The following is a 71,587-nucleotide window of genomic DNA, read 5'->3' as shown; positions in this document are numbered from 1 at the left end:
AATCATGCTCGGTAGGCAGGCCAACCTTGAAGGTCCTAATGGCCACATTGTCAAAATCCTCATCGATCTCATTAAACATCTCTCAATATTTGTCCGAGTACGTTTTCAAGGTCTCACTTTCTCGCATGGACATAGGTAACGGGGAATCTAAGGACCGAGAAACCCTACTGCACGTAATAAAACAAGACCCAAATGCTCGGGTGAGCTCCTTGAAGGAATCAATAGAACCTGCACCCAGACCATCAAACCACCTTATCACCATAGGCCCCAATCTGGATGGGAATACCTTGCACATCAAGGCCTTATTCTTGGTGAGTACAACCATTCTCTGGTTGAAGTGACTTACATGCTCCACAGGGTCTGTACAACCATTATACATGGTAAACGTTAGCTGAGTGAAATGTCGAGGAAGTTTTCCTACTTCAATTCTGCGTGTGAAAGGTGATCTGAAAATTTGGTTCAACGCCTTACTCATAACGTCACTTCCCAAACCTTTATGGGATGGGATTTTACCCCTATGCCTATGGTGGTGATCCTAATCGTACGAGAAAGACTTACTAGGGGGAGTCCATGATCTGGGCCTATAGTTGCCATCTTCTTCTCCACCAGAAGAAGAAACGGAACTTGAAGGAGTTTTCCTCCGTCGTTCACAACGCAACTTCCTCCACAAGTGATCAATCTCCTGTTGCATGTTTCTAGCATTTTCTTCATGAGAGACATGGCTCCCACCTCAAGACTGGCTCCTACTAGTATGGGTAGTATGCATACTCCCCTCCCAGTCCCTTCTTTGTTCAAGATCACGAAAGTGATCTTGACGCTGAGACCCCATAGATTTTGCCTGGTTCAGACCTGAACCTACCATAGTTGAATGTTAGAATCACTATCACACTAGAAATTCTCACAGATGGCGCCAATTGTAAGGACCAGATTTGAGTCCCTAGCGCAAAGGATGGATGAACTTAGGCCCAAAAAGCCCAATACAATGAATTTGTAGAGAGTGGGTTAGAAAATTGAGCTTTAATGAGTTTGACAACAAGTAAAGTAAATTTAGATGACAAAAAAATGAAGGTAGAATGGTTTAATCTAAAGAAAATTGTCATCGACACAATTCGAGGAGATCAGTTCTTATATATTTCTCTCAAGTTTAATTATAAATTCAGTTCTTGATTACTACAGTGTTTTTCTCTTAATTTCTCTATCACTCTCTTCAGGATCCTCTTTCTATTTTATACTATCCCCCCTCTTCATCCCTACCCCCCACGTGTAGACTAAATTGCTAGTGTTGATCCTTGTCCAATCAACACCTTCTTGAAGTCTTTGGGGAGTAGATGTAAGCTAAAAGATACCGTTCATGTATCACTTCTTCATTAATGTGGCCAAAAAGTTAGCAGCAGAGCATTTATTGCGATGGTAGCGGCTTTCTCTTGAGGTATTTCATCACCTCCTTTTGTCTAGTTCCTTCTAACCTCAGCTTTGCTCAACCGAGGAAGTATTTCTCCTCGGACTGCCTTCTTAGTTGATTGTGATTAGACTTCAACTCTTTACTTACCAACACAGATTCTTAGGAAGGTGTTTACTTGTCCTCAGACTATTTAATGTCCTCGAATTGGGCCCTCGGCCCAATATATTCATAGATATGTACTCTTGGGTCTATCACGCCTACAATATATATATATATATATTCTCTTTTTATCTCTTTTAAAACCAACAAGCTTAGTATTTGTGATGGAAAATTTTCAATTATCAATACATGTTTGTTTTTTATATCTACTACATATCAAAGGTACCTCTCTCTCTCTCTCTCTCTCTCTCTCTCTCTCTCTCTCTCTCTCTCTCTCTCTCTCTCTCTCTCTCTCTCTTTAGATTTCTCTATAATGTTGACATTCTATTTGTTTTAATGCTTTATGATAGGCATTTTACAAGTTCTAGAAGTTCTTGGATTAATTAGAATGGAGAAATTTAATATATGAAGATTGATAAGTATTGTCAAGATAATAACATAGTTTTTTATGTCAATATAGCAATTTGAATAACATCACTTAAATGATAAATGGTTGTTAGGTTGTCTATATGCTAGTATTACTAATCAAATTCTTTTACATTATTTCACTTTTTGTATTACTAATTTTTTTTTTTTTTTTACTTTCACGTAGGTCACACTTTTTAGCAAGTTTTCCTGACCATATATATATATATATATATATAGTCATCTACTTGGATGATTTCCTTAGCAATTCTACAATCATCAATGCATTACTCTTGCAGTATAATTATAGATTATTGCATTGTTTGTTGACACATGATAATTTATAATTCAAGATCTTTTCCTACTATTTTCTTGGCTAATTTGTTAAATTTTAGAAATTGTGTTTGGCTTCATCTTGCTAGGTTCTTTTCTCATGATCATTGGTTTATATGCTGTGAGTTGGGCTAAAGTTAAAGACCTAGGAGAAATCAAACAAGATACAGTTGTACAACTACTACATGAATCTTTTAAAGAACATGAGTATTAAATGTATAAAGTTCTTAGTAGCTTAACATAATGAGGTGATTCCATGGTATAAAAAAACAAATATGGACATGTATAAACAATTATATCATGAATACATTTGCTTTTATCTACCCCTTTGTGTTTTTTATTGATTGACTAAAATCAGCTACACATTTAGCTTCTTCTCAAAAGAAAAAAAAAAAAAAAAATACTACACATTTAGCTTCCTTAGTTTTTCAAAATTTTAAACTGTGTGTAAAGGAAAAATATAAATCAATATATGTTTTGGGGAAAATTTTTTTTGTAATAGTTGATTCTCATATATGAGTTTAGTGATTATCGAAATATAAATTGTTATAACTTTGTTTAATAGTTCTTATGCGAAAAAATGAAAACAAAGTTTGGATAAATTGCTTATTAACATCTCCAAAAATGCAAATAATGTTAGCTTTCATATGAAATCATCAAGATTCATTTTCATATTCTAATAAAAATTATACATTCTCTTTTTTTCTTTTTTTTCTCTTTTTATTGTGTTGCATTTTGGTGCATATCTCACTATATTATAATGTAGTACAAAATATTTTGTCATATATAATAATTAAAATAAAATGCAACATGTTTCCTTGGCAAAAAAAAAATATATATATATATATACAAAAAATCAAGATATAGACTTCTTTAGTGACATAATATATATTATAGTGTAATCATATTATTGTGAGATGGGTCTGGGACTATTGTTTATTAGTCTTAACCACTATTTTCATTTTTTACTTAACATAAAAGAATATGATGTCAAATATTTTCACGTATTTCGCGGTCTAGGACTAGTATAGATATAATGCTCAAACACATTGTATCACTATCTATTATATAGTACAGCAAATTATTGATGCATCTATGCAAGCTGATTTACTTATTTGTCCTCCCCCAACCACCCCCCCCCCCCTCTTCCCCTCCCCTCTTATAACCTTTGTGGTGCTATGTGCAGTGGATTATAATGTTTGCAGTAAGTTCATCATTTTGTATCTTTAGAACTGTTCATCCTTGGTTTTGTTGCTTAGATGTTAGGTGAATGGTGTTATAGGACGGACCTGTGGACTCGAAGCTCTTGTTATTGATGTGTTGAGTGAGTATTTTGAATCAGTGATCAGCCTATACAATTTTCTTATTTGTTTATTTGATTGCTTGATTTATTTTTTATTTTATTTTTTTATGAACCAAAAAATGGGTAGGGGCAACCTCATTTTTATTTGTTTCATTAGACTTTCTTTTAGAGAGAAAAGGAAAATAAATCTTTGTTTGGCATTAGGTAATGGATCGACTTCATTTGGTCCATCAAATTAAATCTTTGTTTGGCATTAGAAATTTCTGTGGGAGTACAAAATATTTATCAGATGTTGTAGCTCTAATATTGGCAAGGGATAGAGACAAGTCTAGTGGTATTTATTTTTGTGCTTATTTATGTGGTACCCTTTGTTTCCTTGTGTGTCCTACATGAATGAATTAATAACATTTGCTAATATGCACGCCTTTGCTTTTAGGTCTCTATTGCTCTTATTATAGTGTTTGATTTAATATTATGGACTTATAATATTTTACAAACAAAGTTGTCCCTTTTTAGATGTGTATCGCCTACAAATTTGTTCTTCACCTAATGCTATAGAGATTGGAGACAGTATGTCATTTAGTAATTCAATTTCAACGTTTATGCAAGCTCAAACCTCTGTCATTAAGTTTATCAACCTCATGCTCCAGAAGCATTTGATTTCCCTCGCTTGCCTCATAAATTTAAGTTTGGTCTTCAGCTGTTAAGTTGGCAACATTTCTTTATTTATTTTTATTTTTTTAAATGCTGGGGACATATGATTAATTTAGTCTTAAACATGGTTGTAAACAAGCTGAACCAATATTCAAACTTCAAGTTCGTTCATTTAATTTTATTTCGAAAACTAGCTGAACTCGAACTTATTACCAAACAATATTATATGTTCAAGCTTAGTTTATTTTCTTCTAAAGCAACTCGAGCTCGTTCACAAGCTACTTAATTCACTTATTCTCTTCTTATGTATAACAAAACCATGACTAAAATATTTATCCCTTCATAATTCTATATTTTTTTTTATTACAAATAAGCTACTTATATTATCAGTAAACTCCAAATAATAATTTGATATCATATGTTTCTATTTACAAATTTTTACGATCACATTTCAAGTCTATATAAAAAAAATATTTTTAGACAAATATGCACAATATTACCTAAGCATTTCGTTTGTCAGTTAAGATCAAAATCAATGAAAATGAAAATGAAAAAAAAAATTATAACGTTTTATAAGTAGAAAACATTCTCATTAAAAAAATATATATATATATATATATTGTGGGGATAAAAGCCCAAAATTACATATTGGGCCTAAGACCCTATTTGAAAACTAAAAGTTTGTCCGAAGAGAAATAGACGATTGAGAAAGACCCCAAGTGGGGGAGATATACCTGGAAATGATCGAGGAACATAGTCTGAAGAGAGCATCAGTTGTCTGAGGAGTGTGTTGTCCTCGGATATAAAGAATTTCAGTTAAGCAAATACATGGGAGATTCGAGTGACCTTCCTAACGGTTCTAATGATAAGGATAAACCTCAAGCATGCATAGAGATGATAAGAACGGATAAATATTTAGAGGAAAAGACCCTTGAATAGTGCATTCTCAACTACCATCACTCACAGAGAACCATAGAAGATGCTAGATAGGATATATACTCAAGTGAAGGCTCAGATTACTAACAAGTGTATGATCAAGATGATCTAAAAAGAGATATATATAATGTAAGAGGTCTCCCAGAGGAGGGGGAGGTCTGTGATATTTCTAAGAATGATACATGCACGAGTTTGTCTCTTCAGACTGAATATATTCAATTTTCAAGTTTGTTCTTACATTGATTCATCAGTAAAACCATTATTGAAATTTGTTTAATTCACAACCAACCTAACTCTTTCACCCACTTTCTACAAATTCATTGTCTTGAGTTCCTTGGGCTCATACTCCAAATCTTTTGGGCTTGGGCTACAAATTTTGACCCTACATATATATATATATTGAAAACATTATACGATTTTTTTAAAATTTTTTGTTTAATTTTGAGAATGTTTTCAAATGTTTTAATATGATGTATAACACCATATCATTTTATTTTATTTTTTACAAGGACTATATCTTATGGTTTTACCTAAAAAATAAGGGTCAAGCTAACAAGTACCCTTAGGACACTCATTAATAATCCATTTAAAAAAGTTTTGATACCACTTTTATGGGAAATGAAAAAAACTGTCAAAATATTAATTACTTTTTTTTTTCATTTCTCATAAAAACTTTCTTTAAATGAATTATTAATGAATGTCTTAGAGGCACTCGTTAGCATTTCTCAAAAAATAAAATTGAAGTCACGGTTGCCTTAATTACAAGTTTGCCACAGCTTGAATTACACAATACTTTATAGTATTATGAAAGCTAGACATCGTGTAAATTTTTTTGAAAGCTTTAATTACAAGTTTGCCACCTCTTTAATCACCGTGTAAACAGTCTTTTTCCTCTCTCAGTCTCTCAGCCTTTGCTCTCTGTCTCTAAGCATCAGAATAGTTGTTACTTGAAATCTGTGAGGGATCACTACAAATCTCGAAGCTAAAGCAATCTTGATCAAGAGCCCTGTTTAATTTTTACTATGTTTTGGGCATCTAGTTTCATGAACTACATGAATGGTTTTGTTTGTTTGCTATCAATGTCTTTGAATTGAAGAAGCATTTTGTATGAAACAGAAATTTAATTACTAGTCGTCCAGTCTTGCTTTTGGTTCATTTAGACAATACCCTGAAGCCCAACTTGGAGTTGTTTTAGTCATTGAGGTTTTCCAGTACTAGCCTTGGTAAAATGCCTAACAAAGACCCACGTTTGCTTGAAAGTGATGCGTACAATGTGGTTGACATGGTTTCAGAGAACAGCAAGTATCAGATTTGACCATGAAGCGTCCGACATTGTATTTATTCAATGCACATAAGGATTTTAAGCCAAAGTTTGAGTTTTGCAAATCTTTGGGCTTGTCAGAACTTGAAATTGCAAAGATTTTATCGATCGAGCCATATATTCTCTAGAAAGGAGTCTCGAAAACCAAATCGTTCCCTGTGTTCATGAACTTGGGCAGATTATTGGCAATGATGAGAATGTCTTAAAGGCTATAAAGGCATAATACTGAGTGCATGAATGTAATGTGGAAATAGTGCTACAGCCCAATATATCAGTGTTGGCATGCCATGGTGAATCCATCCTTAATTTTGAAAATGTTCTTGGTCCAACCAAAATCGATGCTTAAGAAAAATTATCGGTTTAAGAGAGATTGTTGATGAAGTTATGAAATTGGGTTTTGATCCCAATAATCTACTTTTTGTTCTAGCCAAAAATTCTATGGCGGTTATGAGTAAATCTTTGTGGGAGCAAAAAGTGGAGGCTTTTAGAAGTTTTGGATTGTCAAAGGATGAGATTTATTCTCTTTTTTTTTTTTTTTTGTCAAAGGATGAGATTTATTCATCATTCAAAAAACAACCCATGTGTATGATTGCTTCAGAGAATAAAATCAGGAAATTGATGAGTTTCTTTGTGAAGAAACTGAATGTGACACTGTAGGGTTATAAATTATCCATATTGGGCCGTTTGTCCAGAGGCCCAATGGGTAATAGAGAACAACCAATAGAGGAAAAAGGCCTACTTGAGCCCAAGTTGTCAAACCACGAGTTATATTAGAGAACTTCATTCGGCCCAATTGCACTCACGTAGGAGAATCACGCCTAAATCGGCTTGTCGAGGTATACGGCCAAGGAATTGCAACATACCTAGAAATGTGCCCCCAACCAAGCACATTCCTTAAGGTATGATACTAATCAGGAGGAGTAAAAACAGTGGCGACATTAAAAGGGGACTACAAGAGCTCACACATTGATTACTGAAATGAGTAGGTATGAACAATGAACCACATACTATTTCTACTATGATACTAAAAAGACGGGAGGATACCTAACAGAGCAGAGTCTCCATCATTACTAGCCCACTATTTACACTAATATAAATAGAGGAAGACCCCATGGTGATGGAGGTTTAGAAAAATCAAAGAGGGAGAGAGAAACTTTGTTCTAGAAAGAATGCTAGAATGAACTTTAATTTCCTCATTATTCCTACTTTACAATCTCGTTTCGAGGTCACATTTCTTTGGATCTCTCATTATGAGTTATCTTTTCCATTCTCACGTATACAAATAAATTGTGACTTGCTCTAAGCCCTTTTCCCATTTGGCCTGACCCCACAGACACCTTCAATGATCTCCAAGAAACCCAAGTCTTCTACGGCTTAGCTTGATGAAAAGGATTATTCCAACATGATCAGTTCAGCATCTTTTGATATCAAGGGGGTTTATTCCAAAGTGGTCAGTTCTGCATCTTTTGATTCCAAAGGGGTTGATTAAGGAAGATAGTACTACTAGTGGCATTGTTCACCTGTTTAGAATGACTGAGAAGTCCAAAGAGGTTTGTGAACAAGTGAGTAAGTAAAGAGTAATGTTAGGACTTCAACTTTTGTTATAACTTTTGTTATAATTTGCTCACATGGTAAATTGTAATTGGTAGAGTTATGGACCCACTACTTTATTACATCATCCCCAACTTGTCAAGTAAGTAAGTTATGACAAAAATTGTTAATCCACTTTAAAGGTCTATTTAGGAACAATTTATCTAGTTTTTTTTTTTGTTGAAAGTGTACTAAAATATACCTTTAGCTTGAATTTTTTTTGAAAAAAATTATAAAAGAAAAAAAAAAGAAAAAGAAAAATTGAGGTTTTAAGTAACTTTACATAAAAGCTAAAGTTGTAAGCTAATGACAAACTCACCCCCAAAAGTTGAAAGTGAGCGTGTTAATGACATAAGCCATGACATCTATTTTTATCGGACAGAACTGTTAAGCGTGGACTCCTGGGAGGCTTCGATCTTATTTGGAAGCTTGAGGGTTGCATTGTCCTTTTTAGATGAAAAGTAAATAGTTGTTCTTGTTCCTTTGTGACATTTCCGTAATTATCTAACGCTAACTTTTTAATTTTTTTACTCTCAAATTATTTGAGTCGTAATTTAATAAGGATAAGTGTAATGCTCATACTTTACAACATTCAATAAAAGACTACTGAATTAGCTTTTTATTTAAAACTTAATCCATCTATTACATCTCAATTAATTCTCAATTGGATTGGATTTTCAAATAAGTAGTAGAATTGATTAGTTTATAGTTGCGCTCATTCTTTAATATGTTATATGATGATGTAGTATGTTGGAATTGGAGAGACTAAGAGCCTGTTTGATACATGTGTTTAAAAACTAAAAGTTGTTTAAAAACATTTGTGGAAATACGTGTGGGTGAAAAAATGTGTAAAAATACGTAAAATGTTTAAAAATTGAAAATGGTTGTTTGAAAACACAAAGCAAACACCCACTAAAACTTGGGTTTTATATCACTTCCTTATAAATTTAAGGCGAAATCACCATTTTAGTCCTTACATTTTAAAGTCATAGTCAATTTGGTCCCTATATTTTGTTTTGGTAATAGTCAACTTGGTTCTTATTATTTTCAGCTTGCAATCAATTTGATCTTTATTGTTAACTCACTCACCGAAAAAGTTAAGTGGTAGGCACATGTGGCAAATCTGAAACTGATGTGGCTAATAATAGTTAATTGAAAAAACCACGTCAACAAGTGAATGATTAAAAAATATAAATCAGAAAAATTAACAAAAAAGCTTTTTTAGCATTTTAGCAACCAAAGATTCCAAAACTTAAACACATAAAATAACCAAATCAAACCCAGACTCTACGAATTACATACGCAAAACACAAATAAGCGAAATTCCCACTAGTCATTCCCAAGTAAATAGCACTAAGCCACATCAAGTTTAAGAAATTACATCTATGAATGAGACCATCTTCGTTCTTATGAAAACATGATAATCAAGCCCAATTAACAAAATGAAGCAAACAAATTTAAGGACTTTTCTTTTTCTTTTCCTTTCTGTTCTTTGATTTTGTTTGTTTTTATTTGGTTTTCTCAGGAAACAAACGCAAATGAAACATAGCCCCATATCAAAACCAAACTTCAATTGTGAGATGAGATCAATTTAGAGGATTTTCAAGCTCAAGAACGCCCATCTATATCCCCAAACACATATTTCAGTTCATCTCTATCTCACTCCCCTAGGTTCACTCAAATTGGCGTTCATGGAGATTCAACAGCGATGGTGGACAATCAGTGGGTGACAGCCACTTTGCACACTTGAAGGACAGTCATGCCCTTTGGGATTTCCAATGAACATTTCGATCACATCGTCTGGGTGCGGGAAATTGATTCACACCTCACTCACTGGGGGTTGCAGTGGTGGGGGAGGGGGATCTAGAATCAGGTTGGGCCCATTTATTCTTCTTTTTCTTCTCCAGCTGATGGTTTCAAGTTTTAGGAGAAAATGGGACGCATGGATTTGGAACAACTCTTCTAAAATATAAATGATTTTTGATGGGTTGTTAGATTATTTTTTTTGTAGATTATGAGAGAACAATTTCAAAACCATCCAAGTTGAGTCTGGGTTTGATTTGGGTTATTTTGCGAAGTGTTTTTGTTTTTGCACGTTTGGTTGCTAAGAAAAAGAAAATGTAATGAAAAATAAAAAGGTAAATATTGATTTTTATTTATTTTTTAATCTTTTAATTGCTAATGTGGAATTTTTAATTAATTATTAATATTTTAATTATTATTTTGTTAGAAATGTCAGTTTCAAGTGTGCCACGTGTACCTACTGTTTGCCATGTAGGCATTTTTCGATAGTAAGTTAACGGTAAAGACTAAATTGATTGCAAGCTGAAAATAATAGAAACCAAATTGACTGTTACCGAAATGTAAAGACTAAATTAATTGTGATACTAAAATGTAAGAATCAAAATAGTATTTTGGCCTAAATTTAATCTCAAATTATTTTGCTAGTGAGCAAACCAATAGCTTAAAATCAGATTTATATTTCAAATAGATTATTATTTGTAAAGATCTTTATTTTTGGATGAATCTGTGTGAAGATCATCTGATCTATCTTAAAAATTAATAACCTTCTAATTTTGTATTTTTGTCAATGTCACTTGTGGGGGGAGAAAAGCCCAGCCCAACTTATTGGGCCCAAGTCCCTGAATCAGGAACACTCTTCATCCGAGGAGAAGGGACCTTCAGTCGGATGCCCACGCCAATGGGGGATGCCTGGAGATGTGCACGCATACCATCCGAGGAGATGCTCATATGTCCGAGTAGTCATGCGTCCTCGGATCCGAAGAGGTTTGATCAAACACGAGTATGGGAGGTTCAACTGATCTATTTGACAAGTGTCAAGAGGGAGAGGGACCTCGGACACATAAAGATAACGGCAACAGAGAAATATCAAGGAGGCATACTCCAACCACCACATTTAATGCACTGCACCTAACTTCCTGGCCGCATTTATGTGGATAGGACCCCTGAACAGTGCTTTCTCAGCTACCGCTACTCACATAAGGCTAAAAGTGGGGTGATGGGACATGTACTCAAGTGGGTGCCTGGATGATGAACAAATGGACGGAGGAGATGTAAGAAGGCAATGCTATATAAGGGAAGGGTACCTCTGATAGAGAGAAAGAGAAAAGGAGGAGAGGAAAAGGATATATGAGATGGTTGTAGCCCCAGGAATTGTAACCTTATATGATCAATGAAAAACATCTCTTCGGACGGAGTATTCATATTAGTCCGAGAGCACATTAATCCAAATCTTCCCATTCGCATCGCTGTTTGACATTGTTATTTTCATTATTAGCCTAGCTCTTTCACCCACACTCTACAAAATTTATTGTTTTGGGCTCGGTGGGCTAAGGACCCATACCTTTTTGGACTTGGGCTGCAAAAACTGACCCTACATCACTAAATATCTCAAGATTGATAATTGTCCTTATAAAACATTATTAAAAAAATAAAAAAAAAAAAAAAAAAAAAAAAAACGATATCCATGCGATTTTTTTTTCTTTGTTTAAGAGGGAAATAAAAGTTTGTGTTGTACTTCAACTTATATTTTCTCGAATGGACATTCAGGTCCCACCTATCATGTTATTAAAAGAAAATAACAAAGATCCTCAAAAAAAGTGAAAATTTCTTTTTTGCCTCATAATATGCTTAGAGCTTGTTTGGCTTTTGGCTTTTGCTTACACTCTGATTGTTTAAGCAAAAATATTTTCTAAAAAATAAGTTATTTTAAAAAAAATATTTTCTGTAAAACTATCTTATTTTCTTATGTTTGGTAATTACTTTAAATGGGTTGAAAAATAATCTTCTAACTCTCCTTATTTAACTTACTGTGAGATAGAGTTGTTTTTCAAAAAAATTTAATGGAAAACAATCTCTAAAAATAAACTATACTTTTTTTATTGACCAAAGATAGTTTTCCTTTAACTTATTTTTTTTATGAAACCAAACACTAGAAAATACAGAAAACTATCTTTATAGAAAGTTTTCCATCGAAACAAACAGAACATTGGTTGATTTTGCCTTTTACTTTTTGTCATACATATTAACATAAAAATTACCAAAAACTATATTTTTTAAATAAATACTATACAAATAAGTTACCAAAATAAGTTGTTTTCAAACACAATCTTATTATTGAGCAACAAATTTGGGCTAAATGAAGCGTCTAATTGTAAGGATGGGGATGTGTTTAAGTGGAAGCATTTTTTTAAAGTTGTTGGCTGAGTAAATTGGGATTAGGGAGTATGGATTTGAAGAGGAGGGTGAGAGAGTGAGCTTGGTGGAGTTGATGAAGGGTCTGAGTGGGATGAGATTGTGAGGTAGAATCAGTTGCAACCCACAAAGCTAAAGGAGGTTAGGGTGTGCTGGTTTGTGGATTTAAAATTAAGTTTGGTTCATGTACATAAATTTTTGTGCTAAAAATGTGTTAGAATTATATGGTTAAATAATTATATTTACCAATTTCTATTAGCTTAAATTTTGGAATAATCGATAATTTAACATGATATCAAAGTAGGATGTCCTGAGTTCAATTTTTATCCTTTCCACTCTACCTTATAATAAAAGGGAGTTTGAGGCTTTGAGCCCACAATTGAGATTTTATAAAACTGTACATAAAAGCTAAAACCATAAGCTAATGCCAAACTCAACCCAAGGCATGATAGAAGTTCAAAGGTCCTCAATTGCAAGAAAAAGTTGAAAGTGGGTGTGTTAATGACACGAGCCATGACATCTATTTTTCTAGGACAGAAGCGTCAAGCGTGGACTCCTAGAAGGCTTCAATCGTATTTGGAAGCTTGAGAGTTGCATTCTCCTTTTAAGATGAAAAGTAAGGGGCTGTTTGGTTTTTTTTTTAAAAAAACATCACTCATCACTCCTCACTTAGTTTTCAGCTTCTCATCACTCAAATATTTCTACTTTTTGTGGGACCCATGCCTGAGCACTTGGTCAGAGACACCTTGACCTATACATGATCTCTATTAGCCTACCTGCCTCACCCTCATTCCCTACCATTTTCTTCACTTCTCATTTCCCCTTCAGCCCACATATTCTCCCAACCCAGTGAAGGATATCCTTCATCGAAACCCTTAACAAACCCAGTGAAGGATCTTCTCCATCAAAACCCTTCAGCACCGATCAATAGCGAGCGTACCTAGGCGTCGATCTCCTCCATCGAAACCCCTCGAAGCTAAGCAATGGCGTCACGGATCACTCATCATGGAAAAAAGCTCTAACCCGAAGAAAAAGAGAAGGGAAATAGAACTTAGGTCCACCTCAAGAGCTTTTTCACAAAATTTCCTTTTTTCTTTCTATTATTAGTGATTTGTATGGATTTTGAATTTTGGATTTTGGATTTTGGATTTCCTTAAGGGCATTATGGATTTTGATGTTAAATTTTGAGTTGATCTTGATTGAATTCAAATGGGTCTGACTTCATATGTTTAGATTTCTAAGTTTAATTTTAGTGGGTTTTGTTTGTTTCTATTTGGTGCTAAATTTGGGTTTTTTGGGACTTGAAAAAATCTAGGTTTTCTAGGTGTCACATTCGCTAGTTTGAGCTCGGGCCGGCACAAGTTGGCTAAGGTGGGGCTGCTCAGTAGGAGTGGCTGGGCTGAGGGTGTGTGTGGGTATTGTTTGAATTGAAAAGTTTGTTTTGTTGGAGTCAGAAAAAATGAAAGAAAGAATGAAGAAATGGAGGCTCTATGTTGAGGAAAAAAATGAAGAATGAAGAGATGAGGAGAATAGAAAGAAAGAAAACTAAAAAGAAAGAAAAGAGAGTCTGAGAAAGAGAGAGCCATTGGGTGCGAGCTAGCATGACATGACAAGACAAATTTGTGGATCCCATAAGTATAATGAAATTACCATATTACCATTATAACCCTGTTTCCATAACTTGAAAACATCTAAAATGTGTTTTTAGTTTCCATAACTCATCACTCAAAAATAAGAGAATTGAGTGATGGAAACAAAAACTGAAAACAAATCCAAACAAACTCTTTTGTCGTGGGACCCACTAGTTTTGAGTTATAGGTGAAGAAAACAGAGTGATGGGTGATGGAAACAACAAATCCAAACAGCCCCTAAATATTTGTTCTTGACTTCTTGTTCGTTTGTGAGATTTTCGTAATTATGCAACATTAACTTTTTAATTTTTTTACTCATAAATTATTTGAGTCCGAAATTGGTAAAGATGTAATGTAAAACTCATGTTTTACACATTCTAATAAAAAATTAGCACGTCAACGTTTTACTTAAAACTCAATACATCTTACTACATCTAATAACTTCTCAATAAATTCCCAATTGGGTTAGATTTTTAGATGAATATTAGAATTAACTGGTTGTAGTTGTGTCTATTCTTTAATATGTGATATGATAATATGATATGTTGGGATTGGAATGAGTAAAACTCAATAACTAGAGTTTTACACTACTTCCTTACAAATTTAATCTCAAATTATTTTGCTAGTGAGCAACCTAATAGCTTAAAATCCGGTTTATATTTTAAACTGATTATTATCTGTGAAGATCTTTATTTTTGGATGAATCTGTGTGAAGATCATCTAATCCATCATAAAAAAATAAGTGTATGTTTGGTAACTGTTTTTTTTCCCCTTATTTTTTGTTTTTAAAAATAATTTTCTATTTTTAAAAATAAAAAACTTGTTTGGCAACCCAAAATAGACAGAAAACAAAAACTATTCTTAAAACTCAATTTGTGAAGGAAATTGAAAACATGCAAAAGGTTGTTTTCAATTTCTAATTTTCAAAAGCCAATGAAAGCACCCATTTAATTTAATGAATCTATCTCATTTAATGAGTTAGTATTAGAGTTCAAATCATGGTATCAACATATTTTAGTATTTTCTATTTTTTTTTTCAAAAAATTATCTTTTTAATTTCAACTAACCAAACATGTTTTTGATTTCAAAAATATAAGAAAATTTGTTTTTTCTTTATATTCCCAAAAACACGTTTTTGAAAATAGAAAACAAAAATTGTTACCAAACATAACCTAATTTTGTTTATGTATAATATGTGTTTGGTTTGCATGTATGCACATACAATTAACGGAATTTAATCTTGAAAATCTGTAACAATATATACTAGTGGCAATGTCATGTTTATTTTGTGAATATCCACAAAAAGATTAAAAATGAAGAAAAAGCTCAGCTGAAACAACAAACCATGGACATGCACCTTCTCTTTTTTTTTTCTTTTCTTTTTTTTTAATTAAAAAAAAATCCTTGGATCCCCAGTTTTCCTTCTCCTACCCTTGCAACTTGACTCCAATAGGATTGGTTGCTAGTTGGGACACTCTCTAAAGGTTTATACTTGCTGATCCAGCTGCTCTCAAGGCTTTTCTTTGTTTTTGAACTGTTAGTTACCTTGCACATTGAAATCAAACTCTTACAATACAAGACCATATTAGTGGCAGAGAAAGGCTCTTTCTTCACGGTTGTCTTGTTCTTGTAAGTCCAAATAGACCATAAAATAGAGAAAAAAAACACAATGATAAGTACTTTAAGATCCCCAAATCTCCCTCTCTTTGTCCATCTCTTCAACTATGCCTGAATCAAATAAGGTTGAATGAAATTGTTAGGGTCATATTTATTGTAATTGGCTAATCCTTTGACAAATTGCACTTTACTTATAATTGAGTAGATCTAAGATAGGTTTAGTATTTTAAGAAACATATTGTTCAAGTCAAGCATTAAAGACATGGAGATTGGTCCAAGAAACAAGGAAAGAAAAGATGTTCATTAAGTCTCGATAGATAACTTGACAGATGCCTGCTATCAAGACTTAATGTGAAACTTGATAGATAGCTCGATAGCAAATGAAAATTAGTATTAACTTTTCAAATGATAAAGGACTTGTTTGAAAAATTATAAAATTATGTTTTAAAGTGGGACACTCCAAATTAGAAAATCAATTTGTAAACAAAATAGAAAAGAATGGAATAATCATTTTTAACAATTATTTTTAAGATCCTATATATATATATATATATAACTATTCTTCTGATGATTGCAAATCATGGGTTCCTTTTTAAATCATCAACTTAGCTTGGCAAACAACATCACCAACAACATAGAAAAAAGGGGGAAAAAAGTGACATGCACAGTTGAACAATTATCATATCAATTAATGTTTCCCCCCTGATAATGACTAACAACCACCATAGTTTGTCATCCAACATTGTATAGTGGGAATTTTTTACCATTCTATCATCATTATGGTAAAATAAAAAATAAAATAAAAAAATCCACAAAGGAGACAAGGATTGAGAAAAATCAAGTTTTCATGGGATAAGAACTTAGTCATTCCATTTGTAATGCACCCCATGTTCATGCTGAAACTTTCAAGAAATTTGCCTGAATCAACTTGCACAACTCCTTCGTTGTCTATCCTGGATTTAGTTATAGATCATATTAAATTTTACCATTCTATCATCACAAAATAAGCTAAGTATCAATGGGCCAAAACCAATGTTCACAGATGGCTATAAAAAGCACAATAGCAAAAAGTCTAGAAAAGGAGGAAAGATAAATGGGTCAAAGCAAAACTGAACAGTTTGAACCAAATTCACATCTATGAGACAAGATAGGATGCACATCAGCACATGTATGTTATAGATAAGGCCATATGCCCAAGCTAGGTCTCTTGTCTAAAAGATACCAAGAGAAGTGCATAATAGTGCATATAATCTCCAATATGGGTACACTTCTAATCAACATGGAACTCTAAGAATTGGACACACACCACAAGGGCTAACATGTGAAAATAACCAGATCTCCATTCTCCATTTTTGCACCATCAACTTTGAGTTGCACAAGCAATTTCCATTGAACATTTACTAATTGACAAATCGTTTGGTTTAAATAAACATTTACAATTACAGTAATTTTGAAAAGATATATTCTCATGTTTTATTGCATCTAGATTCTTCCAAAACCTTATTATACTAAAACCAATTTGGTTACTTAACCTAAGCAATCGTTTATATAAGTTCAATTTTTAAAATATATCAATAGAAAAGAAAGAAAGAAAAACAAACCTTATTGACCCATATTTTTGGGGAACTTATAGATTTATAGATCCAAAAGAAGGTACACTTATAGTTACATATAAATGCATTAAAGTTCTGAATTATTATATTCATGAAAAACAATAAATTCGTATAATATTAATATGTACAAATTTTTTTTGTAATTCTCAAAGCAGCAAGTTAATTATAGGTAAATAAAAAAAAATATATATCAGTGATGAACTTATTTTGAAAATTGAAGTGTTTATAACATTAATCTAATCATTTTCATCAGTTTCTCAAAAAAAAAAAAAAATCTTCATCAATTATATGGGGAGAGGGAGCAAAAACAGAAGCTGCAGAGAAAGACTAGAAAAAGGAATCGTCAAAACTAATTAAGAGTGACATTGCTGACATGTTCTACAGAATTTGTACTATATTCGATTTGCTAACCATAAAAGGCACAAAGAAATCAAAACTCACCAAAGAACTAAGTGAAAATGCGTGTGAAGAAGTTCAAGTTATGGGAAACATTGTAGGCCATTGAAGGCGGAAGAGGTTTCACGATGGTGTCAATGCTGAATACTCGTTGAAGAAACTGCATACACAAAAGAAGTATCATCTCTCAAACTCAATTATGAACGGATTTAGATGCAAAATTATACAAAGGAAGCAGATGGAAGAAGAAAATAAGAGTAAAGATAATGTTGAGAGCCAAATAAACATAGATATAAGCTGTATAATTCCAAGCAGTGAGTTACGGACAACTATAAAAGTGGCAAAAGTGTCAATTGACAGAAAAACAGAACATAATATTTTTTTCATAATATTTTTTTGGTGGAAAAAAAAAAAGGTTAGGAGGGGATAGTGGCACCCAATAACTGCCCCCAGGCAGTAGCTCATTTTTATGAAGTATAAGTGGCACCACTGCTTCGCTAGTGGGGAAAGGACTTGAACCCATGACCTAAGGACTGTTGGCCCAAGTCCAGGCCACTAGTCCACTCTAAACGGTGGTGAACATAATATATTTAGAGTATATCAAATCGATATATATCCTACAAACATGCCTTTGCCCATAAATAACACAATATGAATATTGATGGCTTTCAAAAATGAAAAATTTCAAGCAATTTCAGTGATCTTCAATCATGGAAGGCACAAATATGTAACCTCACTACATAAAACTGAGGCTTCAACCATACATTAACTACTTTATCACTTAGTTTAAACCGTTAGGAAATGATAGATTTAATCATTCAACCATTATTATAACACTCACTCTAATGTGTGGGATTATACTCCCCTTTGATATGTAGGACCCAACACATGATTTTTAACTTTCTTAAATGGGAGGTAAAGCAGAGATAAGATTAGAACTCAAGACCACCTACTCTAATACTATGATGAACTATCGGTTGTCTAAAAGCTTAAACTGTTAGAAAATTGTGAATTTAACCATTTACCTATAATGGTTTGAAACAGAATGACATGCCATGGTCTATCAACTTGAAACTCTTTATTGAGTAAAAGTTCTCATCCGCTTCTACAATCGGGTATCCCCAATTGTATATCCAATTTGGTTTATTAGGGTAAGGATCCATAGCCGATCCCAAAATTTGGGACTAAGGCTTCTTGTCGTTGTTATACTAAGTTCCTTAAACACATCCGCCAACTGGTGGGAGCTCACATTCCCAAATTATACTCAAACAAAAAAGTAACAATTAATAACAACCAGTAATCCCCCAACACTGCAAATACGGCTAGTACTACTGACAAAGACATGATCTTTAAACCACCAATAACAAGTAAACAAGAAACTAAGAATTTGGTAACCAAAGAAACACAATTTAAAGCAAGTAATCAAGAAACTAAGAATTGGGTAACCAAAGAAACAAAATTTAAAGCAACAAATCGAGAATTATCTCAACTGGGTAAGAAAAGAAAAAATGAAAATCCAGAAAATAGAGACCCGGTAGTTGCATTGAAAGCTGTAGCGGAGTTGAGGGTCAATCTCGACGAGGGAATCATCATTGTAATCGTCATGGCCGTGGCGCTTGGACTTATCTTTCTTCTTGCGAGGCACGTGCATCACTGACTCAGCTCAAGGCTGCTGCTTTGTGACTTTGAGCTTCGCGTCTTGGAACTCTTCCGTGGCTTCCTCTTCGCCCTTCCATGGCACCGATGACATCAACTTCTTCTTCCCAATTGCCATTTTTATTCAATCGTAGTTTACACAGAGAGAGAGAGAGAGAGGTGTCGTGTTGTCTGTATAGGTGATAAGGTTTGTGTTTGGCTTTTTGGGTTATTGTTGATTGCATTCTATGTTAGGTTAAACTGTTAAAGCCCATTCCTGTTTAGTGCTAACTATAAATAAGAGGGAATAGTTCTACTTATAAACTTAAACTCCATGTTTGAACTTTGGATGGAGGCTTTTTTTTTTTTTTTCTTAAGAGTATCAAGTTTCAACTTATAACGTCTACTCTAGATGATAGCTCTTTATTATCAGACTAAGACACTAATTAATTTTTTGGTGTAGATGAGGATTGAATCTTATATCCCTTGTTCAACCATCAGAGACTTTATCAATTGAGTTAACTAAAACTCACGGTTAAGGGCCCCCCCCCCCCCCTCTTATTTCTCTTTTTCTAATAATCTTTTTTCTTTCACTGAAGCTAGAGTTGTGAATTTTTTGCATTATAATGAGTATGCTTGTGGAGCATCTGAACCTTTTCTAATGCTTTTGAGGTTATCAAGTCTATAACTTCACTGGAAGTTACAATGGGCTTGACTTCTAACATCTTTTTGAAAAATTGAGAAATATGAATTCAGGGACATGATTCTGTCTCATTCTCTCTCTCTCTCTCAATATATATATATATATATAGGAGTATATGATTAACAAATTACTAAATAGATATTAAAAATACAATTGATTTAGGGAGATCCTCAATGTCCAATCAAGCATTTTACGTTGCAAAATTTTTAAACTTAGAATTGGTTTTAGATCATTTCAAACAATAGCTAATCTTGGTCTCACAATTGCACCCAAGTTCTTTGAAAGTCAAAGGATTATGTCATGCAATGAATCTGTGTTTCCCTTCCATTAATGAATTGTTGATTGTTATAAACTAGATGATTTTCGATGTGTAATGTAGTTTATGTGATTTGTTGCATTGCAGACCCAGAAGGTAAGTCGCTTGGGGTAGGACAGGAAGAGAAAGCTCGTCGTGTTCGTTGAAGGAGAGAAAAAGGAAGAGTAAGAAAGGGGGGGTGTTTGAAAGGCAGTTGAAGACTTTTTTTTTTAGATGAACAAAAGGCATTTGAAGACATTATTACCGATTTTAGATGTAACTGTTATAAAAAAGAAAAAAGAAAAATAACATCTGAAGATTGAAAATGTAATCTAAAATTCAGTGGGAACCCCATCTTCAAAATTCATGTCTTTGCCAATGGATTTGCGTCATGAGCTATATGAGGGTTTCAATAAGTTCACTAATGACTTCCCCCTCTCTCTAAGAACTAATGAGATTCTCAGTACATTCTTTGAGTGTTGTGAATTCTCTACAAATGTGTATGTTCCTTGGCTGAAACCAAAAGCTCATAGCAGAAACTCACTACTAAATGCTTGAAAAAGTAGATGGTTTTGCGCTAGATCTTTTTAAATTGGAACTCATTATGCAATTTTCATCATTCCATTAACAAACAAGAGAAGCTATCCTAAGTTTCACTACCCTTCTAAGTTCTAACCCATTTGAGCAAAGTTTTTCTGTTGGAAATTTATATAACGTGACTTAAAAGACGCTTAAGACACATCCTGTAGATGAATGTTTATGGGGCACAACAAAAAATGTATACAAGAGTTACTGGGCTAGACCCATTAGATGGTTAAGTGAATTACTCTTATTTGCATTAACAGGAGAAATGAAAAGGAATTTTCACGCAAAGAAACAAATCTCTGATGTAATGTCCTAAAATGTTAATGATTGCACGCAGGCATATGCCCAAGGCATAAATAATTCCAGAAAAGGTATAAAGAGTACAATAATGTCAGAATGGTTGACTAGTAGTAGAGTTCAAAAACGTCTAAGACTTGAAAGCAATATTTGCAGTGACTCTATTATGCACAACGTACATAACCACTAGCTTTCTCCAACTTCCATGCGCTTGTGGACTTGTGGTCTTCAATCAGCACAAGTCGCCAAGGAACTTTCTTTCTTAGAAAGAGGTCCTCAACTCTAGAACTTGTCATAATAAAGTGCAAAAATCAAGCTGTATAGCCTCAGTTAATGCTTTTCACACAGCCAGGCTAGCTGCATGCCATTTGGTTGCATATGGAAGAACTACAACAGCCTACCATTGTATGATTTAGCTTCATAGCCAAAACCACCCCATTCATACCATCTCTACTAGTGTCCCTCAATTGTCAGCAACATCCACAGCCCTCCGCAACTGGACACACTAGCCTTGGTACTTTCCTGCAGTTAATCTGACCTGCCTGTTGTACAATAGAGACTTGTGCATACCTGCAAAACAAAGCATTATCACTTGTTAAGCACACTCTTTTGCACCCTTAAACATCAATCTATAAAAATTTTGGAACCTCCATCCATTGAGCCAACCACTGCTTCAAAGAGCAAGGAGAAATGAACTCAGTTCCAAGGCCCAAATCTAATCCAAACAATACAGCCTGAGCAAGAGTGCACTTCAGGAATAAATGAACCAAGTTTTCCTCTACCACATTATGACACACTTACCATCACTCAATATGTTTTTTCACTATTTTGTTTAATGAGTAAGTCCTCACGTGTTCTACACACAAATTATTAACTTCAAAGGAAGTTTTAATCCCCACAAATGTCTCCATCTAAGAGATATGACCCTCTGATGAGAATCTATTGCCTGAGTTCCCCCTACTTTCAATTGTAGCTTATATCATGAGGCCATATCATCTTATCAGTAAAACTCCTCACCTTGAGATAGGGCTGACTAAAATTTGAGCAGGCACCTCAGGAGAGTATCACTCCCTAACCTGGTTCTATTTCCAAGTCAAAAGTATCAATATAACTTTAAATACCTATTAACAGATGCAGATTGTTTTGACTTTTCTAAGGGTACCCCAAGATATAATACAAAAAATATAAGATTTTCAAAAAATGAATGGCAATGATTATGAGAGTGTAACATCTTTCCACTATGAATATGGTACATCCTGCTAAATAATAAATCCAATGGGAAGAATATGAGAAAACTTTAATTCTAGATGTAAGACAACAATGATAGCAAGTAAAACAGGAGGGCTTACCAATCTAAGCAGGCTACCTTCTACAATTTTCAATTGTCAACACGGTTGCTTGCCTTCCTGAGTCTGATTACTGTAAAGACAAATATGCCTCAGATGATATGGTTAGTAATATATAATCAAGTTCTTTGTATCATCTGGTTTTTCTACCATTTATTGCTGTCCTTTAATTTAAATTCTAGTCAAGTCTCTTTAACTGGGAATAACCTAATTAAGTTACTATTTGGAGATAGGTCTTTTGGTTTGTTTCAACTTTGCCTGGTCACGATCTGAAATGGGTATGGACAACCTTAAGAGAATAATTTGATGCAAAGTGAAAGTTTTAGAAAGGTGGAAAAACTTTCAAGCACATCAAAGGCAAAAGCACAAAGTCTTATGGTAAAAAATTACATAATTAACAATTTTTAATTTTTAATTTTGCATAATTCATGTCGTAGCACCCATGTTCTTTTAAACTCAATCAAGGTCTCATCAATGCTTCTACACAAGCATTACAAAGGTGATAGGACAATAACATGAATGATGATTGCCTTACATTGCAAAACAAAAGCTGCACATAGCTAAAAGACTATTTAGTACTACTTACTATTCAATATTCTATTATGGTAAATCACTGGTTTTTCATGGCATTATTAGCAATTGAGCAATATATAGTCATTCAAAACATGTTTTGGTGAAAGATAAATCACAATTAAATGCTTTTAGCATAAAAGATTGTCTCCGGTAAGAGCTTTTTATTTAGTTGTTTATCACACATCTGTTTACATATAGGTACAAGCTTAGCTTCCTAATAATGATGGCTTAAGCAAATTACCAAAACCACTACTGGTGCAGATACAGATCCTTTTCAGTTGACCCACGAATCAATTATGAAGAATGTAGATGATATTTAGATATATCAAGAACTCAGTTGAATTATTTGGTTAATGAGGAAATTTTGCATATCTACAATAATTACTCATCAAAGTAAGTTTTGCTCAACCTCCAAATGTTTGAAATTTGAACATTCACTAACTGTAATTTTATTCCTAAATTTGTTGTTTTATGAGAATCACATTAACAAGGCCCTCAAACATGCTAATACAAATCATTTTAATAAGTTTTATAATTGCTGTCCTGCTTTAAAATAATAAAAATATCAGAGCAGAACCAAAAAAAATATATAAAAAGGAAAATAAAAATCAGCTGAACTCTTGAAATTGGTTGAAGGTTAGTAAACAACCGTATAAAACCTTTAAGGAAGCTAGATGCTACATCTAGCTAGACTAATCATTGTGATTATGATCTATACATGAGTTCACATATATAATATGTAACAACGTAATAGTTAATTCAAATTATAATGTTTGCAATGGCATGCATATATTGTTTTTGCACTTTGAAAAATTTAGAAAAAATGAAATATAGGCAACAAGAGAGCAGATTTTACCCTGCAATTTATTAAAGTGAGCAAAAATCAGAAGCATACAATGGACTGCACTTGAATTCTTGTCTCTTGGCCATGTGACAGTTTTTCCTCATGAACAAGTCCAGCAATCCTATATCAAGGGGGCAATCAACACAAACAACTAACACAAATCACTAAACCAAAATTACCCTAACTATTGTTTGTTTTGTAAAACTATGGTTTTTTTTTTTTTTTTTGCATCAAACGAGTAGCTTCAAGAATAGGGATTATTCTTTTACCAATTGTGCCTATACTTAGGATTTAATAATATGAATATTGAATTAGCTAGGTGCACTACTATGAGTGATTTGATCAAGGAAATACACTAGATGAGAGTTCGAAAAAGTGCCAATGATGAAGCTAAAGTACAGCTAGCAAAATTATATTTTAAAGTCAAAATTAACCAAGAATATCCAAGGAAAGGAAAAAAAGATAATGCAACACTCAACAAAACTTTAATTGAGAAGAAAAACAGTGACTAAAGGGCAATCAAGAGAAAATTTTGATTAGACAAGAAGTTCAACCATCTTCAATATGATGCACTTGTTGGAATAAGTGCCAATAATGAAGCTAAGCCGCAGCCAGTAATATACTATTTAGGATTTAAAATTAAATCAAACAAAACTGCAAGTATGTGCCAAAATATAATGCAGCAATCGGCAAAACTAAGTTTAATAAAGAAGACAATGACTTACAGCCTACAGGTAATCAAGAGAAAAAATAGGGACTAATTTGGATTCATTGACTCACAGAGTATTTGAAACCATTTTCCAATTCCATCAACCTTTGAGGTCACTCTCCCTAGATTCCTGCTAATCATTGTGCTCCTCACCACATTCGAAGTACTCCTCACAATCAGAGTCACCATGGGCCATAAATTCTGCGAGCCTTTCAATCCTTTTTGGGTGTGGCACATCATTAGAGCTTCCTTCTCCACTAGGTTCTGCCCCATCATAATTGTAACGGGTTCGCTTTGCTTTGTTACCTTCTGCAACCACCGCTGAATTGTCAAAATTATGATTGTGAACACCCAAGTCCTCATAAGGAATGATGTTGGTGTTGCTACTCTGAGCCATAGTATGGTTGAGAACTTCTATGTCTTTCTTGTATACCATACGGAGCCCGCATTTCTTCACCTCTACTTTTGAACCATAGATTTTAATTTTAATGCCAATTTGACTGAATTCATTTCCTTCACATTCCTTCAGTAATTTTATTTTTTCCTCGTATTGAGGAAGCAAATAAAGTAGCCAACTATGATCTGATAAACCAACAGTTCTCCCAATGCCTGCAGTAGATAGTAATTTTCCATTTACTGTCAATTGACAAGTTAATGAACACATGTCGTCGATTTGGTGATGTGGAAGAGAACAAAATACAACGCACATAGCAATCCCCATCAACTCATCAAAAAAATGAGAAGAATGTTCTTTTATATTCAATTCATCCCCCATACTTTGATAGCTAAACCACTTTGGAATCACACTTCCAGGAATAATGATGTCATATCTCCTATCAAAATATTTATGGTCAAATCTACCTTCAAGAGAGAGTCCCTGAGACATACAAAGCAGGTTGTTTATTACACAGAGAGAGAGAGAGAGAGAGAGAGAGAGAGAGAGAGACCTGAAGGTGCTTTCTTATCACTGCAAAAAATATGTCAATGACACCTTCATTGTTAGCCAGTTTACCACAATTTGAAAAATAAAGCACTGCCTCACATAAAGAATCAGGTTTTAGTAGACCTGGTAATGTTTCCAATGAGGTACAACCATGTCCCCAAATCTCTGTGATACTTAATGGAAGCTTTGGCAATGATTGAAGACTCTTGCAATCCTCTAAAACTATCTTTCTCAACTTACATAGTTGACTGATGCTATCAGGAAGGCAAACAAAACTATTTTCACTTAGATCTATTTCTTTTAAAGAGAAGAAGCAACCAATATCATTGGGAATTGCCTTGAGATCGCAATTGCTTAGATCCAATTTAGTCAAAGAACACAAACTCGATAGAGAGGACAATCCCACTGGATTTGGACTTTTTGGCCTTGTAGAAAAAGGGAGGAAATCATACCAAGATGTAGATTGAAATGATGATAACCCCTTACATCCACTGAAAGATAGCACTTTCAGATTTTTTAAGCAACCAATGGAAGAAGGCACCTCTCTTATAGCGGTTCCGCTTACATCCAACTCCTCTACACTTTCAACGTTCCCCAAAATCTCAGGTAGTCTCTCAAGTTTTGAGCATCCGGAGATATTCACGTATTTAAGCAACTTCAAATTAAAAATGGTGCTTGGTAGACATGTAAGACTTTTGCAATCTCTTATACCCAATAAAGCAAGGCTAGTTAAATGGCCAATTGAAGAAGGCACCTCTCTTATAGCAGTTCTACTCACATCCAGCTTCTCTATACTTTCAGAGTTCCCCACATTCTCAGGTAGACTCTCAAGTTTTGAGCATCCAGAAATATTCACGTCTTTAAGAAACTTTAAATTAAAGAGTGTGCTTGGTAGACACGTAAGACTTTTGCAATCTCTTACATTCAATAAAGCGAGGCTGGTCAAATGCCCAATTGATGTGGGTAGTTTTGTAATAGGAGTTCCATCCAAGTACAATTCCAATACATGTTGCATGTTTCCCCCAAATTCTGGAATCTTCTTAATTTTTGAGCATCCAGAAAGAATAAGAGTTTCAAGGGACTCCATTTCAAATTTGTTTGGAAGAGTTTTAAAGTTTTTGCAGCCTTTTAGACTAAGAAGAGTTAGCTTGTTATGAACTCCAATTGATGGGTGCAACCTGGATAAATTTAAACAATCTTCAAGAACCAATTTCTCAAGGACTGGGACTTCGGTGAAGATAGGAGTTTCACTAAGTTTTAGAGGCTTGCGTAATCGGATGGATTTTAACCTCTGAAATGACTATTAAAAGACAAAAATAAATAAATAAATAAATAAATTCCACAAAACCTTATAGTTTAATGAAACTTAAAAAAAAAAAAAAAAAATTGTGTCAGGTGCCTAAGTTACCTTTGATTGGAAACTTGATGGAAAATATTTTGAAGGGTACATGTGCCAATCAAGAATTCTTAAGCCATTAGGAAGATGTTTGGGATCATGCAAAAGGTAAACATTACCAATTATGAGCAATTTAAGATGTGGCATCTTTGAAAATGATTCAGGATTCCAATGTGCCTCTTCCGGTGTTGACAACTTCAAACCAACGCATTGAATTGCTTCCGTTTCCTAATAATCATGTACAAAAAGGGATTAGTGACTTGCAAATGTATTGTTACAACATTTTTTAAACTATTATAAGTCAAACTATTTTCAATAATATAATAGGGTACATGCCTAAGTTTTCTAAATAACTGCTTACCATATTTTTTGTAAGTACATCGTCAATGTCCTTAAACAACCACAATTTGCTACGCTTTCCAGGATCTTTAGGACACTCTTGATGAACTATGTTCCTACCCATTTCTTGTAGTAAATCATGCATCCATATAGTTTCATCCATTTTTACGAGAGATTTATCTATAAGAACCCCTAATCCAGCATTAGGGTAAAGGCCAAGATAATCTAGTTTTTCTATTATATCATTTTTTAATCCATGATTAAAAAAACATGCAATATGTAGGAATATTTCCTTCTCTACTTCATCTAGTCCATCAAAACTTAATTTAAGTACTTGGAGAATTTCTCTCTTAGGAAATTCTTTAAGCCTATTTAATATACTTTTCCATTGATCGATATCTCTACTAAACAAAAAGGAACCCAAAATCTCAATAGCTAAAGGAAGTCTGTTTGCATAATGCACAACCTCTTTGGACATCTCTAGAAAATCATTGGGAGGATGATCTTTTTTAAAAGCTTTCAAACTAAGAAGATGAAGAGCTTCATCAACATTCAATGCTTCAACTTCGTATATTTTATCTACTCCAAGTATATGTAGCAAATGCTTATCCCTTGTAGTTATGATAACTCTACTACCAGAACCAAACCAATTATGCTTCCCAACTAACCTTTTCAACTGGTCTAATTGATTTACATCATCAAGAACGAGAAGAATTCTTTTATGACGTAATCTATTCTTGATCACAAAAACTCCCACATTAACATCTTGTATACTCATACTTTCATTTAATATGTTTCTAATAAGTTGTTGTTGCAATGGAATTAAACCATCCTTTTCACAAACCTCCCTAATATTAGGGAGAAAGCAACAACCTTCAAACTTCTCAGAAACCATATGAAAAACAACTCTAGCAAGAGTTGTTTTGCCTATTCCCCCCATGCCCCAAAGCCCTATAATGCGAACATCATTGGACCCTATAGCCAAACATGACTCCAATTCCTTCACTTGAGATTCTATTCCTACAAGGTCTTCAATATCTTCTGAGATTGCATAACTCAATTTATGCCATAACTCTCCCACAATATTTTGGATAAATTGTGCCTCAGACCTACAATGAAGAGAGAATGATAATTAGTGAGTACCACCCATAAATAGGACCAAATTAAAAAGAAAGTAGACACCCAATGTTCTATTTTGTTGGCTAAGACAAGAAAATGTAAATAACTTGGTGCAAGTAAAAATTGAAAGAAATACAAAAATGTAAATTAATTAGATCAAGTCAAAATAGAAAGAAGTGTGAACATCTGAGTCACTTTACTTAAAGTTCAAAACAAGGCTTAAAATAAGAAGAGTATTTATTTGAACATTTAAAAGCAAGTAATATGTCAAATTGGATTACCTATCTAGTAGGTGCCAGCCGTTGAGATTTGCCACTTCTCTTAAAGCAGCTCTCCAGGTTTGTACCTTCTCTATGAAGTCCTTGAAATGTTCTTCATGTTTGGAAAAGGCTTCGGCAAAAGTGCCTGTTTGTTTTCGTACATTAGTTGGATCTACATCATAAAAAATTGGAAAAACTGTCGTTTTCATCTCTTTCATGCATTCCATGATCTTTACAAGTTCATCCAAGCACCATGTTGAAGATGCATAGTTTCTTGAGAGAATGACAATCACAAATCTTGATTCTTCTATTGCTTTCAAGAGCTCTGGTGAAATAGACTTTCCTCTCTCAAGTTTTTCCTTATCTCTAAAGATGACTATGCCCTTTTGTTTCAAAGCAACATAGAGATGGTCCGTAAAACTATTGCGGGTGTCCTCACCTCTAAAACTAAGAAAGACATCATATTTCCATTGTGGTGCTGTAGATGAAAATGATGACAAAGAGGAGGCCTTTTGAGTGCTAATGGAAGACATTGGAAATATATTGGCAAATCTTGAACTACAAAAAAGATTTTTAAAAAAAGTACATTCAATAAAAATTGGAAAAAAAATACAAGGAAAAAAAAAATTAGAGAAGAAGAGAACAATTTGATGTCGAATTTTCATTTCTTTGAGTGAAAGTATTGAATAAAAGAGATGGACGCGTGTGAAAAGTGAAATCTTACAAATATGAGAAATGAATTTGTAGCAGTGTTTGTAAAACTCAATATTCTAAGAGATAGTGAGCCTATCACTATCTCTTAGAAAGTAGTAACAACACAATTCAATTCCTATTATATGATTTCTTGTTTAATAAAGGAATGATCACCATTCTTTCTTTTGTTTGCGAGTTTGTGAGCGAGAGGAGGGAGGCATTACTAAAACTAAGGTCATCACGAAATTCACAACAATCTTACTACTACACTCAATTTGCTGACTAACTCGCACATGAGCCATTAAAAAAAAGTTATAGTGATATGCCCAAGTGAAGGGTAGTGGTGAAATTGGGTATTGTAAATTTTTGTGAATTTTGTGGTGATCCTAGCATTGTTGGCCATTCACATCCCCTGTTTGCAGTGAAGTCAACACTTTTTTTGTTTGTCTATTTTTTGAACAAAGTGGATGTGCAAATCTCCCTCTTCTTCCAGGAATCTCAAACCGAAAATTATTTAACTCACGTTATTACGATTATTCCTTTTGCAGAAATTTAATTTACTAACGTTAAATCAACACAAAAGCATCCTCTGTGTTTTTAATGATTTCTTTAAGCAACAACCCTCTTGATCCTATATACTGTTAGCTTCTCACATGATAATAGTATTAATAGAAAACGTTTGTAATTTAACAGTCACAGTTGGTATAAGAGGATAATTTCAGATATTAAAACACAAAACCCAGGATAAAAAAGTTTGTCATCATCCAAATATAAATTGAATCGCAAACTAAATATCAATTAAAAAAAAAAAAATCAAAGAATTCACACAAAGCATTATATAAGATAAAAGAGAGGACCTTGAGGGTGCGGATCACGTTGTCAAGGTCGAGGAGACGAATATGCTTGAATAATTGGTGGTACAAAAACTTTCCGTGAGCTCAGTTTGAGAAGAGAAAAAACAGAGACACAATTATTGAAGACGAAAAATATTAGTATTAAGCTGGGGAGTTTTTTTTTTTTTTGAAAGGATTAAGCTGGGGAGTTGAGGAAAGCTGTAGGAAATTTCGTGATTGGCATTGGCTTTACTTGATTAGTCAAGTACGTTCCTTGTAACCGGTATAAAGTTTTGTTTACACTTTATTTTGCTTTTCTAAAAAACCTTTTTACATGCTTTAGTGGAAATTTTTATATTATTTTTGGCATAAGTACTTTTCCCACAAGGGTAATACTATAGGCACAAATTATTTTACGTTGACGTGGTTAATTTTTTATTAATTTTTATCTAGATCTACCATTAATATCATTTTTTTATTTATCAATAATCATTCACCACATCAGTAATTTGTAAATTTTTTTGTAAAATAATTTGTATATCTAACATTATTTCTACGCATTATAGTCCTGTTTGGTAGAGTATTTTAAACATGTGTTTTCAGTTTTTAAACAATATTACATATATTTCTACACACTTTTTCACTCACACGTATTTCAAAAAAATACAAACAATATTACTCAAACTCCTCTACCATACCTTTCAAGAAAAGTGAAAAAAGATTAACTTGTTGGGGCTAGCTATGAAGTGTGTTCATATTGTTTTTTGACAAACTATAAATTTAAGATTGGGCAATGGAATGAAAGAGACACAGTCACATGCACATCCAGACAGTCTCGTTTGCTGTGTGGTCAACAAATTATTGTTTAAAGTTTAAACAAAGTAGAGGTGCACGTGGGAAGCCAATGAAAGAAAATTATTTAGGTCAAAATGGTTATATATATTACTGTTGGGAAAAATATATATGAATTTATTATTGTTTGTAAAATATTTAACAATTTACTACTTTTTTGAAATTCAAATTTATGAAACTCGAGTTTGTCGTGTAACTTGAATTCCAAAAACTCGAGCTCTTTAAAAAAATAGCCTTCAAATTTGTCGTGCTATATTTTATGGAACTCGAGTTCTAGAAACCCGAATTACATAAAAAAAATTTCAAAATTCTTCTGTGGAACTTGAGTACCATTGAAAAATTGAGTTCCCCAAACTCAAATTTCCATTTAGTGGTAGATCCCTGCATATTTCAAAAATAGTGTTAAATTGCAAAATATTTTCAAAAACAGTGGTATTTAGTCATTTTGGCCAATTATTTAACTATGTAAAACCCAAAGGAAGATAATCTAAGGAAGAGGCTGGGGTGGGCGCTGTTAATTATACACCAGTGTGAAATTGTGTACAAAACATGATTTCAATTAGATTGTGAAAATTGTGTTTTAAGATACAATTTCACCAATTGAAATTGTGTTTATTGAGTAAAACACGATTTCGCCTTGTGTGTACAATTGTGTGCATTTCCATGTGTGTAATAACAATTTCCTAGCCAAGATATCTATCAAAACAGCTTCTTCTTTTTTTCCTTTTTTCTTTTTTTTTTATACCATTCTGAAAGAAAAGTTACATAAAGTCTTGGTTGGCCATACAATGTTGAATTGGCATTGTGGTTGCCAACTTAGCTAGGTTACTAACATAGCTATTGTAAAGGGGTGGGCCTGGATTGGGGTATTGGGCAAATTCTTGCCGCACTAGGCCAGAGTTGTTTCTGGGTGAGGAGTCGGGACCGGCCCAATTGGAGCACACTTTGGCCCGGCTTGTGCACAAACGTTGAGTCCAAGTTATCCTCTGTTTCTGCCGCAGAAGACTTTTCTCCAGTCTCTGCCGCATGATTGACGTTTCTGCCGCAGAAGGAACTTTTCTCCAATTTTTGCCACAGGTTTGACTTTTCTGCTGTGCAACAATACGTTCTGCTATGCAATGAAGCTATCTGCTGTGCGATAAAGCTTTCTATTTTGCAGTAAAGCTTCCTGCCGTAAAGCCTCCTGCTGTGCAATAGAGCTGTCTGCTGTACATTAGAGCTTTTACTGTGCTTTAAAGATTTCTGCCATGTGAATGACTACTCTTCATTTTTACTGCAGAAATATTTCTTCACTTCCTTGGCCTGGTTTGTGCGTAAGCCACACCACGTTTGCTAAAGTCTGTTTATAAGCTCACAGCAAGCAAAGTCATTGTTAAGAAGTTATGGCAGACAGACATAATATAGAAAACGTAAAGAAAATGCAGTCACTATTTCTGCCACAATAAACAAGATAAATAACTTAAAAGGCCTCGCTTTTAAAGAATAAAACTTAAACAAAAGGTTAGAGCGAGATTAGTAGAGTTAAAAGAATGAGTCTGCCGCACTAACTGTCACCGCAGGACTCTAACCAGGGAAGGGAAAACTGTTCCCTCAACGCAAGTAACTTCAAAGGAGAAATTAATTGCTCTGAGAGGACAGCCCCAAATGGTATGTGCCTGGGTATGAGTTGTTTTTTTTTCTCCAATAGAGAGCAAGGCTATTGAGGGAGAGAGGGGGTTAACCCATTTGGGTGCATGCCTGCCATAAAACACTCTGTTTTTCCTTCTTCCTGCTCTGTTCTTTTGTTTTATCTTTCCTCTATATTTTCTTTCTTAGAATTCTTGCCTTTCTTTTCTTTTTTGCTTTTTTTCTTTCTTTCTTTTGTTTTCTCCTTTTTCCCCCTCTCTTTGTTTTTTCTTCGAGTTCCTTTTTTTTCCTCTCTGTTTTTTCTTTCAATTCCTTCCTCCCCTTTCCTGTACACAGCTACGGGTCTCTTATATAGAGCCTGCCGTGACCGATTTTACTGTTCTTGCCCTTTCATGGCCCTTGTCTGATATGGGAACCTTTTGCCAACCACTTATCGAGTCAATGGTTCTAACTACCACCATTGACCTGTGGCTTGTAGACAACGACGGTTCCTTTTCTACTCGTCCAGTGTGTACCCTCTCCCTCTCGGTCTCTCATGGCATGCACCCAGTGGTTCTTACCCAGCCTTACCTCTTTTGGGTGGCATGTCATCCTAGCAGGACTGTGCCCACCGAAAGAGCCTGGGCAAGAAACACAAGAATAGATTTCCACTCCTCTCCCCACCACCAGACCGTGCCCTCTCCCATGACCTTACCTTTTCCCATAATTGCTGGGTATAGGCTGGTGATGCCTAGGTCGTACGCATGCTTTACCTTCTTGATGTTTCATACGTTTGCCGAGGTCTGAAAATGGGTGTGCATATCCTGCCGTGCGCTTTTTGGCCTTTTCTGGTGTGGATTGCATCTCCGGCAAGCCAACGTTTATGACTTGTCCCTTTCTTTGGAGAGTTGGGCCTTGTTGGATCATTGGGCCTCCCTTTAGTTTGGGTGTTTACTTCGTGGCTTGGCATCTCCTACCATACCAGATTGTTATGCCTGTTGCTTATCTCAATCCTGCCGGACCCTTTTGGGCCTGCCATGTGTTTTTCTTCTTAGTTTTCACGCCTATCTTTTTTATGCAAAAGGATTTGAGCCTTTGTGGGCCAAATGATGTTGACTAGATCAAAAGGGTCTTGGGCCCAATTTATTTTCATTTGCCGAAGCCATCCTGCCAGAGAACTGTATCCTACGGCAGATCTGTATTCTGCGGCAAACTTGTATTCTGCGGCAGATTTGCGTTTTGCAACTTACTGGGCTTTCTTCTTCATGGGCTTTTGGATATGGATTCACAAAATTGGGCATCAACAGCTATTTACAATTCTTGGGACATAGATAGAGTGAAAGTAAACATCATTTTGGGCCAAGGAAGCCCAGTCAGTTAACAAAACTCTCTCTTGCCAGCTGGGAGGCCAAAAACCATTTGTGACATTTACAGCTCTCTTACTCCCACATAGGAACAAAAAGTGGTTGAATCCCAAGCTCCTAGCCTTAACTGCTGCCTTAATCATTACTTCCTGAATGGCTATAGAGATTAACTTCCCAGTACAACTGGTAATCGCCTGCATAACAACAACTCCTTGAATGCTCTTAGCTTCATAGGCAAGCCCAGTCCGATTATGCCTCTTCTCTCTAACAGTTGCAACTTTGATGATAAGCTGCCAGGGACCACCAACTTTAGAATCAACTTTATGCTTGGACAAGCTGCAGTGGGATGAGGAAGATAAACATCTAAAAGCCTCTTTGTACCTGAACAATAAAGATTGGGAAGTCAGAATTACATCTAAAGGATTAGGCTGCTTTCCTTCATGGATAACAAGGTTCTTGTGAGTCCATATTGTCTAGAGTGGAGTGAACACAGTTTGCAGAAAGCGCATGCTGTCCTCACTCATATTCCTATGTTGATGTAATAGTTTCCCAACCCATTGCTGGACAGTCAGACCATGCAGATCAGAGGTGTGCAAAGCCAAAGAAGAACCATACCAGATAGCTCTAGCAAAAGGGCATGACAGAAAGAGATGAGATGAAGATTCATCCCCTCCCTCAGACATTGGGCAGGAGCTATCAATAGGAATACCCCTACTTTTAAGGGTAAGATAAGTGGGGAGACTATCACGGAGAAGCCTCTATACAAAGGTACAAATTTTCAGGGGAACTTGAACCTTCCAAACCAAATGCCATCTGTGATTCCCTATAGAAATCCTATCTGCTTTATCCTTTAACAATAACTCATAGGCCTTCTTAACTTGGAATTCCCCAGAAATTGAGTGTTTCCAAACTAAGTTATCTGTAGCTGAACCATTTCTAGAAAGAGGTATCTGCAAAATCTCATTCCTAAAAGGAGGGGGATATAAGGCTCGGATAAGGTTAGGTTTCCATGTGTGAGTATTATTGTCAATCAAGTCAGTAACTGATCCCTGATGTAAATTGTGGTGTCTAAGAACATGATTCTGACAGGGATACCAAGCATTATGATTATGGGGAATCTCTGCACCCGTACCAACAACCCACCTTCCTTCCTTTAATTTGTTATTTTTAGGTGAGATGATACTTCTCTAGAACCATGAGTGGTGAGGTTTTGGTGAACAGTCATGGATTAAATTCCTAAGGAAATATTTAGCTTTAAAAGCCCTAGAAACAAGAGTTTGTGGATGCTGACTTATCCTCCAGTATTGTTTAGCTAGCATGGCTTGATTCATCGATCCAAACTTCTTCAGAACTAGGCCCCTATCCCTTTTAGGTTTACAAATCTTTTCCCAGCTGACCATGTGCATTTTCCTTTCAATTGGATCATGCCCCCAAAGAAAAGCTCTAGAAAGGGCATCCATTTTATTACACACAGTTTCAGGTACCTTGAAACAAGAAAGGTAAAGAGAGGCATGCCAACTAATTTTCTGTGTAATAAAGTCATAAGAAGTTTCCTAATTGGACCTCCTAATCCACTTGTTGGATTATTGTCATGTTCAGCTTTGCTTAAATAATTTCTTTCTGCCGACTCCACTCGTAAAATTATATCAAAATTATGACTTTGGCCTTTTGGATCTGGTTGATTACAAACTTATTTTAATTAAAAATTTCCCCCCCAAGCATGGCTTGGGTCTAGTTCAGAATAGCATTTCAACTCAAATAACACAACTCCTTTTTAATAATTTTAAAAAAATTATGTATTTTAGATTTGTTAACTTGATTCATTTTAGATTTAGAGACTTGGTATGTGTGGGTGCCCGAGAACCGAGGATGAAATTGAAGGGTTGTAGGATTGGTGTAGGAATGCCCCAGGCCATGGGCCCGAGGAAGAAAGCCACCCAAGGAAGGAAACAGATAAGTCAAAAATACTCTATAGTGTTCTAAGTAGGAGCTGGAATCTGAAGAAAGTAGAAGTCAGTGGACGATAGAGAAGCTTCTAGCCTAGAGCAGCCTGTTGCATCCGCATTAAATGGTGGGCAACAGCTTTATCAGCCGCATTGATGAGGAAGTGACCTGAACAGTGTAAACCACAGCTAAGCAGATTCCTTCCACCATCTTCTTCAGATGTGAAAGGTAACAAGTGTCAAAAAAGGAGAAAGGTTAGGTGAAAATGGATGGTGAAGATGTGATGGAGGCAGAAGTATATAAGGAAATGGGAGAGCACTGAAAAGAGGGGAGAAAAAGAGAAAAGAAAACAAAAGGAAGAACATTGAGAGAAGAGAATGAACAGTATTACTTTTGATACAAACCTAGTCTCCTTGGGAGAACTTGTGGAGAGCCTAATACTCGTTTGTTTCTAAATACAAACCTTATATTTCCATGTAATTGTCGGGCAAAGCCCTCTGTTGTTATTAGTTCCCTCCTCTTACAAATTTTATTGATTTGGGCTAGGGTTGAAAGGCATAACCCATTATTCTAAGTGGGCTTGGTGTACAAATTTTCTGGTCCTTACAGTATGAATTTGATAGTTTGATTTATTTTAATATTTTGATAGTTTTTTTTTTAATATAATTCAAATATTAGGCTATATTGTAATATTTTCTTTTCAATAATAAATTTAAATGATTCAATGATATTTTTTTTATTAGACCTTACCAAACCAAATGGCTCTAATTTGACCCTTACAGGTTGGGCTGAGTTGAATTTTAAAGCTATTTTGGGTTATGTTAGTTTGGCTGAGAAATTTCTCAACTTAATGAGGTCAATATAGAATAAAAATTTTCTCAAACCTAAGACAATCATGTACACACTATGTTTTTAGTTTGGTTGTGTCATTTTACTAAAAGCAATCATTTTAAATTTTATAGACTAAAATTGTTTACAGGCTATAAAGTTTAAAGACCAACTGTGTATTGGACCCTAAAATCAAAAACAAAATATTTGCTTGTGCAATGTTAGGATATTTTAAATACCATGACTTTGAAACTATATAGAGACTTATTAAGCCTACAATTTAATGGATCAAACTATTGACCAATTGAACTCACTTTAGGTCCTATTTGGTCTATTTCTGTTTGTCCAGGCTTATTCAGTCCACTTCGCTCTATATTTGGTTCACTTTGGTCTATTCAATCCACTTTGATCCACTTCAATACTATTCAGTCCATTCTATCCACTTTGGTACTAACTGATGGAGCTGTAACGACCAAACGATTCTCGCGATAATAACTCTTTATATAACGTATTCTGAGTCAACACTACTCCGTCTCTCTGTAAACGCAATTGAATGAAAATGACAACAGCGAAGAAGAAGTTGATGTCATCGGCGCCACGTAGGGGCGAAGAGGAAGCCACAGAAGAGTTCCAAGACGATAACGATTGATGATTCCCTTGTCGAGGCAACTACCAGGTCTCTATTTTGTGGGTTTTCTTTTTGTTTGTTGATGATTTGTGTTCCCGTATCTAAAATTTCTGGACTTGCTGTATCCAATATCCTTTGTCTTCTGCAAAAGACTGCACTTTTTTCTGTCCACAATAAAGAGACCACTTAAAGAGTTTTGGCTTCTAACTCACTAGCATAAATGAGGGAGAGACCATTATAGTGTCAGAAGACCATTATAGCTTGCATCTTCTAGGGTGGATTTCCTGTAAGTGTATATTGCCAAAATGGCCCATCATCAGCAAAGAGTGAGACCAGGTTTACTGATGAAACTGTCGTTATCAAGTTCTGGAAGTCGTAAGATGCTTTGTCTTCTATGCATTCAATTTGATTTGGAAACTATGCTATTTTGCTTTCTTCGGGCAGAATTCCTTTATTTTATTTTTTATTGACAGTATTGGTTGGTTGTTAATATGATTGAAGCCTCGGTTTCATAAAGTGTGGTTATATATTTGAATCTTCCTTGATTGTAGATGTGGGGGCATTTTTTGCTTCAAACGAAACTCATGTGTACTCCTTAGGAAAATTTTTGCTTTTGTCCCACATTGGAAGAGTTTCCTTCCTCTTAGCACCTTATAAGGCATGAACCAATGGAATTAGAGTACCACTAGTTTGGTTACACCTTATAAGACATGAACCAACTTATAAGGTGCGAAGAGGAAGGAAACCCTTCCAATGTCCTGTGACACAAAAGCAAAAATTTGCCTAAGGAGTACACATGAGTTTCCTTTGAAGCAAAAAATGCCCCCACAATAAAAGGATCCTTTTAATGTGGGGACATTTTTGCCTCAAGACCAAGAGTTGCACTTTGTAATTTTTTTTGGCTTCAAGTCCCACATGGGAAAGAAATGCTTCCTCTTCATACCATATAAGGGATAACCAAGTGGATAAAGAGTACTACTAGTTTAATTAAGGGGAATTTTTAATTAGAAAAATAAAAGAAGTTGTTGATCTCCAAAGACCCGTCAGCTCTATTATGCATATTGAAGATATCACGCAAGATGAAGCCATCAGTCTCTAAGCTGAATACAGTAAGCTGAAGAGTAAGCTGAAGGCAGTAAGCATAATAGGAAGCTAATGAAAACAAGCTGAAAAAATGTTAGAAAGTCCACGAAGCTCACCGCATAGCCGACGAGTTGACGTTAGGCAATGAAGATGGGTAATTACAACATATCAATTTCTGGAATGAAACCTCGTCCCCAAGAAATAATGAGCTATCCACATCAAACATTGTAATACTTTCTCTTTTTTAAATTATCTAGATATTAAAAAAAAAAAAAAAAAAAAAATAATACTTTCTCTTTTTTAAATTATCTAGATATTAAAAAAAAAAAAAAAAAAAAAACCCAACCCATTTGAATATTTGGGTTAAATGGATAAAGACCCATTTGGTTATTTAATTAGATGAGTCTAAATGGATAAATCCACTAATAACCACTAAACTCATTTAAAATTTAAATTTAAATAAACCCACAAAAACCTACTAAATCCTTCTAAAATCTAAAACTTAAATAAACATTATAACCTTCTTAATCCAAAACATTTGACCTCAGTCACACTTTCCTTAAACACTTTCCTTCTAATTTTCTCAAAGCTAATGAAAACAAGCTGAAAAAATGTTAGAAAGTCCACGAAGCTCACCGCATAGCCGACGAGTTGACCTTAGGCAATGAAGATGGGTAGCCGACGCTAATAAAGCTGAAGGGAGTAGGCGAAGCTGACGACCCTAACGTTACTACCTGATAAGGGTAAAATTGTGAATGTGAATACTCATGAATATAGTATCGTGAAGTAACATTCAAAATAGACCCGTTGGCCTTACTTGTCATAAATGGAAAGCTAACACTACTAAGCTGAAGGGAGTAGGCAAAGCTGATGACCCTAACAAGATAGTAGGCAAAGCTGACGACCCTGACAAGGGAGTAGGTGAAGCTGACGACCCTAAAGCTGATGGCTCCAATGTAACTTGGTCATCACGCATGAGTATATAAGGAAATGTCTTGTTTTACACGCTTAGTGTTAGTCTCCTACAAGAAAAGGATTCCACAATATACACTCATGAAGATTCCTATAAGGAAAAGATTTCTAACCCAAGAAAGAGAGGTCAACCCTCTACTACTATAAAAACCCCAACACCCTCACAAACCAAGGTACGCATAATTACACCCTTTCTAGCACTCTAGAGTTGTAAAAGGTTCTAACTTGACCTTCGGAGGGTATTTGGCCGGCATCACACCGGTGCTCTCTGTTAGGTCTTCTCTTTTCTTTGTGCAGGTGACGCTTCGAGTGTACAAGCATCGTGTGGTTCGCTGGTGATATTTTCAGCATCATCAGTAGATTAATGAAATTATAACATTTTCTGTTTTGCTGTCAATTGACATTTTTATAGCTTATGCGTCATTCACCGCTTGAAGTTATAGTTTACTAGTTTACGTCTTTGTTTATTTGGTTCTCAATAATATCTTTACTCCTCTATTTTCTTAAGGTCCCTCCCCTTGGAGGCGGGCCATCTAAATCCATTCATAATTGAGTTTGAGATATAATACATCTTTTGTATATGCAGTTTCTTCAACGAGTGGTATTGACATCGTCGTGGAACCTCTTCCACCTGCCATGGCCTACAATGTTTTCCGTAACTTAAACTTCTTCACACACATTTTCACTCAATTCTTTGATAAGTTTTGATTTCTTTGTGCATTTTATGGGTAGCAGAGAAGAAGGAAATAGTACAATTTCTATATAACTAGACAACATCGTCACTCTTAAATAGTTTTGAGAATTCCTTTTTAAGTCCCCGCCCCCTCCCCTTTTCACTGAGCCTAGAGTTGTGGTATATCTGCATCATAATGAGTATGCTTGTGAAGCTTCTGAATCATTTTTAATGCATTTGGGGTTTTCAAGTCTATAATTTCATTGTAAATAAAAGTTTTAATGGGTTTGATTCCTACATATTTTTGGACACAAATATAAATTCAGGGAGATAGTTATTTGTCTGTCTATATCTCAAATAAATATATGACCAGCAAATTACTAGATAGATATTAAAATATAATTGGTTTACAGAGATTCTGAATGTCCAATCAAGTATTTTATCTTGTAAAACTTTTAAGCTCAGAATTGGCTGATATTGCACCTGAACCTCTCAATCAATATTTAATCTCGGACATATGATTGCATCCAAGTTCATTGAGGATTATGTCATGTGATCAAACCTTTGATGGAACCCAAAATAAAATTTAGTAGATATATGGCATTTAGTTTAGTGCTTTTGATGATGGGTCTTCCTATTTGACCGATTCAATCTTAAGATTGTAATCCAAATTTTCCAAATTGCGTGCCATGATATGGTTTTTGAATCTCTTGAGAGAGAGACATAGGCAGAGAATTTCAAATATATTTGGACCTATCTTTTTCAATATATTATGTAACAAGTTATAAAACTATCTATATGTATTATTTAAACAAGTCACATGACTTGTTAAAAAAGTCATATGACTAAACAAACATATAATGGGCTGGAAAAGGGGAGCATATCACCTGCATATTTATAATGTGCAATTTCTGCAATTCAATTTAGTTTGTCCAATTTTTCTATAAAAAAAAAAAAAAAAAAATTTAGTTTGTCCAATCAAAATTAAATACAAGTTAACTCCATCTCAACAAAACTAATATAATTTTTTTCTTCTCAATTAACTCAAGACTCTCCCGTCCATCTTCTTCTCATCACTCTCCCATTAACCCCAATGACCCCTCTCGCCTCTCTTGCCTTTCAATCCTCCATAATATCCAAACCCAAACATCCCAACTGTTCAAACCCACACCAATTTCCTTGCTTCTTGATGTGTGGGTGTACATAAATCTATATAATATCGAAAATCCAAAGCATAACATTTATTATTATTATGCACCGGTTGAATCACATCAACATAGTATTTCAGTCCATTTCGATCAACATAGGTCCACGTCAGTCCATTTGGTTCAATTTGGTCCATTTTGGTTCACTTAGGTCCATTCAATCTATTTTGGTCCATTATGGACTAATTGAACCTTAAATTGATTCTTTTTTAAAGTTGCCATTTTCGGTTTTGAGCTTAAAAATTCATTTTTCTTTTCCTTAATATTTAGATTGAAAAGCATGAAATTTTATTTTATTTTATTTGAGCCTAACTCTTTAGTTTTCAACTTTTTTTAAAAAAAGAAGAGTTCTTGTGCTTAGAATTAAATGCATATTTATGTATCACAAGTATAAAATCCAAAGAGAGAAGAATGTGAAATATTTTGACCAATTTATGAATTTTTTTTTTCAAGATATATACAACATCTAAAAAAAAGTTACAATATCAAGTACTATAAATAAAAAACAAAAAGTCGATATGGAAAATATCTGTGAATTATGGGTCTTGTTGATCCACTCTAATATCGATGACAAGATAACTTTATGATTGCTAAGATTTTCATTTTTCAACAAGGTTGTGCACACCAAAAGTGAGTTATACAGAGTCAGACACTTGCCTTGCTGTCTCTGTGCCGCATGTCCATACGGTCCACTGTGGTTTGGCCTTTATGTTCACGTATAACATGTCGACATTCTGATCCCAATCCCTTTTCTACTATTTGCTGAATTGATCCCAATCCCATAAGGGAAATCTTGTCCAAATTTGACTTTTAACATGCTCCAAGTTCTTCCATTCACTTCAATGCAGTCTGGTCCTCGCACATTATGTCACCTGGCTCTTGTCACTTTATGTAGACCGTCTACTTTTGGATTCTGGAATTCTCTTTTTATGTTCTATATAAGTCGAAGCAGAAATTCAATCAAATATCTACTTGTCCTAAACTATAGCTATTGTAAGGTTTTGATTTTCGAACTAAGCCCAAAAATGAATGGGATCTTGGCCCAACAGATCTAATACAATAAATTTGTAAAGAGTGGGTTAAAGAGCTAGGTTTTAGTGCATGGATAACAGTTAAAATGAGTTTTTATGTTGATCGAACAGAATGAACTAAGTTTATCAAAGAAAGTTTGTTATCGGCATAATCCAAGAAGCTCTACTTTTGTATATATTAGGTGACAATGGTTGCAGGAGTTCTTGAGATCGCCATGATGCTTTCTCCTCTATGGTGGGTCTTTCCTATTATATAGTCCTCTTTAAACGATCTTGACATTCCACTTGTTGATCATCCAAGCCTATACTTGAGTACTTGTCCCATCAGACGTCTTCCCAAACCTCCTGTGAGTTGCAGCAATCAAGGTAGCACTGTTCAGGGGTCATTTTCTCATTAATACAGCCAGAATGTTAGTTGTGAGCATTTAATGCGAATGTGACAGTTTCTCCTTGAATTGCTCTTCCACCATGCTCCCATAGCTGGCCCATTGCACTCGTCTTTCTTTTTGGAATGCTCTAGAAGGCTACCTTTGATAGCGTGCCACTCTTCCCTCCTACGATCTTGGTTGGCCGCGGACAGGATTGTCCTCGGCGATGCTCCTCAGCAATTTGGGCTTTCTTTGTTCATCCTCGGACATTCCTTCCTCCTCAGCGTGGGCCTTGGGCTCAGTATGAAATGGGCCGAGGTCGCCAAATTCTCTAGCTCCACAATAGCCCCTCAAAATCCTGCTGTCTAGATCCTCGGACAGAGAGGAGGATTTTGATGTCCTCAGATCTTTGTCATGGCTCGTCAAGTCTTATCTTCCGTTAACACCAGAGTCTCTTCACCTGCCCAAGGCACGTTCTTGGCGCTTCGGTATACGGAGCGCACCCTCATTAATATCTTTATGAAGTGACACAGATCCAACAGTTGAGGATTTCTTCGGAAATTGGGCAGGAGTTATTTCGCTTGTAACTCTTTCTTCGAATTTCGTGCGAATTAATTTCTGCTAGATTTCGCCTTCTATATAAGGCACTTTGGGGGAATCGTTCTTTCACATTTATAAATCCTTGAGTTCGGCAGGAACTTCAAGTTCTCAACCCTTCAGGCATTTCCAAGGACCTTGCCAAGATCGTGATCAAGGCCTAGGGAATGAGATGACCCTAGATAAAGGCAAGGGTAAGGAAACTAAACCCCTTTCAGGAATCAAGAATGCCGCCCAGATCCTGGGCGATGCAGTTGAGGCAAAGGAAGCAGAGGCCAAAGATGTTCCTACCTTTCAACCGAGCAAGAAAGAAGACCCTCCTCCTTCAGCCAAGAACCGAAGCAGGCGTAGATCGCATCAGACTTTCGGTGCGACAAAGTTTGGGTCCCACCTTGATGGCAGGACATCTTGCAGTTAGGAGAAAAGGGGCCCATCAGGCGCTTCCGCCTCTTCTTCTTTCTCATCGCCGATACCATTTATACTAGCTCGATTGCTGCTGGGACAAGATTGCGAATCTACCATTCCCATGGGCTTTCTCTTTTTATAGTTAGCTATAAAACAAGCCTGTCTTAACCTCTCTTTTTATAGTTAGCTTTAAAACAAGCCTGTCTCAGCCTCTCTTTTTATAGTTAGCTTTAAAACAAGTATGCTTAAGCCATTTGGTGTATGATGTACCTTTCCTTTATTTAATAAAAAGGGCTGCACTTTTTACTTTATGAATTTGTCATTTCTCTGCAGTAATTATTTAATGTGTGTGTTGTTATTTTTCCCTCTAATGGGACTTGGAACTGATGTCGTTGACAGTAACAAAAAGTTGTCGCCCTGACTTTAACAAAACCGACAATAGCACCCGGCTGCTAATTTTAAATAAGTTAACTATGTAAGAATAATCAAGAGCATAACCATGTGCTCTATACCGTAAACTGTGCAACCATGAAAGGATGTTGGATTTAAAGTAAGTCATCCGAGGGGACCATCGTGCATTAAGGCTCTGTTCGGCATTTATAATGACGTCATGGCGTAGGTTTTCCCCAAGCATCTGGTCCGAGGATTCAGGCATGCCTTAGGTTCTATTTAAGCACTTGTAAAGAGATGTCATAGCGTTAATTTTTCCAAAGCATGTGGTCCAAGGATCTGTACGACACCCTGATTCTGTTCAACCCTTAAGTGCTTGCCAAAAGTTATTAGTTTCCCATAGGTTTGTGATCCGAGGAGCCATGCAAGACCTTGGTTCTATCCAAAACTTAGAGAATTGTCAAAAAGTTGTAAGTTTCCCCATATACTTGAGTCCGAGGACCATGTAAAACCTTGGTTCTATCTAACACTTATATAATTGTCAAAAGTTATTAGTTTCCCCATAAATTTCTGGTTCGAGGAGCCATGCAAGACCTTGGTTCTATCCAACACTTAGATGATTGTCAAAAGTTGTTAGTTTCTCCATAGACTTGAGTCCAAGGACCATGCAAGACATTGGTTCTGTCTAACACTTAGATAAGCGCCAGTGTGTGTTAATTACCCCAAAGCAGGAGGTCCGAGGACCCATCATAGCTAAGGTCCCATTTAGCCACTTCAGTAGATTAGAAGATATCAATATATACTTTCCAAAACTAGCCCCGCCGCAGAGCCTCCTTGAATCGCTCTGCGTTGCTGCCACTTCTTCTAATAGAGGTTCAGCTAACTCGACCGCCAGGTTCGCGAGGACCTGACCCTAGACAGAGGTACGGGGCATGTACTTGATGTCAGAAGCCTCTAGAACTTAAGTCCGAGGCTTGAGTCTGAGGACCATATAAGACCTTGGTTCTGTCTAACACTTAGATAATTATCAAAAGTTGTTAGTTTCCCCATAGGCTTGAGTCTGAAGAACATGCAAGACCTTAGTTCTATCTAACACTTATATAATTGTCAAAAGTTATTAGTTTCCCCATAGTTTTGTAGTCTGAGGACCATGCAAGACCTTAGTTCTGTCTAACACTTATATAATTGTCAAAAGTTATTAGTTTCCCCATAGGTTTGTGATCCGAGAAGCCATGCAAGACCTTAGTTCTGTCCAACACTTAGATAATTATCAAAAGTTGTTAGTTTCCTCATAGGTTTGTGATCCGAGAAGCCATGCAAGACCTTAGTTCTGTCCAACACTTAGATAATTATTAAAAGTTGTTAGTTTTCCCATAGGCTTGAGTCTGAAGAACATGCAAGACCTTAATTCTGTCTAACACTTATATAATTGTCAAAAGTTATTAGTTTCCCCATAGTTTTGTGATTCGAGGACCATGCAACACCTTAGTTCTGTCTAACACTTATATAATTGTCAAAAGTTATTAGTTTCCCCATAAGTTTGTGATCCGAGAAGCCATGCAAGACCTTAGTTCTGTCCAATACTTAGATAATTGTCAAAAGTTGTTAGTTTCCCTATAAGTTTGAGATCCGAGGAGCCATGCAAGACCTTGGTTCTGTCCAACACTTAGATAATTGTCAAAAGTTGTTAGTTTCCCCGTAGGCTTGAGTCTGAGGACCATGCAAGACCTTGGTTTTGTCTAACACTTAGATAATCGCCAGTATGTGTTAATTCCCCCAAAGCAAGAGGTCCGAGGACCCGTCATAGCTAAGGTCCTATTTAGCCACTTCAGTAGATTATAAGATATCAATATATACTTTCCAGAACTAGCCCCGCCGCGGAGCCTCCTTGAATCGCTTTGTGTTGCTACCACTTCTTCTAATGGAGGTCCAGCTAACTCGGCCGCCAGATTCGTAAGGACCTAACCCTGGACAGAGGTACGAGGCATGTACTTGATGTCAAAAGCCCTAGAACTATCCCCTATTTAGCAATCCTCCCCGTATAATCCGCACTTCGAAGTATAAACCTGAGCAAAAGCTGAGCTAGGACAACAGCTATGTGTGCCTCATGTAATGTCTTACTCCGCATAGTAAATTGGCCACCATAATGGCTTTCCCTAAGGACTCTGGTTGATGAGGGCCTGATCCTATCTTAACTACCCATTGTACTCATTATCACACATGTTCTTCCCACAGACAGCGCCAATTGTAAGGTCTCGATTTTCAAACTAAGCCCAAAAATGAATGGGATCTTGGCCCAGCAGACCCAGTACAATGAATTTGTAGAGAGTGAGTCAAATAGTTAGGATTTAATGCATGGATAACAATTAAAATGGGTTTTTATGTTGATCGAACAGAAACAAACTAAGTTTATTAAAGAAAGTTTGTCATCAGCACAATTCGAGGAGCTCTACTTTTGTATATATTGGGTGATAATGGTTGCAGGAGTTCTTGAGATCGCCATGATACCTTCTCTTCTTTTCTCCCCCCCCCCCTTCTCTATGGTGGGTCTCTCCTATTATGTAGTCCTCTTTAAACGATCTTAACCTTCCACTTGTTGATCATCCAAGTCTGTACTTGAGTACTTGTCCCATCAGATGTCTTCCCAAACCTCCTGTGAGTTGCAGCAACCAAGGTAGCACTGTTCAGGGGTCATTTCCTCATTAATGCGACTAGAATGTTAGTTGTGGGCATTTAATGCGGAGGTGACAGTTTCTCCTTGAATTGCTCTTCCACCATGCTCCTATGGCTGGCCCATTGCACTCGTCATTCTTTTTGGAATGCTCTGGGAGGCTGCCTTTGATGGCGTGCCGCTCTTCCCTCTTATAATCTTGGTGCTCCTCGGCAATTTGGGCTTTCTTTGTTCGTTCTCGGACATTCCTTCCTCCTCGACGTGGGCTTTGGGCTCAGTATGAAATGGGCCGGGGTCGCCAAATTTTCTGGCCCCACAGCTATCTATAGTTCTCAACCCCATTTCCTCATCCTTTTTCTTTCTTTACCTACAGTTGTTTCAAAATGAGCTGGTGGTGGCTTAGATCCATTAGAGCCGCAAAGGTATAATTATAAACTCCCACACTCTATATATACACGAACACATATGCTATTATGAATTTTATACAAGGTACCAAACACTAAGTTGGTTAAAGCAAGATCAATAACAATAACCATAAAAACAAGAAGAAGATAATATCTTTCTAATACTTTACTCTAACTCTTTCTTTATGTACATTATAGAAGAAATCCGAGGAAGATCATGAAGCACCACGAAGCTACCGAAGTGTAGGCTTAGTGATTGGTGTCACTGGCATAGTGGGCAATAGTCTAGCTGAAATGTTACCACTCTCAGATACCCCAGGTGGGCCTCGGAAAGTTTATGGTGTGGCACGTTGTCCACGCCCAAACTGGAACAAAGATTACCCTATTGAGTACATCCAATGCGATGTCTCTGACCCCAACGAAACTAAACCAAACTTTCCCAACTCACCGATGTGACCCACATTTTCTATGTCACCTGGGCTAGTCAGGCCACTGAGGCCCAAAACTGTGAAACCAACGGTATCATGTTCCGTAACGTGCTACATGCAGTTATCCCCCATGCGCCAAATCTCAAACACATCTGTCTACAAACAGGTATCAAACACTACACTGGACCCTTTGAAACCTTTGGCAAAATCGAATACCATACCCCACCTTTTACTAAGGACATGTCACGTTTGAATGTGCCCAATTTTTATTACACTTTGAAAGATATTTTGTTCGAGGAAGCTAAGAAAAGAGAGGATTTGACTTGGCCAATCCATAGGCCTAATACAATATTTGGATTTCACCTTATAGTCTGATGAATATAATCGGGACACTGTGTGTTTATGCGGCTATATGTAAGCACGAGGGGTTTTCTTTGAAATTCCCGGGGAATAAAGAGTCTTGGGAGTATTACTATGTGGCTTCGGATGCTAATCTTATTGCTGAGCAACAAATTTGGGCTGTGATGGATCCTAATGCAAGGAATGAAGCCTTTAATTGTAGCAATGGGGATGTGTTTAAGTGGAAGCATCTTTTGAAGGAGTTAGTTGGGCAATTTGGGATTGAGAATTATGGGTTTGCAGGGAGTGAGAAAGTTAGCTTAGTTGAGTTAATGAAGGATAAAGGTCTAGTGTGGGACGCGATTGTGAGAGAGAATAAGTTGCAACTTACAAAGTTGGAGGAAGTTGAGGCTTGGTGGTTTACAGATTTGGTGTTGAAGGGAGGGGATATTATGAATAGTATGAATAAGAGCAAGGAGTATGGATACTTGGGGTTTAGGAACTGCAAGAAAGCATTGGTTGTGTGGATAGATAAGAATAAAACTTATAAGATTGTGCCTTAAAAAGAAGGAAATGTGAATATCCTTTTTTGATATGGAATGTTTTTGCTACTGTTTGATACAATAATCATCCAAGGGAAACATGTTTTAAATCCTTTTTCTCTTTGTGTTTACTTTTGTGTATGTGTACCAATTTGTATGTTTTAAATCCTTTTTTTTCGTTGTAAATTTTCCTATAATGACATGTATGATATGTGTAATGAAATGTATTTTCCTAAATAAGAAAACAATACTATTGTACATACATTACTTTTTTCCATACCGTTAAGGTTATAATTTGTGATAAGTCTACCATTAATTTTATACAAGCCCTTCGCTAACACAAAATGGTCACACCAATACCAACTCACCGTGATAAATTGTGAAGTTATGTGTATCTATGTCTATGTGGTAATATAGAAGGCAGGCAAAGGTTTTCAGGCCCAAGGGAGGTTAGTGTCCTAAGTCACGCACATGGACTTGACAAACAAAAGACCATGTTACTTAAATGCAAATCACACTATGATGCCATTGTTGCCAGAGTAAAGACTTCAGCCAGTAACTGATAATGCGCTTGAAAGAAAGACACTTTCAGATTTTCTTCATCCATTAAATGTATTCCATAATTGTTAGAAGCTAAGGAATTACCTTTCCTCCATCATAGATCACCTTGAGGTACTTGCTTCCCACTAGAATTACAGCTCTTTTGAATCCATTCTCCTCTTTGCAACCAAACCAAAGCCTATCTAATTTGCTAGTCTATCGACATGCATTAAACAAAACTTTAGCAATGATCTTATTGATCACATTCTTCAAACTCAATAGGTCTGTAATTTACTAAAGATTCAGGATTGTTGGTTTCAGGTTAAAGGATTTTGGCAAATGAGCAGAATGTAGAAAGCTAAATCAGCTACGCTCAACAAGTTGATAAAAGATAATGCAGAAAGAATTTTTTGTGATGAAATGATTTAGTTATATAGGGCATGATTCAAATAAATGTAAAGAAAATTAGATAGAGAAGTAGATTGTTTATTTTAGAGGATAAAGCTTTGTGAGCGTTGCACATTCCAACTGTTCGAGTGAAATAGTTGAATTGTAGCTTACAGCATGCTTTCCGTACATATGAGGCCGATGTAAGATTTGAACTTATTTATGCTGGACTACTTAAAAATTCTCTCTTTTTATGTGTATGAGAATTGAAGTGAAGACTTTCTCTTAAAATTAGGGCTAATCCATACACACTCCTTGTGAAATTGTATTTTGAAAACACGATTTTAGTTATAATTATGAAACATGATTTTAGCTAATATGGCATTGTGCGTTCCACACACCCAATGTGTACTATTACCATTCTAAAATTAGGGACACCAGAGCAAACAGACCTAATTGTGGGCCGTAAAACGTGGAATTATTATTGTTATTTTGATGAAAAGCCGTGAGCTTATTACGGCTTTGCGAATGGACTATGGAAGTATAATCCTAGAGTTGAACCGTATTTTTTTGTGATTTCCGTGCTAACATTACAACATTATTTCGACTTTGTCAGCTCTTGTTTTGGATTGCAGAAACTTGTTGAATAGGCCGTGGAAGGTGGTCACTTAATACACCTACCTTACCTTTTGGCCTTCTCAAGGGAATACAACATGAGATAGATCATGATTAATATTAGTTTCCACTATTTTTGTATCAATGATTTGTTTGGGATTGGAGGGCATGGATATCCGTCAAAGTGTTCACCTTCACTTCCAAGGTGGTCACTCAATACACCTATCATGTTAGCCACCTTAGTTTTTCCCTCTACTGGTCAAGGATATGAACTATTTATTTATTTATTTGATAACAATGAACTATTTATTTTTGACACATTAAACAAACGATATGAACCAAAATGATGGTTATACCTAAAATTAAATGAATAAACTATTAATACTCATTTTGTTTGCAACTCAACTTTCCCAAGCTTTGGTAAGCGTCATTTCTAATTTTAATAATAAAATAAAGAACTTGAAAATTGGAAAAGTTCTTGACAAATCTAAACTAAAAAAATTAAAGCAAAGATTTCAATTAACTCAAGTAATAAAATTTTTTAATTTTAAGTATGAGATCTTGTATTTAATGACTTACATCAAAAATTAATTGGTAATTTGTTTTAATAAAAAAAAAAAAAAACAATCACCATATAGCGATCGCTATAAATTTAAAATATTATCTTATCTCTTAAAAAAAATTAAAAAATAAAAGTAAAAAAAAAAAAACAATCAAAATGGCCCCACATGAGGACGATGAGAAGGATTGGATATTTGGATCATGGAACGAAGGATTAAATTGTTATTATGAAAAATATTAATGGGTATTCCCGTAATTTCATCTAACTCTTTCTGCAAAATCATAAAAACGGAAAAAAAATTAACACAGGAAAGAAAACCCTTCAATCGCAAAAGCAAATAATATTATGGTGCTTACAAATTTCAATGGAACTGGTATCGGATTTGGTACGTACTGTTATTTGTGTTTCTAATTCATACAATTATTCAAACCGATTCATTTCACAGACCCTTTTTTTTTTGTTAGGTTGTTTTGGTCTGTAACTAATTTTGCAATCCTCTGTGACATTCTTGTGTTCAGGTTTCGGTGTCGGTTGTGGTTTCGGAGTTGGCTGGGGTTTCGGAGGTCTGTACTAATTTTATCGCTTTCACTTTCACAAACTTTTAATTTTGTTTTTCACATTTCAGTCTTTTAGATTATTCAAATTTATTTTTTTCTTAGTTGGGTGTGCATAGGTTATGTTAAATCTTAGAGCATATGGTTAGTGTGTAATTGAATTTCGTTCACAAATCATAGTTATTTGGAAACATTATGAGCATTTTTGCTCAGTAAACAACAACAACAACAACAACCAAGTCTTAGTCTCGTATTGGGGTCGATTAAACAATAACAATCAAGTCCTAGATTCATTTTGGGGTCGATTATGGATCCTCAACAGACTAGTCAAGGTCAGAACTTGTATTTAAAAAAAAGAAAAGAAAAGATCTGGGCATGTTAGATTGACTAGGCCTTATTGCTTGCCAAAGATTTAAAGCATGTGTTCATTACAATTTACAGAATATGAAGAAAGGTGTTTACTGCTGTTTTGTTTGAAGCATTCTTTCTAAAGATTAAAGCATTTTGCTTGGGGTCATTTGATTGAAATACATGTGGATGGCCATATAAATCATCATGTCATGTAATGAGTTGAAGAAGGTTTCTGTAAATTGGTTTAGGGGATAGTTGTGTTTTGTCTAGTATGCTTATTGCAACAATGAAACAGATCATCTATGAAGTGTGTCCTTTCACTTAAAAGGGTGATTTTGGTGGGGAGGTGCATTTAGGCTTGTCTTTCATCTCGTGATTCTGGTTTATCTCATTGGACTAATTTGGATCCTTTCTGGCAAAGGATTTTTGGTTTTTTGGGTCTTTTCCATTGATTCGAAGTTGTATTGTATCTTCTTGATATCAGTTGATAATACTTAAATAGGTGCATTGATATCTCAGTCTTGTGGAATAGAAAATGTTAGGTGTATCAACTTGTAGATGTGACTGGAAAGAATTTCTATCTGGTTCAGTGCACTTCAACTCAATCTTCACACCGGAAATGAAGTTAGACTTAGCCCTAACAGGTACTTCTGTAGACATAACTACATATGAGACCTTGGTCATTTAATATTGGAAATTTTCCAAGGATAGGTGTCCAGGTGAAGTTAATGGAATCCATTTGTGGTAGGGGGAAAATGGACACTGAACGAAAGAAAAAGTAATTACAGATTTTTCTCATGGGGGTTAGATTTGGCCAGGTGAAATAATATAGGTATTTCAGTTGAAGGCAACTTAGAACTATTAGTTGAGGTATTGGAAAGCTGAGAGCTCAACATGTAGTGAAAACTAGTAGTTTAAGGTCAAGCAGCAGTGTCCGTTTTGTCATGTATCACTTCTATGTGGACAATTGGTTACAAATTCAAACAAATTTCCTAGTAAGGAGACAACTGGCAGGTTCTTGATGTTTGGCTTAGATACATATTTGCAATCTTAGATTTTAGAATGGTTTTGTTTTTCATGCACCTGTAGGAGCCACCTTTTAATTTCTGTGATTTTTTCAAATGCATTCTTACTTTGAACGCAAATAATGGAAACTTATTTTGAAATTCTTTCATTATTTATGTTTCTGTTACCAAACAGCTGATTTGTGATATTTCTTTCTGTAGGCATGCCTGTGAATATCTTGGGCCTTGGCGTAGGTATGCAATTTACACCCTCTTGATTGAAACAAAATATTTAGTCAATCCATCATAGTTATAACTAAGTAATGGAATGTGTTGTGTTTGTTTTAACACATCGCTGTTCACTTTGTCAATGACATTGGAATTTTGCTTTAAAGGTGGAGGCTGTGGGGTTGGACTAGGCCTTGGATGGGGCTTTGGCACTGCCTTTGGCAGTAAGTATCGAACATCTAGGGTCACGTTTCAAGGTATGGAATTTGACAAAAAGGATCATAGCGATGGTGCATCGTTCAAAGTGTTATCAAAAAGCGCCCGGGAAGTTCGTGCTTCACAATAGCTTTGCATTTTGGAATCTCCTCTTTAATGCAGTGACTGAATAGCGTATTGTACTCAATGTAGAAGGCCGCCAAGTGCAAATTTAGAGCTTTTCGCATCAAATTGGTTCTTCAGAAAGATTACATTGAACTGATTTTTTAAACAGGAGGAACTTGTGAGGATGGTATAAATGTATTTGAACATCTTGTGAAATAAAAATTGGCATATAAATCCTGAAGATGATCATGAGGCTTGAGTAATCCATTGTTTCATGCATGTAATGCTTCCTTCATATCTTCAAATTCGAGTAAGGTAATGATGCTTTCATAACAAAAGAAACCAATATAAAACCAGATTACTCTCCATGATGATTCATAGCTATTTTGGAAAAATCTACATGGTTTACAGAATTTTTGGACAATATTAGTTAGTAGATGGACCCTACTTGCAGTTAGCTGTGGTTCTGCATGGATAGTGCCAACTGCTTCAGTGGCGCTTCTTCTTTCCTGGGAGCATCGGGGCTACGGCAAAGTGGAGTGTGTGAACCCCAAGAATCTTGAATCAAGCAACAAACTGTCTTACACGCTATATATTTTGATCCCAGAAATGCTTTCACATATGCATTATGGCAATACAATGGCATAGGTGAAAAAAATTAGTGTCATTGAAGGTCAACAAATTACGTTTGTAACAATGGAAACCACAAAATTTTAATTTAGAATGGCACAAATTCTAATATATATTACTTAATTATCCTTTAATTAAACGTGAACGTGATAACAATAATATTAAAATGTGCACTCATATCTCTCATTGATTGAAAATAATAATAATAATAATAAAACTCCAAAAAAACATTAATAAAATAAACTACCTATCTACTCGGCAATAAAAATAAATATATAAATAGAAGTCACCTGCTCTGATCGTGACATTCCGAATTTTCAACAAATCATCATGTTCCAAATTGAAACTTTTAGTTCAAAAATCGAAAGTACTAGGAACCTCAAAGTCTACACTCCACATCCACGTGAAAAATCGAAAAAGATCTCACCTTGCAGTCCATGGTGCTTACCAAACCCCTCCTTGTAGTTGGGCGTGCATGGAGCATAGTGCTTACCAAACCCCTCCTTTCTTTTCCTACAAATTCCACACTCACTTCTTACTAGTTAAAATCAACATCAAGTTTCTCACAATCTCACTCACTAAAAACACATCAATACGCACCGATTTAGAATCAACTAAACTATGGCAGAAAGAGTGTTCACCCTCTCCCAGGTTGCCCAGCACAAATCAAAGAAAGATTGCTGGTTTGTCATCAATGGAAGAGTAAACCATCCTCCTCTCTCTCTCTCTCTCTCTCTCTCTCTCTCTCTTATGTGTTCAAGCTGGTTATAAGAAAGATTAACTATTTTTTCAGGTATTGAACGTGACCAAGTTTTTGGAGGAACACCCAGGAGGAGATGAGGTGCTGATAGAGTCAGCAGGGAAGGATGCCACCAAGGACTTTGAGGTTATAGGACACAGCAAGGCTGCTCAAAACTTGCTCCGGAAATACCAGGTGGGTGTTCTTCAAGGATACACTTTCAAAGATGAAGACTCCAAGGAAGTTCCCTCCAAGGAGCCCAAGAAGAAAGAGATGAGTGCCTTTGTGATCAAGAATGATGGCATACCCAAGTATGCCGCTTTTGTCGAGTTCTTTGTCCCACTCCTGGTTGCTGGTTCCTTCTTCTGTTACAGATACCTTACCAGAGCAACCCAGATCACCTATTAGATCTTCTCTTCTAATAATCAACCACTATCCATAATTATCTCTGTGTTTGTCTACTTTTGAGAGCTCTATCTACTAGAAGTTTAGCTCTTAATTTATGGATGCTCGTATTGAATAAATGCAATGATGGAAATGATGATCGATTTAGAAACTATTGTGCTACTAGATGCTATCTTATGTCTCTAGCTAAAAAGGAGGAAAAAAAATGCTCTCATGTTAATACTACCATATTTCACAGGACAAGCGTGAAAATTACATATATGAAAGAGGGACATGTATCATGTGTCAAATATGGCCATTCATGAAAAATGCATACCCCCGGTGTGAAAGCGTGTACAGTGTATATCAGAAAGCGTGAATCAATAATTTTCCAATTATATAGCAGTGTTCAATGTAGATGCGTTGGTTTTTGGGGGGATTTTTTCACTGCACTGTCCTTTTTGGGGTTGGCTTTTCAACTCAGTGCAATTGGTTTTTTCGACATTCATTCATACAGACATCCAATGTTTCAACAACAAATAATCTAGAAATGAAACTCACAGATTCTCAAAAAAAAAAAAAATAGAAATGAAACTCACAGTCTGCAAATAGCAACAAATATTGAGAATGCTAGTTGCAGCAAACATTCGAAACCATCTCTCTACAACCTCTCTAAGATATTGATCTGATTCGGACTGATCAGTTATATAAACGAAAGCTAACAAAAACAAATGGTAGTTAACATCTACTCCTACTAATCAATTAGATAACATGAGCTAATCAACAGTCTTATAACCTAGTGATTCTCTTCACCTTTTGGGTGAAAGTTTGAGATTCAATCCACCATAGGTGTAGGATTTTTGGGGTTAGAAAATCTTCTACTACTAGATAAAGCAAGCTAACAAATGCTAGTCATGACCAAGTAATTGCATACAAAACTCGTCGCTAGATCCCTGGCCAACCCCAAGTGGAATCCAATAAATTGCACCAGTAGAGAACATTGATGTAATCTGTACCAACTACTAACAATATGACAAAAATAGTTGAGTAGTCAATAGTCATGCGATGAACGGAGAGGATAAAGTCCGCTCATACTAACGTTTGGCTGCTTTCTTGTTATATCAATGATCTGATGCAGTTTCCCTACCATACATACTATATCCATTATCCAACGGAAACTTACAGAACAGATTACAAACACAAACAAGGACGAAGGCATTTAAATCTCAGTCTTTCAACTACATATTTACACAATTGTCTTCATTAAGAGTGTTTGATGTACCAACTATTGATGTACCAACTACATACACGTCTCAATATTTATACAATTGCAAAAGCTACACAAACAGGGTCAGTTACAAATACAAATGCTTATATATTTTTACATCATTATGTAGCAGAAAGCTAACATGTTTTAAATTGCAACCTTATGCCGACTTTCTTTCCCGTCTCCATGCCTCATATGATATACAATGGAGTTTACCCCTCATTGAAGAAATCAAAATTGGAAAGGAAAAAAAAATATAAAATAGCTAAATAAAAGAGTGGGGAGGGGATGTTAAAAATGCTAGGGTGTTAACTCTGAAGTAATCACCTGGTACTTGCATGTTTAAAACATGATACCGTGTGTAAGAAAAAGACAAGAACTACCTTTCATCTAGAACCAGTGACAACCTAAACAATGTGTATTACATTCCCGAAGATCCACCGACGCAAATACTGCCACAAACTACAAAATGCCAGACGAACATGGGTAGATCCTTCTACACTGCACGCAGTGCAATTAAAACTGCAGAGAGAAACAAAAAGCATAAGCCTCTGTAAAAGAAAAGTTCCAAGGACACATAACCCCCCACCCCCCTTTGCTAATTATAGAATTATAGAAAGCTTTAATCCAATTTTGGGTACAGAATTGCAAGGAACTTTAAAAATTTGAGCAAAAAACCAAATCCTAAATTTTCCAACAATGATAGATAACAGCGGCCTTAGACAGTCCAACATACCAAAAGGCCAAATTATAAAATTTCAATAATGAATAAAACAAACAAATTATACTGGGTTGATATACAAAGTTCAGACAATTGGAGCTGAGCGACAGCAGCATCTTTGCATATCATAGTAGAAATTAAAAATCCTTGCTAATATATACTATTCTAGAGGCAAAATCTCCTTGTAGTCCATTTTCAAAGATTCATGCAGAGCAATGTGGTTGAATGCAGTACGAATTGGCTAAAAAAAAATATGTGCCACAATAAGCCATTAATCACAATTTTTCATGGACTATTACACATAAAAATGATTCCACATATGTTATATACGTTTTTCCATCACATTGAATGACTTTTCACATAAATACAGTTCTCAATTGTTCAGCGCCATTGTCTGGCTTTCTCAATTTTGGAGTGTGTGGCCCCCATTCCATTATCACTTTCAATTTTCCATTTGCTAAATTAGTAGTAGAACACACATTCAAACAAGCTTTCAGAAATCACTCAAAAATGCATAAGAAAATGACCTTTGAATTAGTAATTATTGGTGTGGAAATGAGGAAGGCATCTTGTAAACAAGTGTTATGGTAGGCTAGGTAAGCTGACTAGTGCCACATTACTCTAGTGTCTTCCTTCAACAGAAACCAGGAAAATAAACAGCGCTTGCTGACATGCTATAATCCATTTAATTTGCAAAATCATTGATGTGATAGAAACAGATCAGACTTTAAAGTTTTGCTTTCATATCTTTCAACCCTATCCATATCATTTGGAACCATGGGAATAGGTGTTTGCAAATGACGAATCTCAATCCAGGATGCAAACTATCATCTTATAGTCCTTCCTGCTAAATCATGAGTGAAGTTTGAGATAGATAAATGTACGAAAAGAAACTTAACCATGTGCAAGCCATGGTGATTTGTAAAAAAGAACTAACATGGAAACATTTTTGGTAATTTTATTACACATACAATTTTGACAACAGATGTGGCAGGTTTCAAGTTCATAGACAAGGCTTGTTAATCATAAAATATGCTTATATTGCATCATCAAAAACTAAACAGGATATCCAATAACAAAACATAAGTACCTACTAAAAAATAACAAAACATAAGAACCAAGAGGTACATGCAAGGAGAGGGGGGTGTATAGAAGTGTGCATGTATGGACATCTGAGTGAGATGAGGTTAATAACACAAGAAAAACAGTTTGTGGAAGATTCAGGAAATCTTACCAATCAAGCAGAGGAGAAAAACAATCCAAAAAGTTACTTGAACAGGCCGGCTATATTGCATCAGGTACTGAGACCTTTGGAGCTGCCTCTGAATAGCTCCATACCAGCCATAAAGTTGCTTATCATAACAATCATCACAACTATCCAGGCAACTCTTACTTTTTTCATAGCATATAATATTTCCCTTTTAGAAAAAATAAGTATTAAATCAATATTAATATGACTCAGAAAGCATAGAAATCAAAAAGCCGACTTCAAAAACAGTCTTAAGCTCAGAAAAAAAAAATTAAACACACACCCTAGGCAATTGAGGAGGTCGCAATAATTCAGTATCAGCTTCTTGTTGGCGATCCATTGCCTTCCACTTTCTAAAGCCATTCTTTGACAATTTCAACTTGGATACAGATTCCAAGGAATTTAGGAATCCTGAAAAACTTGGTATCTTCCGTACAGGTAACACAGTCTGCCCATTTGACTGTTGGCATTCCTCATCAGGAACCAAAATCTTCCAAGCACCAATGTCAGCACTAGCACTAGCAGTCCTCCTATGCCCAAGTGACTTACCATCCCCAACCTCCATAGAACCGCACTCAACTGAATGGCGCGAGTTTTTTGTAAAATCAGCTGCAGAATCTCCATTCTCAGTATCCCTTCCATGACTTTTTACATTACTTTTGTTGTCATATGTTGTTGATGGTCCCGAAAGAAACAATGCAAGTTCAATACGTTCTCCTTCGTCTAAACGCACCCAAGGCAATGACGCCTTGCCCTGTGAAGTAGCTGATTCCTGTAATGAATTTTCAACTTTCGAAACCAGGTCTTCAATTGCAACAATAAATTCACGGTGCCTGCCTCTTGCATTGTCATTTGATGAGCTTTTACCATAACTTGACCGGACAGCCCGTTCAAACTCCTCCAACTACATTACCCACCCAAATTTATTCAATTAGACATTGACACTATACCTATTAGGATATCTCCACCATAGAATAATAAAGTCCTATCCATCAATTTTGCAATGCATATATTGAATTTTTCCACATCATCAACATTTAAAGCAAACATTAACTATTACCATTGGTGTGGACCACTCAATTACAAATGAATTGATAGGATAGTGGAGGAGTTACCTAAGAACTTTAGAGGATCCTAATCCTCACTATACTGATACAAGTACATCTGTACAGACAGAGTCAAATGAATATCCAACATACACGCTCACACACGCACACGCACAAAATCGGGAGATTACCTGCCATTTGGTGGTACCAAGGACAGTTTGAAGATCCCGGCGGAGTTCTTCCGAATCCCACACACCAGAATTTTCTTTCTGCGCATGAACCCATGTTCTATACGTCGATTCCATCCTTCACAACCATAAAATTTTTTTTTTAATTAAACAAATTTACACAAAATTAACAACAATCAAGCTCAAACTCAGCAATTTCTGAATAAGAATCTGTAGTAAGTAACCCTAAAAATGTGGCCCCAAAAAATAACCTTAATCATGAGCTACACAATTAAATCTGGGGCCTCAAAATGTGCTAATTAAACCATGTAACATGATTTTTATGCCAAAAAAATACAACCTAAAACATACGAATCACCATTCAAAACTCGAAGAAACAATAATTTTAACAAAAAAGAAAACAAAAAAAGTTACCTGTCGGCAGATTCTTGAACTTCTTCGGCGGCAGAAAAGAATGGATCCTTTTCCCACCGATCGAAACTCGAAGCCATTTTTTCTTAAAAATTTAAAATAAAATCACTAACTCCGAAATTGAAAAATAGCTATAACAACTTTAATGTCTATACGAGGAGAAACTGAAGGAAAAAGAAAAAGAAAATCCCTAGCTAATAGTGTTTTGTAACAGAATTCGGTAGTACGACATTTTAATAGAACAAATGGATAAGAGATTAATAAAGTGTCCGATAAAAGTAATGTTAGGAAAAACCGAAAACAATATTAATAAGGAAAGTAGTATTAGGTTTAGTTTTTTAGACGATCCAACGAAGAAGGTGGAGAGGAAAGGAAAGTTTTCGGCTCAGATATTATAAATTATAGTACCTTCCTTTTGTTTTTTTTTTTTTTTGTTTTTATTCGGCTCGTTGTCGCGGTTTTATTAAATAACTATAAGCGTTGTCGTTTTATGACAACAGTTGGTGTTTCAGGACACTATTGTGGTCAAAGATCAAAATTGGTGTACAACAACAGTACCACACGCTTCAAAACTGCCTTGACTAGTGCGAATTTTTTTTTTTTTTAGAGACAGACTAGTATCACAACTTTTGTTGTAAGGGTTGGTTAAGAGTATTTGAACCAGTGAAGCTAAATAGTTATATAGCTATTTAGTTCTATCAAAATATAAAATCAACTAGACAAGAATGGAGTTAAAGGTTTTTTTTTTTTACCTTCATTACTAGTGCACAGCTATCATAGATAGCTGTGCACTGTAGCTAAGAGCTAAAAAAAAAAAAAAAAAAATTATTCTCAACCTGGATTAAAAAACATAAAACGCAACAAATGAAACTTGATAAGTTCTAAGGGATCAGTGGGCTGAAAAATCTTCAGATGCTCTTGATCTTGAAGAATGAGTCCTGGAAAACCAAAGAAAATCAGAACAGACCGGTGGAAGCCGGCCTTTAATTCTCCGATGGTAAAGTTAGTAGATTGAAGGAGAAAAAAGAGCCCTCAAAGACTTCCCTAATTTTTTATCTAGAATTCCAAAAGAGAGAAAAAGTCCCCTTACCTCTGCGTAGAAGGGTCTTTATATAGTGTTAGAAATCAGTTATTTCTCTTATCGTCGTAGAGTTTGGAGGATTTAGAGGGTAACTTCCATAACTGTCATAAGAGTCACCTCATCGAGACCTGTGTTGAGATTCAAACAATATGACTCTTCAACATGACTCTTGGTTGGAAGTGTGTTGAAGTGTAACTCTTGGTGAACCTCACTCGTCCATCATTAAGGAAGGACGAGGTTCACTGCTCACTCGTCCTTCATTGGACGAGTGAATGGAGGATGAAAAAGGACGGTTAAGAAAGGACGAGTGTACCAACCATTCGTTCTCCGCTTTGTACATTGCTATGGACGGCCATATGGACGAGTAATTGACTTGGTGTTTTTCTTGCACCATCAATTGCCCCCTTGTCCATGTGTCGTCCAAGAAAATATAGTAATTTACTCCTCTGGATGGACGAGCTTTTCTAACGATCAGAGATGCCACGTGTCACAATCTAATTGATGGTTCATTTCGTCGATTCATTTTTTCGAGACGAAGACCACGTGTCAGCGTCTGATTGGTCGTGTCGTTTCATATGCTCAGGTCAACCATCTATAAATAGTGGAATGCCCCCATTACCATCTCATTTCTGAGATTTTTCCTCCTTGACATTCATTGTCTAGAGCCTCGTCTAAGAGTTTCCCGCGTCCATAGTTTCAGTGCGTTCTAGAGCCAGGTATTCCCTCTCTCCTCGTCTTTTAGGTTTTCAAAATTTTCTTTTTAGAAAATGTCAAGAATCACCATTTCCTCGTCTGGCGATAGTACAGAAAAAGCTATAGATGAGTATTATGACGAGAGTAGTGATAACTCTAGTGATACTAGTAGTAGTAGTAGTAGGGGAAACACTACTGACGAGGAGTATGTCTCAGGGGTCCCTGGGCTTCCTTTAGAAGAAGTACAAAAACAACTTAGGAAAACTATAGGGTCCCAGGTAGGTACCTCGTCTTCCGTCTCTCCGTCCAGTCCTTTGGACGAGACGGAGGTAACTGTATATAACTATGCTGTAGATATTCCTTCAAAGACGAACGAGGAAAGATTAAATAACCTTAGGGAGTGGTACCAAATCCCAGACGAGTTTAATCCTAGATTACCCGTCCGTGGAGAGTGGGGTTGCAACCCTCATTTTGGGATAGGTGTATACGATGCCTACCTTCTTGGAGGTCTTAGATTTCCTTTAAATTCTTTTACCAGAGAGCTGTTAGTTAGGTTAGGTTTAGGGGTGTGTCAATTTAACCTAAATGCATGGAGATTAATTATCTCTATGCAAATTTTGTGGAAGGAAGTGTTTGAAGGGGACCGTCCTATTACTGTGGACGAGTTCCTCTACTGCTATAAGCCTTCAGAGATTCATCAATCTCCTGGCTTTTATCAATTCACAGCCAGGAGTAAAGATTGTAGACTGGTGAAATCCTTGGCCTCGTCTGACAGAAAATGGAAGACGGAGTTTTTCTTCGTCTCTGGATTCTGGGCTGGAAATCCCGTAGACGTTAGCTGGGATTCCTTTGGTCGTTTTACTGGGGACCTAGGGAACCTTCGTCCTGAGGGTAAGTCCCTTAGCTTCCCCTTCTTCTCTCTTACCTTTTACTTATTATTATCTCATTTAACCTTAGTTTATTCCATTACAGCTATTGGACGACCCACTTTGAGCAAGTTGCACCGTGACCGTGTCCACAGGGCTCGTCTACACATAGACAGGGATTTCCATTCCTTGGTCAACCTTAGACGACTAGCTAAGTGGGGGTTAGGTCCTAACCCATCTAACATTGCACTTGCACACGAGATTACAGTGAGAAAAAGTAAGTATTAGATTTTTGCATTCCTTGCATCTTTTATTTTCATTTTTCTAAGTGAATTCTCTTCGTCTCTTTATAGGAATGGCAACCATGAGAGGTAATAAGGGAAAGGAGGTAGGTGTTGAGGGGAGCCGTCCTGAGCTTAAACGCCAAGCTCGTCCTATTGCTGGGGAGAAAAGGAAAACCATCTCCAAACACTTGGATTTGGAGAACCTCCCCAGCAGGCGTGGTAAAAAGGTTAAGCACAGCTCGTCTCAGGTAATCAAGCCCACTCCGTCGTCCCAGCAACCTACCAAAGTCTATGATGTCGACTTGTCCACTCCTGTGGAGTCCACTCTGTCTAAGACTCCACCGTCCAAAACCGCGTCCACCTTGTCTCAACCATCCCAAAGGGCCCTTTCAAACATCATTGAAAATGAAGACTTGGCCTGGGAGCGTTTTAAGAGCGCTATGACGGACGAGGATATAAACGTCTGCTACAAAATGTCCCTCAAGGACTTCGAACACTCTGGTGTTCATGACCTTTTCAAGGTAATATTTCTTTTTTCGTCTTAACCAAATGTACATTTTTTTTTAAACTTATATTTGTTGTTGACTTTTTCAAGGCATGTCTAAGTTTATAGCTGCGTCCAGACAGGCCACTGGGTTGGACAAGACGAGGATCTTGCTAGAGACGAGGATACAGGAGTTGAAGGAAGAAGCTAGGCAATGGGCTGAGGTGGCTGTCAAGACGACGGACGAGGCGAAGGACCTTAAAAGCTTTGGTTGAGGAGTTAAAGGCTAATGCTGCAGAGAAAGATGCTTGTCTTGAAGACTTGCAAAGAAAGAGTGACGAGCAAAGCATTCTCCTCTCCAAAGCCAAGGAAGATGCAGTGGCTGAATTCAAAGCATCTAAGCAATACACAGATGCTATGGACACCAACTATGCAGCAGGGTTTGAAGACTTCAGGATGGACGCTGCTGAGAAGTTTCCTGATGTGGACTTCAGCTCCATCGTGCTCAATTTGAACCCTGCCACCACTAGCTCTCTCCTTGGTCTTGACTCTGAGGACGCCAACATAGAGGACGATGCCACGACTCAGCCTCAGGACGACCCCAATTCGGATGCCTCAATTTAGAACATACCTTGATGACTTAGTTTTTTTTTTAAGAAAATATATGTAATTTAAGTACATTTAATTCGTCCATGTTTAAGGACGAATTTTGATAAAACAGTTAAGGGTGTTTAAGACGTTTCTTGTCCGCCCTCGAAAACAATTAAATGAATACTGTTTGTCTTATGTGCATGGACGAGTGTTTATTTCCTATACTTGATTTCCTGTTTTACTCGTCTACATTTCATACACAAACTCAAACCATTTTTATTGGAATTCCCACTTGAGTGTGATTTGTCCATGTGAAATGGTAACAAAAACTTCACTTGAAATGGTTTAAGTAAATAAGCACTACTCGTCCTTAGACTTGCCTGTGCTTTTGTCTCGTCCATGAGATGCCCTCTTCTTTAAAGTAGGTGATTTAAACAAGTTCAAAACGCCCATATTTTTCCTCGTCCATGGTATGGTTAGGTATTATCTTCTACCTTGCCCCATTTTATGGACGAGCATGCCTTGGTTTTGCTTGTAATTTGATCTGTGCCAGCTCTATCTCATCCTTCACTTTGGACGAGCATGCTTTATTTCATCCTTTGCTTAGGAAAACTTGAGATTACATCTCTGCGTCCAGAGAATTTTCTCGTTTTAAGCTTTTTGAAAGTTCAATATGTGTATGAAACACCCTTGAACGTTTAGACCCCCAGATACAAAAATACCAATTCAAGTTTTATATCAAACAATTAATATGCGGAATATGATAACAAGCTTATAACAGAATTGATAAAACAATCTAAGCCAAATCTAAACACATCCACAGCAGTAAATATAAGGCAAAGATAAAGGAAAGAGAGATGCAAACACACGGACAACACACGATGTGTTATCGAAGAGGAAACCGAAGTTCTCGGCGTAAAACCTCTCCGCCACCCTCCAAGCAGTGATATAATCCACTAAAGAATATAGTTGGGATACATGAACAGTAGAAGACCCTCCAAGCCTAATCTACCCAAGTACCTAAGCCCTCCAAGCTTCTTGCTCCAACGAGGTTACGCCGAACCTATTTCTTCTTTAACTTGCCGGATTCCGCTACTTGACCATAGCATCAACCAATGTATATTGGTTCTTTTCGAAACTGTTTCCCAAAGCACCAAATAGACCTTCTCACAGACGTGGGTGTGGTGAGATAAGGGTTTGGTAAATGACCTCTCAAGGGTATGACAATGGAAAGAAAGAGAGTAGAGAAATTTGTAGAGTCTCTTTAGATGAAGATTCAGGATGAGGCAATCTTGTTTTTCTCTAGGGTTTTCTCTCACAAAATTCTCTCTGAAAGCTCTCTCAATATGATGGGTATAAGGGTGTTTATATAGTAGGGTGAGAAGGGAATGCAAAACGTCAGTTTTTGCCAAACAGGGCAAGTTGGCGACTTGGTCTCGCGGCTTGTCCAAGTCGCGAGTTCAAGTCGCGACGTAACGGCCTGGCCAGATTGGAACTTTTGTCCTGTAGCGTGACAGCTGGCGCGACCCTTCAGCTTCCCAGTGTGCCACTCACGTGCCTACCTTTCGCGACTTGCCAGTCACAATCCACCCGCGAGCCCTAGCCGCGAGCCTCTGTTTTTCTTACACACTCTTGAGCTTTTCTTCACATCTTCTCACACACTACCCTTACAATTTTCCCACCTAAATACAGGGTTGCTAAGTGCTAAATTACAAGCAAATTGGTCACGGAATAAAGCCAATTAAATGGTTGATTAAATTCAACCTTACAATCTCCCCCTTTGGCTATTCCGTGACAAAACCCTACAACAGACTCTAGACTTAAACGTGAGTTGGGAACAGTTGGAAAACTCACTCACACCTAACTCTAGATTCTGTAAAGCTCTTGAATATATGAATAAGTAACTCCTGAAACACAATAACATAGCAATATCATTGTATGCAGAAAACTTAATATGCATATGGAGCAAAATAAGCATGATCAAGCAAAAATGAACATAGGCATAAAAGCAATATTCCATGGCAAGATCAACACCAGTAGTCACTTGAGCAAAAGTGATTACTATGTTCATTCATACAAGGAATGAACATCCGGACATGCAAAAATGATAAACTCAATTGAAGAGTATCATTTGCAAGTCCAACACTCAACCAATGCATACAAACATAGATGCATCTAGGAACAATCCTACAAGGGCACAAGAGTGTTGTACTTAGGGTAATGCAAAGCATTAACAAGTACCAAAGCACAAAGCACAAAGGCTGCATAAGCAAAGTTTTTGCAAATACATGGCACACACCATATAAGCCTACAATCATGCAAACGTGCTAGAAACAACCCTCAAAGCTTACAAAAGCAACAATGGGTACAAAAGACAAACAAACAATGCTAAAAAGCTGAATAACATCATATAATATTAGTGCTGAAATAAATAAGTTGGATACAGAACAGTAAAAACAACTGAAGATAGACAAAAATAGTAAACACAAATCTTGTTAGTTGAAATCTCCCCCTTTCGATGAGCTCTCCCCCTGCCAACAGCATCTCCCCCTTTTTGTCAAGGAATAGCTAGTCGTCACTATCTTCGAGCTTCCTTTGAATTTCATCCAATTGAGTTTGAATCGAAGTAAACTTCGTATCCCATCGGGAGTTGAGATGATGCAAGATAGAAGAAAAATTGGACATCTTTGAACTCAGCTCATGAACAGAAGCTACAATAGAGTCTAGTCTCTCGTCAGCGGGGAGTGAATTGGAGCGCGAGCCACTGTAGGACGCGGAAGCTTCTGTTTTGATTCCTTTCTTGCTGTGACCAATACTAGCGTTGAATGTGCGCATATTGATTAGACATGGTTTAGAGCAGGGAACTTCATTTTCAGACGGATAGATCCCTTTCCGCTTCAAAATCCGGGGATGAGACAGCAAAATGGGATGCACATTCTTGATTCTGTTCTTAGAACAGTTTTGCAAAGGATATGAAAGATATGGGCACAGATGTCAATCTCGACATCATAAATCAGATCATGAAGAAACAATGCACGTCTGAGATTCATATACCCTGTGCTGGAAAGGGGATACAGGTTGTGAAACATGATGATCGTGAGCACTCTCAATTTTGGAGGAAGAGATGAAACACTGACTGAATTCCCATTTGAGGAAAATTCTAGATTGTCCCCAAGAGATGCTTTAAGTAATTCTTCATCCGGATGAAGATCATCATAGATTGGAGATATCCCAAGAATTGGCCTGTTGATGTGCAGAATCTCGGCTAGATATGCAGGAGAGACCGAGAAAGTTTTTCCTCTAACCCAGCACTTAAGTTCATCTCCTTCAATAATTGCATTTGCATAAAACTCTTTTACGAGATCTTCATATGCATCATCAAGGTCAGAGAGAAGATAATTCCAGTCCTTGCGAGCAAACCATTGTGGAATGTTGGTGTCAAACAGAGAATGTTGGTCAAGGACTCTTTCAATAAGAGGTGTCGCGTTTTTGAAGAAATTTTCATGAGTCTGGAAGGCAGCATACGATCGAAACTTGGTGAGATCGAACACACCAGATGAGGAGCGAGCTCGCTTTGGTCTAGGAGAGAAATCGTCAATTTCAATGACATGTTCCGTCCCTTTGCTGCTTCCTCCTTTTACAGCTGATCGCTTGAATGGAGACATTTTCACTCTGCACGAGGATTAAATTCACACACAAACACCAGACGAGATAGTACCCATTATTAGCAATATGACAGTGTCAGACTATGGATAATGAATGAAACCCTAAACAATTGAAGTTGAGGGTCAAAACATGATAATGAGTGATTAAGCTACCAGCACCACAAACTGAACACAAGATAAAAATGATCATTACATGGATTAGCATAAACAAGCAGTATGATCCGAAAATCAGAAACCCATGATCAAACAAGATAAATCACAATAGACCACAACTTCACAAGACAAAAAAAAATTGCCCACATCAGAAAGTATGAAGGATAAAGGCTAAAACCCATACCTTTTAGTTGAAGATTTGAGTGAAAGTGATGCAGAAATGGAAGATTTCCAGCAAGAAACACGGAGTGTTTGTGAGTGTAAAGAGAGGAAGACAATGAACAGTCAAACAAGGACGAGGGAAAACAGAAAACAATTTTAAAATTGTCTTGAAAATGCAAAACACGCGATTTTCGCGACTTGTCCAAGTCGCCAGTAAGTCGCCAGATCAAGCCGCGAAACACTGTGAAGGAAAGATTCTAGAAAAATCTTCTAAGTGTTTTTCGCGACTGGAAGGTTTAGTCGCGAAGGAGTCGCGAGCTGAGCCGCGAAAATCACTGAGTAACCCTCGCGATTGGACCTTCCACCCGCGAACAAGCCGCCAAAATGAGCCGCGAAAAGAGCAAAACACAAATTTTTCAAAAATTTTCTAAGTATTTTTCGCGACTAGAGTAGTAACTCGCCAGTAAGTCGCGAAAATCTCTGACTGAGCTCGCGACTGGGGCTTGCGACTGTGCTGACCCGCGACTTAGTCGCCAAAACAGGGTACCACTGTTTTTGAGAAAATTTCACAATTTTGTAAAAACAAAGTACTTTCCAAAAACAAAACAAAAATACTCAAAAATCTTTTTGTGTTTGTCCACTAAGATTGAGCATGTGAAAACACATTTAAACAAGTACAATCACACAAATGAATATGGCATTCGTTGAACATAGACTTGTGTGATGTGTGTGGATATCAAAAATGAGATAGTTCTTAGTCCAATGTGAAGCTTCAATGATCAATTCAATCAAGGCATACACAACTAGCACTAGATAATGTGACCTATCTCAATTATAGAAACATGCATATATGACCTCCCACAAGTACTTGATACCAATACTTTGAAGCTTTTCATTTGGCTCCATATTCAACATATTGTTTGCAACATTTAAGCAAAGAGAATCTCATTGTGAGATAGATGCCTGAAATTTTTGATATTTCAATTGATGAGTTAGCCTTTGGCTTTTTGAGCATCACACATTTTATTTTGGTCGCTTTCCCTTTTTCCTAGTCAAATACTAGTATGTGCGACAGGCTTTTGCAGCTCTATATCTCTTTTCATTTGGAGATTTACATTTAGAGAGCTCTTTTAAAGCAAAAAAAATAAAAAGTGGGAAGATATATAGGCATGAGTCTATGCATGTCTCAAGATCAACAAAACCATTCACTAATCATTCATGACAAGGTTGAAGATCTATTTACAACAATCACATAGATTTCAGAATTTCTTTCACAATGATATGAGTGCATGAGAGACAAGCTATGCTCGTTAAATGCACAAAGCCATAAGTACAAAGGTACAAGGCAAAACATGCTTGGAGACAAAACTCAACAAAGTGATCAAACTTTTTGGATTTTCAACTTTTTATGTGTTTTTGGATTTTTGACACACACAAGAGACAAACAGAACAACACAAAGAAGACAAACACAATACACACAAAATACACATAAAGCAAAAAAAATGTCACGGAGGATTGAGTTTAAGGAATGATACCGACACCAATTGTCTTACGCAAGGATTCAAACCTTGGGCCATCAAGTGGTTTGGTGAATATGTCTGCCTTTTGATTGTCAGTATTGATGAATTCTAGACACACTGTCTTGTCTTCTACCAAGTCCCGAATGAAATGATAACGGATCTCGATATGCTTTGATTTGGAGTGCTGAACCGGATTCTTTGACAGGTTTATGGCACTTGTATTATCACAGAACACACACATGGTGTCTTGAGAAATGCCATAGTCATGCAGTAGCTTTCGCATCCATAGCAGTTGTGCACAACAACTTCCTGCTGCAATGTATTCAGCTTCAGCCGTTGACAGTGATACTGAATTTTGCTTTTTGCTCATCCATGAAACTAAGTTGTTTCCAAGATAGAAACACCCACCAGAAGTACTTTTTCTATCATCTATGCACCCTGCCCAGTCAGCATCAGAATATCCTGCCAAACACTCATTCGAATCCTTTGTATACCAAATCCCATAGTCAGATGTGCCATTTACATAGCGAATGATTCGCTTAACTGCTGTTAAATGGGATTCTTTAGGAGCGGCTTGAAATCTTGCACAGACTCCGACACTGAATGCAATATCCGGCCTGCTAGCTGTGAGATAGAGGAGACTACCAATCATACTCCGATAAAGAGTTGGATCAATGTCAACGCCGGCTGCATCTTTGCTTAACTTTGCTGAGGAACTCATGGGAGTAGATGTATGTTTCTTGGAGTCCAGACCAAATCTTTTGACAAGATTTTTGGCATACTTTTCTTGAGAAATAAATATTCCATCTCTCCGCTGTTTCACTTGAAGTCCAAGGAAGTAGTTCAACTCTCCCACCATACTCATTTCAAATTCCCTTTTCATTTCTTCAGAGAACTCATGAGCTAGTTTATCAATTGTGGAACCAAATACGATATCATCCACGTACACTTGAGCAACAAGAAGAGATTTTTCATCTTTTTTAACAAACAATGTGCGATCTGCTTGACCTCTCTTGAACCCACGATCCACTAGGTAAGTAGTGAGACGATCATACCATGCTCTTGGTGCCTGCTTCAACCCATACAAAGCTTTCTTCAATCTTAATACATGACCCGGGAAGTGAGGATCTTCAAATCCCTTTGGTTGTTCAACGAAAACTTCTTCATTGAGAAAGCCGTTTAAGAAGGCGCTCTTTACATCCATTTGGTACAACTTAAAATCCATGATGCATGCTATGGAAAGAAGAATCCGAATGGATTCTAGTCTTGCTACCGGAGCAAAAGATTCATCAAAATCTATGCCTTCCACCTGAGTATACCCTTGAGCCACCAATCTAGACTTATTTCTGATGACTTCACCATCTTCATCTGTTTTGTTCTTAAAAATCCACTTGGTGCCGATCACATGTGTATCTTCAGGCCTTGGAACCAATTCCCACACATCATTCCTAACAAATTGGTGTAGTTCCTGGTGCATAGACTCTACCCAATTTTCATCCTTCAGTGCTTCTTCTACCTTTTTGGGTTCAAATTGAGCAAGATAACAGTTGTATGTTACATGGTTAGCAGTATACTTCAGCCCTTTTCTCAAACGAAGTCCTTCGTTCACATCCCCAATGATATTACTTGATGGGTGATTAAGTGTCACTCTTGATGAAGGTTTCTTGGAAGTTGAGAGTTCCTCATCACGAGAAATTGGGGTTTGAATTTCTGGAGGAGTGAGTGGACTTGAGACTTCTTGTGTTGATCTAGTCTCTCTTCTTGATACAAGAGGTGTGGTCTCCTTTTCGGGTGTTACTTTCTCAGCATCATCACTTAGAGGCATATCATCATCATCCTCATTCTCCTTGAGTTTGAGCCCCTTTCCATCATCATCAATTTCCTTTTCAGATATGGTGTCGTCTATGACCACATTGATTGATTCCATCACCGTCTTAGTGCGCTTGTTGTACACTCTATAAGCTCGGCTATTTGTGGAGTATCCTAGGAGTATTCCTTCATCACTCTTAGCATCAAATTTTCTAGATTTTCCCTGTCATTTAGAATATAGCATGTGCTCCCAAATACTCTGAAATACTTCACCTTGGGTTTCTTTTCTCTCCATATTTCATATGACGTCTTCTTTGTCCCTGCTCGGAAATAAATTCTGTTACAAATATGACAAGCTGTGTTCACAGCTTCAGCCCAGAACCTTTGAGGTATGTTTTTGTTGAGTAGCATGACTCTAGCCATCTCTTGGATCACCCGTTTCTTTCTTTCAACCACCCCATTTTGTTGTGGAGTCTTTGGAGCTGAAAATTCCTTCTTGATACCATGCTCTTCACAAAATGATTCAAATTTTGCATTCTCAAATTCCTTCCCATGATCACTTCTGATTTTGACTATGGGAACTCCTTTTTCATTTTGCAATCTCTTG

At 36.2% G+C, this 71,587-nt stretch overlaps 4 protein-coding genes, 1 long non-coding RNA gene and 1 pseudogene across 10 annotated transcripts; 3 read left to right on the top strand and 3 right to left on the bottom strand.

Moving 5' to 3' along the window:
* Positions 1-17,507: 17,507 nt before the first annotated feature.
* On the bottom strand, positions 17,508-19,474 carry LOC112031723 (uncharacterized). The gene is made up of 2 exons (XR_010626518.1): positions 19,107-19,474; positions 17,508-17,735 (listed from the first exon to the last, which is right to left on the bottom strand). It is a non-coding gene; the product is annotated as an uncharacterized LOC112031723 (long non-coding RNA).
* A 1,545-nt stretch (positions 19,475-21,019) lies between these two features.
* LOC112031720 (disease resistance protein RPV1) lies at positions 21,020-30,431 on the bottom strand. 4 transcript variants are annotated; one of them, XM_065767206.1, is made up of 8 exons: positions 30,170-30,431; positions 28,641-29,177; positions 27,263-28,349; positions 26,914-27,129; positions 25,510-26,805; positions 22,440-25,439; positions 22,108-22,172; positions 21,020-21,660 (listed from the first exon to the last, which is right to left on the bottom strand). In XM_065767206.1, the coding sequence occupies exons 2-6, from the start codon at positions 29,150-29,152 to the stop codon at positions 24,696-24,698; spliced, it is 3,855 nt and encodes a 1,284-aa protein (XP_065623278.1). In that variant the 5' UTR covers positions 29,153-29,177; positions 30,170-30,431; the 3' UTR covers positions 21,020-21,660; positions 22,108-22,172; positions 22,440-24,695. The 4 variants fall into 4 exon arrangements, with proteins under 4 accessions (XP_065623278.1, XP_065623285.1, XP_065623275.1 ...); XM_065767213.1 differs by lacking the exon at positions 22,108-22,172 and having other exon boundaries at positions 22,440-22,509; positions 24,634-25,439; XM_065767208.1 differs by lacking the exons at positions 21,020-21,660; positions 22,108-22,172 and having other exon boundaries at positions 22,468-22,509; positions 23,905-23,974; positions 24,634-25,439; positions 30,170-30,430.
* A 16,664-nt stretch (positions 30,432-47,095) lies between these two features.
* On the top strand, positions 47,096-48,540 carry LOC112031722 ((S)-8-oxocitronellyl enol synthase CYC2-like; annotated as a pseudogene).
* Positions 48,541-50,833: 2,293 nt separating this feature from the next.
* LOC112031725 (protein TRIGALACTOSYLDIACYLGLYCEROL 5, chloroplastic) lies at positions 50,834-53,299 on the top strand. Its single transcript, XM_024064437.2, has 4 exons — positions 50,834-50,963; positions 51,097-51,141; positions 52,710-52,742; positions 52,883-53,299. Exons 1-4 carry the CDS (start codon positions 50,924-50,926, stop codon positions 53,059-53,061), a joined length of 297 nt encoding a protein of 98 aa, XP_023920205.2. The 5' UTR covers positions 50,834-50,923; the 3' UTR covers positions 53,062-53,299.
* Positions 53,300-54,202: 903 nt separating this feature from the next.
* LOC136064855 (cytochrome b5-like) lies at positions 54,203-54,964 on the top strand. Its single transcript, XM_065767189.1, has 2 exons — positions 54,203-54,368; positions 54,460-54,964. The coding sequence occupies exons 1-2, from the start codon at positions 54,288-54,290 to the stop codon at positions 54,811-54,813; spliced, it is 435 nt and encodes a 144-aa protein (XP_065623261.1). The 5' UTR covers positions 54,203-54,287; the 3' UTR covers positions 54,814-54,964.
* A 1,016-nt stretch (positions 54,965-55,980) lies between these two features.
* LOC112031724 (uncharacterized) lies at positions 55,981-60,080 on the bottom strand. 3 transcript variants are annotated; one of them, XR_010626511.1, is made up of 6 exons: positions 59,675-60,079; positions 59,264-59,378; positions 58,310-58,930; positions 58,012-58,195; positions 57,305-57,621; positions 55,981-56,578 (listed from the first exon to the last, which is right to left on the bottom strand). XR_010626511.1 is itself a non-coding variant. In XM_024064435.2 (5 exons), exons 1-5 carry the CDS (start codon positions 59,749-59,751, stop codon positions 56,553-56,555), a joined length of 1,023 nt encoding a protein of 340 aa, XP_023920203.1. In that variant the 5' UTR covers positions 59,752-60,077; the 3' UTR covers positions 55,981-56,552. The 3 variants fall into 3 exon arrangements, 2 of the variants coding, with proteins under 2 accessions (XP_023920203.1, XP_023920204.1); XM_024064435.2 differs by lacking the exon at positions 57,305-57,621 and having other exon boundaries at positions 59,675-60,077; XM_024064436.2 differs by lacking the exons at positions 57,305-57,621; positions 58,012-58,195 and having other exon boundaries at positions 59,675-60,080.
* Positions 60,081-71,587: the final 11,507 nt, after the last annotated feature.

Source organism: Quercus suber, unplaced genomic scaffold (assembly GCF_002906115.3).
Source record: "Quercus suber isolate HL8 unplaced genomic scaffold, Cork oak 2.0 scaffold_25, whole genome shotgun sequence".
In the NCBI taxonomy this organism is placed as follows: Eukaryota; Viridiplantae; Streptophyta; class Magnoliopsida; order Fagales; family Fagaceae; genus Quercus; species Quercus suber.
This window is presented reverse-complemented; position numbering and strand designations above follow the sequence as displayed.

Coding starts and splice junctions, on each gene's coding strand:
- LOC112031720 (XM_065767206.1), bottom strand. CDS start 29,152: ATGTCTTCCATTAGCACTCAAAAGGCCTCCTCTTTGTCATCATTTTCA. Junction 27,130..27,262: donor ATGTACTTACAAAAAATATG/GTAAGCAGTTAT, acceptor CATGATTATTAG/GAAACGGAAGCAATTCAATG. Junction 25,440..25,509: donor TGATAAGAAAGCACCTTCAG/GTCTCTCTCTCT, acceptor TGTATGTCTCAG/GGACTCTCTCTTGAAGGTAG.
- LOC112031725 (XM_024064437.2), top strand. CDS start 50,924: ATGGTGCTTACAAATTTCAATGGAACTGGTATCGGATTTG. Junction 50,964..51,096: donor TGGAACTGGTATCGGATTTG/GTACGTACTGTT, acceptor TCTTGTGTTCAG/GTTTCGGTGTCGGTTGTGGT. Junction 52,743..52,882: donor TATCTTGGGCCTTGGCGTAG/GTATGCAATTTA, acceptor TTTGCTTTAAAG/GTGGAGGCTGTGGGGTTGGA.
- LOC136064855 (XM_065767189.1), top strand. CDS start 54,288: ATGGCAGAAAGAGTGTTCACCCTCTCCCAGGTTGCCCAGCACAAATCA. Junction 54,369..54,459: donor GGTTTGTCATCAATGGAAGA/GTAAACCATCCT, acceptor CTATTTTTTCAG/GTATTGAACGTGACCAAGTT.
- LOC112031724 (XM_024064435.2), bottom strand. CDS start 59,751: ATGGCTTCGAGTTTCGATCGGTGGGAAAAGGATCCATTCTTTTCTGCC. Junction 59,379..59,674: donor GTTCAAGAATCTGCCGACAG/GTAACTTTTTTT, acceptor ATGGTTGTGAAG/GATGGAATCGACGTATAGAA. Junction 58,931..59,263: donor TTGGTACCACCAAATGGCAG/GTAATCTCCCGA, acceptor TGGGTAATGTAG/TTGGAGGAGTTTGAACGGGC.